Source organism: Neodiprion fabricii, chromosome 3 (genome assembly GCF_021155785.1).
Source record: "Neodiprion fabricii isolate iyNeoFabr1 chromosome 3, iyNeoFabr1.1, whole genome shotgun sequence".
Lineage (NCBI taxonomy): Eukaryota > Metazoa > Arthropoda > Insecta > Hymenoptera > Diprionidae > Neodiprion > Neodiprion fabricii.
In genome coordinates, this window is record NC_060241.1 from 10,194,594 (window position 1) to 10,266,682 (window position 72,089).

At 43.9% G+C, this 72,089-nt stretch overlaps 3 protein-coding genes and 1 long non-coding RNA gene across 4 annotated transcripts; 2 read left to right on the top strand and 2 right to left on the bottom strand.

The window, feature by feature from the left end:
- Positions 1–585: 585 nt before the first annotated feature.
- Positions 586–4,735, bottom strand: LOC124178629. The gene is made up of 3 exons (XR_006869861.1): positions 4,606–4,735; positions 4,533–4,534; positions 586–599 (listed from the first exon to the last, which is right to left on the bottom strand). It is a non-coding gene; the product is annotated as an uncharacterized LOC124178629 (long non-coding RNA).
- Positions 4,736–11,559: 6,824 nt separating this feature from the next.
- LOC124178233 lies at positions 11,560–16,053 on the bottom strand. Its single transcript, XM_046561470.1, has 7 exons — positions 15,766–16,053; positions 15,136–15,672; positions 14,392–15,073; positions 13,886–14,301; positions 13,271–13,822; positions 12,180–13,220; positions 11,560–12,036 (listed from the first exon to the last, which is right to left on the bottom strand). The coding sequence occupies exons 1-7, from the start codon at positions 16,051–16,053 to the stop codon at positions 11,560–11,562; spliced, it is 3,993 nt and encodes a 1,330-aa protein (XP_046417426.1).
- Positions 16,054–37,175: 21,122 nt separating this feature from the next.
- On the top strand, positions 37,176–39,768 carry LOC124178234. Its single transcript, XM_046561471.1, has 3 exons — positions 37,176–37,457; positions 37,618–38,057; positions 38,124–39,768. Exons 1-3 carry the CDS (start codon positions 37,176–37,178, stop codon positions 39,766–39,768), a joined length of 2,367 nt encoding a protein of 788 aa, XP_046417427.1.
- A 1,278-nt stretch (positions 39,769–41,046) lies between these two features.
- Positions 41,047–41,787, top strand: LOC124178236. Its single transcript, XM_046561472.1, has one exon. The coding sequence runs from the start codon at positions 41,047–41,049 to the stop codon at positions 41,785–41,787; it is 741 nt and encodes a 246-aa protein (XP_046417428.1).
- Positions 41,788–72,089: the final 30,302 nt, after the last annotated feature.

The following is a 72,089-nucleotide window of genomic DNA, read 5'->3' on the forward strand; positions in this document are numbered from 1 at the left end:
TTAGGACATTTTTTTGCAAAGACGAGTACGTGTACAGTAAAAATACAGATCAACTATACATGAGGGTGCATGTAAGGGAGATATAATACCACCAGTTAGCTACAATTGTACACAGGTACTTGCTTTGTTAATGAACTTTTCCCCTGTAATCACCGCCATATAAAATTTTGCAGTATGCCTAATATAATACTTTACGTATCAATTCACACCACAGGAACCTTTAGTGCTATTTGGCGACTCTGGATTCTCACTATGTGATGATATAATAAAGATAGACTACACGTAATGAACTTAAAACATCTACTTTTTACATCAGCAATGTCAGTCTTGAATATCGTAGTTGTACAATATTACGACACATTAGTTAATGAGATATTCAAGTTAACAAACGTAACAGATACAATTACTGACGTCAAATCGTTAGTTACAACCAATCAAATTTTATATGATATTATACCTGATTATATTTTAAACTTTGACAATGAAAAATATTGATTCATTCATGGCTGCGTGTGAAATCATAATATCAAAAATGGGTGGAAAAATATAAATATTATACATACATAGTTACATGTTTTGCACAAGAATATGTACAATATCTCCATATTTTTTTCGCTTATAATTCCTAAAAGTTGTCATGATGTTTTGTATAATTTTTGATGTCACTTAATTTTCATTTTATCCTTGTATCATATCACTCGTATACTGTATTTTTCAATAAATTTTGATGTAATTGAGAATACGTAACTGTTGAGGAAATTCTTTCCAAACATGAAACCTTTGGTTAAAAAATATCGTAAGTACTACAGATTTTTATTCCCACATGATTTTATTTCTGTCTTGTAATTATTGTACTTGGCAATAAACATAATCGTAGTATTTATTTAACTTTTGCATATTCAGCATCAGCTGAGTTTTCGTGATACATTTAATTCCATTATCTTTGCTTGCGTTGTACAGTTTTCGTTGTTAGTATCGTGAATACATTAATATGTTTATGGTCCTTATTGACTTCAGACTATCCTTTCGTCTGCTAGTGTCCACTAGTTTTTTTTACGTATGGCACAATCTGCATAGCTTTTCTTTTTTCTTCCCCCAATATAGTACGGGAGCTGGTGAACTTTTTTTCGAATTTATTTTTTACGCCCATGTTAATTGCAGTTTTAGGTCAATTGATGTTTTTCAACAAATCGACAGTCTGGTTTTTGATTTCCGATGGAATTTATGAATGAAAATTGCAAACTCATCCTACTTATTTTTGCAATGATGAAATTTGTTGTACTAATTACTAATACCCTGAAGCTTCATTAAAAACGCAGTCTGGCTGATTTCCGTAGTTGGAAAGTTAGTCTGGCAGGTTCTGTTTTATTTACAAAAGTCGGGCTTTCTTCTCGATTCCTAGTACTTATTTTGGCATAGACGAAACTCGAACTAGTTAGCATCATAATGAAAATTATTAAAAAATCAGTCTGGGGGTTTTTGGAGTTGGGAAATGAGTCTGGCATGAACTTATTTTCGTATTTTCGAAAATTTGTCAGATGGCTTAATGCGTTGTACAATTATCAAAAAGTGCAGTCTGGCTATCATTTGAAGTCACTCAAGCCGCGCCAGATTGACCGAAAGATGCGTAACCTGGTAATTGAAACGACCAACTGTTAGTTGCACTCAACCTTTATTTTGATGCATCATTCTTCAAATCTGATAGTAAAAGTCATAAGTTACAAACTCAGATCTTTGGTTTACTGATAGGTTTACCGCTTTCACCGATATTAGCAGATCTTATTACAGACGACTTGGAATCTCATTGCATCAACGAACTTCCATTTGATTTGTCTTTTCACTTTCGATACGTTGATGACATTTTAACGACAATTCCTCGGTCACACATTGATGTGTTAATTAATTGCTTTAACGAATACCACCAGCGATTACAATTCACGTATGAGATTGAAAACTCAGGTCGTATTAGTTTTCTAGATGTATGGATTATTAACTGTGATTCGACTATTTTGATGGATTGGTACCAAAAGCCGACACGGTTTAAACGCTATTTAAATTTTGACTCACATCACTACATAAACAATTTAGTGGGTAGAGGAATTAAACTGGCAAATCAATGCTTCCGGGAAAAAAATCTATCTACAATTAAAGAGGCGTTGTTAAACAATGGTTGCCCTTTAGTAGTCTTAAACCAAACCATTAATGTGCGTTTGGATACTTTGTCTACGCATGATAACAACAACACAGGGTCCTTGCTACCAATCGAAAAAGGGAAAACATTTGTGGCCATCACATATGTCGCAGGTCCTTTAGAATCTCTAAATCGATCTTTCAATAACTATGATATTCAATTCGTGGGTAAAAATATGAATGACTTACATTCTGTGTTTGATTCCGGATAGACTACCGAAAGAGAAAAAGTCGAATTTGGTACACAAAATTGACTGAATAAATGATAAAAAACCTTATTTAGGACAAACCAGTAGATATCTTTCAGTTAAAACTAATGAACATAAAAATAATATTAAGGATAACGAAGATCATTATACAGCTTTAACCAAACACATCACAAGTTTCACTACGAAAATGTGAGTGTTTTACACCAAGAATCAAACTACTTTAAACGTATTTGATTGGAGATGTGTGACATTCTAAAACACCAGGATTCTGTAAATCTTAGACAGGATGTGCAAAAGCTTAGTGATATCTATATTCATTTGATTACCGAACGGATCTAGGGATAAGTTATCGATCGCGTCATCAGACCAATAGCATAGCCCATCTATCTTCAATTTACATAATTAGGGTTCATTTTGGGTCTCTTTCTGCCTATACTGGTTGAAAAGCACGCACGTGTTCTTTGTTCTTCTGTTCAATTTAGTAGTTTGAAATTCAATTTGGACGTATGGAGGCATGGAAATGATGGAAAAAGAGGAAAGTTATTTAGTGACCTTGTCTCCATGGCTTGATACTGGTTTCTCTCTTCATGTAATTTAAAGATTTGTTTTAAGGTTAGTCGTTACTCTATCTCATACCTAATTTTTTTCGAATCAAATTCAGCGGTTTCTTTCACGATTGAGTCTTGTCGTTTTTCTACAGTCATCTACAAAAAAGATTGACCGCTTGAAAGTATGCGGTTACAGTTACGGAGTACGAATAAAATCTTTGTTTTTTTCATTTTATGGTCGTTTTTTTGTTTTTTGTTTTACTACTTTAGATAGTTGGTCGCAAAGTAAGAACATTTGTTCAAACAGATATCATGGGTAATGGTCTATGTTTAAACTAATTGTTATGGACATAAAGGACCTCAATCTTTTTTACCATGTATTATAACCAAATTAAAACTGTCTGAAGACGAACTCCACAGCGATGCGTAATACAAGTCTGCGCCTAACTCTTAATGGTAAGTATATAACAAGGTTGTTCTTTCATCTTTAATCACTGTGCGATTGTACAATACAATTTTTTGATTTTTTATGACTGAATAGAATAAAATTGTTTCCCTGAGGAGGGCTCACAGAACGAGCCGAAACGTTGGAAAAAATTGGAGTCTGTATTTCGACATTTCCTAACCTACATTTCCAAGAAATTCTCCACCCAACTATATTATTGAGGTCAAGATTTTTCTTAATATTTTTTAAACAATGTTTTGTTCAAACAGTTTATTGATAAATCTTGGACCTTACTATCATTTAAATTAAATTTTCTTATTGTCTTTATCGGGGTTGATTTCTTTCGATTTATTTCTCAGCATAAAGTATTCAATATTGTCGACGAAACTTTTAAAAGAATTTTTTGATCATAGAGCCCGTTTAACTTCCATTTTCGAATTTTCACTGTTTCTTTCGAATTGAAGTGGGAACACGATGATATATTTTCAAAATTCTAAGTCGATGAGTTGATGAAAAATGCTAATGAAATTTATAAACAAATTAGTAATGATTTATTAATGTCAAACGCAAGTTTGAAATATACCAGTACACAAAATGTGGCAAGATCTTGAAAATGGACCTCATGCATATTTTTATACGACTAATGAGTTCAACAATAGTAGTCTGAATATTCGTATGCGCGACGTTTTTGTGATTTCTTGCAACTTTCAACCGTCCATATCTTCTTACAAAAACTCACAAATTTCTTTCGAGAAAGACGTGTATCATTATTTCATATATAGAACACGTCTGTAAAATTCAAGTAAAGTCGGAATTATTGATTATAAATTTTAACGAAAAACATTTGGTTTGGCGTGGAATGAGCAATATGGGATATTCACTGAAACAAATACAAAAACCGTCTCGATGGTTACGTTCGACGTATCGCCACTCGTATATTTCTCTTGCTCACTAACTCTCCCACGTTTCTTTTATTAATATCACAGTCTCTGTCCTGTCTTCTTACCTCTATCTAGCTTCACGCTACTCACTATCGCCCTTAGCTAATTCCGTTCCCTTCCGTCTATATTCTCATATCTTTCTTGCACACATACGCTTTGTTTCTAGGGACACTCCTATTCTAACTCTCAAGAATGTCACATCTAGACTTCTTATATACCTTTCGCACTGCACACTTCGTTCTTACAGTTGTCTCAACTTCTTCACAATAAACATGTAAGCCAATAATTATATTGTTAGGTAGGAATGAAGATTAGGGTGATAATCCACACATGTAAGATGCAGTTAACAACTGTAATATTAAAAATATGTACAAGTTAGTGAAATACAGAGATATTACCATTTACTAATAATCTTATAGCTAACCTGAATCTATACAATTGCCGATAGCAAACCCTTGTATACATCAATATAATGACATTGATGCTAACAGCTCGGAGTCTTGTTACATACTGACTCTCACACGCGTGTCAATAAGCGACGCAGCCAAGCTTGATTACGCACAAGCTTACAAACATATAATTGATATTTCAAACAAACACAAGGTTATTCCACTTAAATCCTAACTTCCGGTTGTCCTAGTACGTAAAAGCGAAGCCAAACCAGTCAATTCCTACCACTCGAGAGTAATCCCCCTTCACGGACGTAACATTGGTGGCTAGCGGTGGTCTTCGCATTTCGGAAATTCAACGCTACAATTCTTCACGTGTATGCTACGTATGAAGTGTTTTCCAACAGACTGATTCCAAATAGTACAAGCTCAATCATGTTAATACAAAAGTGACACTATTGTGTCATAGTGTTGAGGACACACCGAAGAAAATTATATTCTATGTCTAACGCAATAATCAAAGATCTCTGATTCATACAAACGCCAAAAATAAATCTGCATCTCCGAATGTATATTTCTGCCAAACTATTTTTTGCTGCTACTACGAGGAAATCTTCATTCTTCACGACGTCTAGGACAACATAACGCACGTCGACGTCATGATTACCTACAGATATGACATCGCTATACCAACATCTTTATGGAAGAATGTAGCATCTACTTGCATTCCTTCTCTTCATCTCCACTTTGTAAGTCCACAACTCCCAAGTTACAACTTATAATATGGATACTGAAACCACTTTTTTGCACCTGCCTTTTAAAGATGCATTTGCTCTGATTCCCACGTTTAATGGAACTAATATGCCCGTATCCGAATTTATAACTAAAGTAGAATGCACAAAGCCGGCTGTCTTAGCCAGAGATCTGAATTTATTTTCCACGCTCATTCGCACGGAAATCGAAGGCAACGCGAGTAAGTATGTCGAGTCAGATAACCCAGATTCTCTTCGAGATTTGCTAGACTGCCTAAGACAGGCCTACTCATCTAAACAACACCTCCCAGATATCTAGTTAGACCTCGCATAATCGGCACAGAAATGAGACGAAAGTGTTTTAAATTATGGTGTTAGAATAAAACACCTGTTAGGACAATCGTGCGAATCAATAGAAGGCCTAGAGTCTATCAGTGATGCTCAGATGCTAAAGAAAAATATCAAAGAAACCGCAGAACTAGATTTAAAAAGATGTATGAAAGGTTTACTAGACGAATCAGAAATAAGAGTGGCTCACGAGGATCCACAAACTCTACAAGTGGCTATAGATACGGTCACTAAGCAGAAAAACTATTATCAGATATACTTAAAATACTTAAACTTCTGAACAACGCAACGCAATAATACACCTTGCACGCTTTGTGGTCGCAGAGGGTACTCAGGCGATAAGTGCCGTTCAAATCGTTCCCAATATCTCCAGAATCCAAATGTCCACCAAGCGTCAAGTTTTCCAAAACAACACTAATCGTCAAAAACAGGACAATACAAACACTCAATATCGCGCAGGAGACCCAGCAAACCAGCCTTAGACCAGACGCGAAATAACAGCCAACGCCCACAACTGTATAATATACCAAATCCTTCGCAATCCAATTTTAGGGTTAATTGTGTTGGAGGTCTTCTGGTTATCGAGATTAAAACATGAAATATTTAAGATTGATACGATTCAGAATGCTCTTTTATGTAGCATAACTTTTGCAGGGTGTAGATATCACTGACAAGGAAACTGCCTGAGGTGTCCTTGCCCGATATCGTCCACTTAAGGATATGATATTCTTTATCAAAATCTAAGCGACACGTATTTTTTTTTATCGAGGGATAAACGGCTTAAACGGGTGAAATTACCCCCCAAAGTTGTGCATCCCCAGTGGTAGTTTCATAGTTTCGCATACTTCCAATTGAGATATTTGAATAAAACTAATTGGAGAATAATTCTTATGGCGAATAATGAAAAATGCATTCTGACCGGCTACGACGGGGTTGAATAGTCGAAAATTATAGGGGTTGAAAGTTTAAAAAAATTTGTAACTAAAAAACCGTTGTTCGGATTTCAATGAAATTAATTGAATTTAAAACAGCAGAAAAAAGTAGGGGATACGTGTTTATGCGTTTTTCAAAATAACGTCAGTTAAGAGGGGAACTACCCTTATACACTGCAGCCGAATTCCCAATAAAATGGCACTGTTTGGTGACTGAAGGTCGTTGGATATCGCGCCATCATAGTTTCTCGAGATCGCCGCGCTCTATCTATCAAAACTAGTTCAGTGTCTATTTGCTGCGTGCTTTTTTTTTTTATTCTGGTCTTAGTACATATTTATTCCAGTTATACAGGGTGGTCCATTTAAGTTGACACAGCAGAATATCTCGAGAACCAGCCATTTTAGAGAAAGATGTTTGAAATAAAAGTTTGATGGTTCAAAGGGGGAAAAACGCTGTGTCATCGTACATTTGATTTGGTGGAGGTTTACAAGGTCATTTGGAGGTCAACATTGTTTTTTTAAATACGAAGATGTAGTTTTTTCATACATTTGCATTTTACACATAAAAATAAAGAACTTTCATGAAAAATTTTTTATACGACATCAAAGAAAAAGTCTACATCACTGTTTTGGTGTGGTTAAGAAATTGAAACACTTGCTGTACTAATTTGCTGTAAATACTTTAATGAAACGAGGACGCGTAATTTCTTGGCGCTCGCTCGTCGCCATGTTTTTGTTACTTCTAAACTTTGGTTGAGGTGGCGCCTCGATCTCTTTATTTCCACGGTTGCCAGGTCTTACAATGAAAATACCCTATCACATGAACAAGCACCATACCAACCACTCCAGAAAATATTAAGGAACGAATTGGAAATGCTTGCAAGGGCATCGATAGAGGAACTTTATTACGCTGTCTCGCATCTTTTATAAAACGTATTGAGAAATGTATTGAAGTTGACAGGCATAATTTTGAGCATAGATCGAAATGTCTATTTTTTTTTTATGTTGTAATTTACTGTTTATTTGCACAATATCAAATACCTTGAAAAATTGATGTCGCACGAAAAAAAGTTTGGGTTAAAAGTTTTTCATTTTTATATGTAAGATGCAAATGTGTGGAAAAAAATCCATGTTTCTATTTAAAAAAATAATGTTGACCTCCAAATGACCTTGTAAACCTCCACCAAATCGAAAGTATGATCGCACAGTGTTTTCCCTCTTTGAACCATCAAACTTTTGTTTCAAACATCTTTCTCTAAAATGGCTGGTTCTTGAGATATTCTGTTGTGTCAACTTAAATGAACCACTCTGTATATTCGCCATGTGTAATTTATCTGATATTTCTTTAGTTTCAATTTCCTGTATGGCCTCGATTGGTTTTGTTTTTGTTTGAGATGTTCTAAGAGAAATACTGGTGATGAGGTAGGTAGGTTAGGATTCATTGCTAGAAATATTTACACTATTTACAAACAAACTCATTGAGACGACGGAATGTTGCTAATTACGACAAAACTTAATGAAGTAATTGAGAACGTGGCTTGCACGTGTTCGTTAACACGTTGAACTGAGTTGAGACGAAGACGAGAGGTTCTAGCAAACTGTTAAACAAAATAATTGTTGCAGAAAACTCAGAATAATGTTGAGCTTCAATATTTGAGTGAAAACTATGAGATTTGCTTGAGATGGTACTACAAAATTGAGATTACTATTTGGGAATACACGTAGTAATTTGATAACAAGAGAATGGCGTCCGCACTGTTAGGTAGCTTCTTCCGGAAGAATTGAGAACACGTTGTGTTGTCCGTTGGAGACGACTAGATTGCGCATGACTGGAATTTTCCACCATTTAGAAAATTCCGCGATGAGATGACGAGAAATTTCACCAAAAGAAAAATTACACGAGTTGTGGCGTGATATTTAACCAATGAGAAAATTCGAGAGGTGCACGTGGTTTTGATAAGTTAATTGCGCAGGCGCAAGTATTTGAATTGGTAATTTTCCCATTGGTCAACTTTTCGCGGGCAATCTGAAATTGAGACGTCGGATGGTGCGTCAGTTGCCTCTCTCGAGAGGTGCTGCCGCCATACGGACATAGCGCGGTTTTCGAACAGTTTTTATATTCACAATTTTAAACATTCGATGTTTGTTAGCGATTAGAGCTTAGGTTAGATAGTTGGCATTCTCTTATTTATTTCTCTTTTTCTTTCTTGCAAACCAACGTCATACGTGCACAGCTCATGTAAAGAGCAGAGTCCTTTTTTCAGACAATAAATAAAGTATCACGCTTGTCACAAAATATTCTTTAAAATAAAAATAAAATTCGTTATACCCTCAAATTGCGGAACGGTTTCTGGCAGTTTCTTTTCCGATCGTGACATCTTCCGGAGCCCGATATTTTAGTAGTTTGTGAGTTTATAATTTTGGAATCAACATGGCTAATGCTGTCAATATTTAGAATTTTGGTTATTCGTTTTTCCATAAAATTGAAAGAAATCAGAAAGTTAACATGGAACGGCTTGTACACCATCGAAGAAATAAAGGTTATCTTGTGACGCAGAAGCACCAAAACAATTACATTTTATTTCGGCGAAGTTCTAATTTTATCTGCCTGTTCTGACGTATCATGCGAAATATACGATAAAAATAAATTAGTTTCTCTGGTCAAATGGAACGTAAAAAACTTGGAGCTCAAAAAATTGAAATAGCTTGTCCCCTCCTTTTTCACGGCTGTTTGAATTCTCACTGCAAGTTCGGGCGGCCAGTTCAATAACTGCAGTCATTGTGTGCTGCCAGCTTTTAGTCCATATTCTTAAGTCGGCAGTCGTGTATTTGCGTGAGTTGTTTGTGGCATATATGTAATTAAGGATTTCAAAGTGGGGTACCTGAATAATTGTGCAGAACCAACAAATAAAGAACAGTTGCAAATATTTTTAGATGCATGTCATTTTTACCACCAATTCAGTACTGAACACGCGTATTACTTCGAAGCCTTACGAATGTTATTAAAAAATAACATACCTTATAAATGGACAAAAGAATTAGCCAAAGCATATCAAGATTTAAAGGAGAATTTCGTAAAAAATGTACACGGTTAGAAAAAAAATGTCAAATTCAAAATGTTTTAATAATGATTAGCATGTCCTAGAAGGTCCACTACGAAATTCATGTTAATTCAACATACATCGTTAATGTCGAGTGTTGACTATTTTTCGCTATTTGTTGTTAGCTATTCGATCGAGCCGCGTTAAAGGAGTAGATCGCTGTAATTTCAAAGATAAGTTATTTGATTTATTGTTGTATATACACCTTATTTATTTACAGTCTTTAATATATATATACAAGGCAGTTAATTCATTTGTTGACACGCGAGGGAAGGAGTAGTCCTAGTCCTGTTGCACCGCGGTGGAGGCTGCAGCGATGAAGTGCAGCGATGAATTGGTGCGGTCCTTGGTGGCGGCGTATATCGGCTCTCCGGAGAGCTAGGCGGTGTTGGAGGGCGGCGATTCTCCGGCTTGGTCGCTTGTTGTGGAGACTCCCACTCGTTGTCAGACGGTGTCGTCTGAGTGGCCGTTGGCACGTAGGTGGGTTGAGACTGCAAACGGAGAGACCGCTGCCGGGATGCTGAGGTAGTAACTTGGAGACGTTACTCTCGCTCTTCTGACGTCCCACAGTGAAAGCAGGATCGCTGGTGGCCTAGTCAGAGGCCTTAATGGGAGGTCCACACGGTGAAGCACCCACGGAGCTGGTGGGTTGTAAGAACTTGTCCTTTTGGTTGGGCTGGCTGTTGCCAGTTGAACAGAGTCCGTCATGCAGTTGTCAAAAGTCTGCGTGCTGGTCTGTGATCGTAGCGTAGCGTGGCGTTGCGTGACGTAGCGTGGTGTAGCGTAGCGTAGCAGTGCAGTTCGTTCGTCTTGGTCAGTTCCGGCGAGACCGAAGTGTCCTGCCGATCGGTGAGATCGGTGGTCTCTTATCGCAGCCTCGGTTGATCTTCAGCAGCGGGATACCACGTTGGCTGATTGCGCGACGCGCTCGGCTGCGTGGGTGGTGTGAGCGGCGCGTGTGAAGCAATACTTTCTTCTGTGTCGCGCGACTAGAAAGCCTGAAACGCTTGTTGCGGTTCGTGAGTTGTAAGGCGCGCGACCGACTAGTTGACTTCACAAGGTTGTTGTGAACATTCCGCCCGCCTTACCATGTGAGCATAGTGATGTTGTTGATAGTCATTCTTCTGCAGCAATTGGGAGGACAACGATCTTGGTGATTGGTCTGGTCAGCGTGGTTGCGGCGGTTTTTATGACGGCAACTCTGATCAGACCATCGTTTCCTGGTAGCGTTTCGATGATTCGTCCCAGCGGCCATTTTGATGGAGGAGTGTTTTCGTTGCGGAGGAGGCAGAGACGACCCCTTTTAATGTTGTCTGTTGCTTGGAGCCATTTGTTTCTTGGGATGAGGCTTTGGATGTGTTCGCGGGACCATCTTGTCCAAAAGTGATCTCGCATCTGGGTGAGTTGTTGCCAGCGAGACAATCGTGATGTTGGTGTGTCCTCAAGCGTTGGTTCAGGAACTGCGTTGAGGGGTGCACCGATGAGAAAATGACCAGGGGTTAAGGCTATTACGTCGTCAGGATCATCAGTCAGTGCGCTGAGAGGTCGAGAGTTCAAGCACGCTTCGATTTGTGAGAGGACGGTGCTCATTTCTTCGTATGTAAGCGAAGCTTCTCTGATGACTCGGCGAAGATGAAACTTCGTAGATTTCACGGCAGCTTCCCAGAGCCTGCCAAAGTGTGGAGCTGCTGGTGGGTTGAACCGCTAAGTGATGCCCAGTTGAGCGACCCCCTTTGTGAAGGAGTTGTGTTCGCTTGTTGCAGCTTTGATCAGCTTTTGCAGCTCGGTGTTTGCGCCTACAAAGTTTGTACCCCGATCGCTGTAGAGCTTGGTGCAGAGTCCTCTTCTTGATATGAATCGCTTCAAGGCTGCTATGAAGGCTTGCGTGGAGTAGTCGGAAGCGATGTCTAAGTGCGCTGCTTTGGTCACTATGCACACGAAGATGACGAAGAAGGCCTTGGTGGTCTTGTGTCCTCGTCCTGGTGAAGTTTTTAAGGCGATCCTGCGTAGTCTACTCCAGTGAATTGGAACGGTCTTGCTGGAGTTACTCGTGACCGCGGTAAATTTCCCATGAGTTGTTGCGGTGGTTTCGCCCGCCATCGCGTACATGTGACTCATTGGCGTATGCGTGATTTGATGAGGTTTCGTCCTCGGGGGATCCAATACCGCTGGCGTGATGTTCTTAGGACAAGTTGAACCCCGCCATGTAGTGTCTTCGTGTGCAGGTGATCTATCAACAAGGATGAGAATTTTGAATCGTGTGGCAAGATTATTGGGTGTTTCTCGTCGAGGGAGAGTGATGAATGTTTAAGTCTTCCTCCGACTCGTAAAATGCCCTTGTCATCTAGGTAGGGAGTTAGGGATATTATTGAACTTCCCTTTTTGATGCCGCCGGGTGCAAGGTGTCTGAGCTCTTCCTTCCAATGGTGTTGTTGCACGAGTTTTAACCACGTGATCTCGGCTTGGATGATCTCGGCTGGGGACACGAGATTTCCGTGATTGTTTTGGTTAGATAGGTTTTGGAGAAGCCAACGTCTACACCAAGCAGTGATCCTGAGCAGCTTGCTGTAGCTGGAAAACAGACTGAGCATCTCGGGTTCAGTTGGTGGTTCTCTGGCTGTTGCTGCATGGGCTGTTGACCTCCCTTCTGGAAGGTTGTCAAGATCTGTCTGGAGATTACTACACGGAGGTTTCTCGTCATTGGAGAGAAACTCTGGTCCCTTCCACCAAAGTTGGTGTGTGAGCAGGTCCCGTGGTGAGAGCCCTCGTGAGGCGCAATCCGTGGGGTTGTGCTGACCTGGGATGTGGTTCCATTGGGCTTCTGGCAGCAGCGTTTGGATCTCAGCGACTCTGTTTGCGACGTATGTCGTCCATCTCCGTGGAGGCGCCTGGATCCAGCCCAGCGTGACAGTGGAGTCTATCCACAAGTATGTTGTGATATTATTGCAGTTGGTCAGCTTGAGGGTGTGGTGAGCCAACTTAGTGAGTAGATGTGCCGTACAAAGTTTCACTCGAGGGAGTGACACCTGTTTTAGTGGTGCGACTTTACTCTTTGCGGCTATTAATGATGTTTCGCTACGGCCGTTTTCCTGGAGAGCTCTTAAGTAAAGTACGTCTGCGTAGGCTTGTTCGGAGGCGTCTGAGAACCCACGGAGTTCGATTCTGTTGGTCCTAATTAGCCAGCGGGGGATGCGAATGTTGGCGAATGTTGTCCCTTGAGTGTGAAACTCCCTCCAGTCTTGCGAGATGTGTTGAGGAAGAGGATCGTCCCACTTGGCGTTGATTAACCATGTTGACTGGATGGTGATTTTTGCTTGAGTTGTTACGGGTGTGAGCCATCCTAACGGATCGAAGAGTTGAGCAGCCTGCGATAAAATGATCTCTTTGTAGTAGCTTTGGTGGTGGTTGGTCGAACGGTGACTGGGAAGGTGTCCGATTGCTGGCTCCATTGAAGCCCTAGAGTGGAGTCAGTTTCCTCTGTTGGAGCCCAAGACATGTTGCCCTTCACCAAACGATCTGACTCTGGAATGTGTGTGAGCAGAGTGGAGTTGTTTGACATCCATTTCTTGAGTGGGAATCCGCCCGCCATGCATATCTCCCAAAGTTCCTTTAGAAGACTGAGGAGTTGCGTTTGATTATCTGCCCCAGTGAGGATGTCATCAACGTAGATGTCTCGTTGAAGAGTAGATGCTCCAAGTGGGAAATTTGCCTGCTCATCATGAGCCAGTTGTTGGATGGTTCTGATGGCTAGAAAGGGAGCAGAAGCGAGACAGTACGTCACGGTGTTGAATCGGTATTCGCGTGGGTCTTGATCTTGCTCGGTTTTCCACAGTATTCTTTGGAGGTCTCTGTCGTCTGGATGTACGAGAATCTGCCTGTACATCTTCTCGATGTCAGCAGCGATGACGAAGCGATGGGTTCTCCATCTGAGCAAGAGGTCAGATAGAGCTGGCAGCAAATTCTCCTCCTTTAGCAGGAAATGGTTGAGAGAGATTCCTTAGTGAGTTAGGCAGGATCCGTTGAACACTACCCGAAGTGGTGTAGTGGTGCTGGACTCTCGCCATAGTCCGTGATGAGGAAGGTAGCAGACGTTGCTAGTTGGCTTGGGTCGTCCGACCACTTCCATGTGTTTCATGGCTTCGTAGGTAGACATGAACTCCTGATACTGTTGTTCAAGCCCCTTGTTGTGTCTAAAGCGCTTGAAGGTGTAATTGAAACTTCTTACGGCGGCTCTCCGGGTGTCCGACAAGTCCATTGTTCTTGATGACGTTGATAGTCGCACGATGTAGCGACCTTCGGGTGTTCGTGAGTGTCTGGTGGCGTATGTATCCTCACAAATTCGCTCGTTGGATGTCAAGGAAGAAGGAGCGTTGGGTAGTTCCTCCTGTTCCCAGAACTGTCGAACTATGGATGATAGTGAGTCCCTCGTTGAACAGTGGTGGCTCACTGTGGTATTGGTGGATGCGTTTGACGCATTGGTGGTGCCTGATAGAATCTATCCGAAGATTGTTTTCTAGGCGATGGGTTGATTTTTGCCTCCCTTCCGGGGACTGGTGTCCATGATTTGAGCGTAGATGTCGGCCCTGAGGAGGACGTCGATGGGATCGGAGGCTTCGAAGTCTGGATCTGCTAGATCGAGCCCTTTGATGTGACTCCACTCCCGCCTAGATTCTTCTACGTTGTTGCCGTAGAGTGTCAGTTTGGGGAGGATCAGTGCTGTCGTTCCGATGGTGGTGTCCTTGTGACGAGCAGTAACCTTCAGCTCGACTTTCCCCTTTGCTGTTGCGGTTTGGACTCCACCTACTCCGAAAATGGCGATTGATGTTTTTGCTCGAGTGATGTGGAGGCGTTGTGCTAGCCTCTCGGTGATCATATTTGTGTCGGAACCTTGATCGATGAGCGCTCGTGTGTGGTGTAGGTTGCCGAAGCGATCTGCTACCCGGATACGGGCTGTGGCTAGCAGAACGGATACTGTTGTCGCTGGGCGCTGCTTGGCAATGAGGCAATTGGCTGAGGTTGCTGGCTTCGGAGCGGCCAAGGCATCGTGCAGCGTGGTGTGATGTCCCTCCGAGTAAGTTCGGCACGTCTTCTTGGATGGACATTCGTGATGATTGTGCTTGCCCAGGCAGTTGGTGCAGCGGTTGTGTTGCAAAATTGTGTCCAACCGTTCCCTGGCTGGTTTGCCCTTGTAGGTTGGGCAGAACATGATGTAGTGTGCCTGGTTACAGATGATGCAGCTTTTCGTGGGTGCACTGCGCCTCTGCTCTTGGTCGGACTCGCTTGCTTTCTTCTTCCCGTGTTGTTCTTGGCGTGATGTGCATTTTTCCATTGTGGTGATGGCTTGGGAGGTTTCTGTTCTCCCTTTGGTTGCTGGATTGCCTCAAGCGTCTGGATTCGGCGTTCGAAGAAGTTCCTGAGGTGTTTGTAGGTAGGAGGCTCCGTTGTCTCGGCGATAGAGCTCTCCCAATCTCGACGTGTTTTGTTGTCGAATAGTTCGACCACCAGGAAGACATACAAGTCCTCGTGCTGCCCGATGGGTCTTTCAATGGCGTCAAGTGAGCTGCTGGTTGAGATCATGCCATGGAAGATCCTTTGTATTTCGCTTGCTGATTCCGCCTTTGCCTTTGGGATGGATGTGAATTTGGTGAGGCATGATCTGATCAATGCCCTTTTGTTTTCGTACAGGCCGCTCAACGTGTTCCAGGCTTGTTTGTAGTTTTCTGCAGTGATGCTGAGAGTTTTTACCAATAAGTTGGCCTCCCCCTTCAGGCTCGCCTTGAGGTAGTGGAGTTTCTCGACTTCGCTGATCGATGTATCCTGGTCGATTCAAGATTTGAACAGGTCTCTGAAGGATGGCCAGTCTTCGTCATTGCTCGAGAACATTGGCAGCTGGATGCGAGGCAGTGAAACTCGGCTGTTGCTCTGCTGTGGTTGGGTGTTTGCAGAAGAATTCCTTGGTTCTCCTGTTAGCCTTGTAGCAAAGTCGATGAGCGTGCCGCGTTGAGACTTGTACTCTTCTTCCACCATGGATGAGAACGTTGTATAATCGTGCTTCTTTAACTCATCATTGAATTTGTTGAGAAGAACTTCGTGTTGACTCTCGAATTTCTCCCAGTATTTGTCGAGATTGAAGATGCGTGCTTGGACGGCTCCGGCGCTGATGTTTGCTTGGCCGGTCTTCCTGAGGTTCTCGACCATCCTTGCGATCCTTCCATGTAGCTCCGTCTGGCTCCGGATCAGCTCTTCGAATGAACGATCCATGACTGCGTTGGGTGGTTATATACGAAGACGAAGGTGCTGCGGTGCTCTCTGGTTGTTGAAGCGTTGACCTTGTCCTCTGTATCCGGCTCGAAGGAATACACCAATTCATCGCTGCACTTCACCGCTGCAGCCTCCACCGCGATGCAACAGGACTAGGACTACTCCTTCCCTCGCGTGGCAACCAATGAATTAACTGCCTTGTATACATGTATTAAAGACTGTAAATAAATAAGGTGTATATACAACAATAAATCAAATAACTCATGTTTGAAACTACAGCGATCTACTCCTTTCACGCCGCTCGGTCGAATAGCTAACAACAAATAGCGAACATTTATTCGTAAAACGCTTATTGCGGTGCGTGAGTTGTAAGCGCGCGACCGACTAGTTGACTTCACAAGGTTGTTGTGAACAACTATGGTAGTATGTTAAAAAAATGAACATTAAAACAACATTTGGTTTCCGTAATATAAACACATGATATGATTATTTCAGCATCAGAATGACGTTCTAAAAAACGAACGCATACGTTAACAGGAATGCAATCTAATGTCGATGCAACAAATTGATACCGTTGAAGCTTGTTACCCGCAACCCTCAGCCCGACGCTCACGTGCCATAGCCGGCCCGAAAAGCGCGAACGGACCCGGCGCGGGCAAATTTGCACATATTCTTATGGAAAACACGCACAGCCGTATACACGGCGCAAATGCCCCCGCAGCCGCTCCGCGCAGTCATTCAGCTGGCCAGCCTCTCTCCATGGTCCGCGCCGGTCTATAAGCCTAAGGCTACCGGCCGGGAGAGAACACAACTCTCTGGCACGCCCCGGCAACCACACCACTGCATCCCGCTTTCAGCTCCAGCCAAGAATAAAAGAAGCAATATAACGAACCAGCAGTCCTTCTAAGGATTCTTTTTTTTCCTCTCACATCTTCCTCTCCCTATCCACCTTCCTCTCTTCCTGGCTCGCCGCCCCTCTCCAACCCAGCTCTCTCTACCCCCTCCCCCCCCTCCGCCTCTGTTCATTTTTTTTCTTTTCTTCCCTTTCCTTTTTTTTCTTCACCGCCACCTCCCCCCCTTCTCGTCACATTAAGCATATAGCAAGCTACAGATTCGTAATCTCAAGATTTACATAAATAAGGTGCATTATTTACTCCAAACTTAATGTTCTCGAGAGTGGTACCAACATTATAATAATGTATTCGGAAATACAAGTTCTATAGTTATTCTGACATCGTGGGACAGTACTGAAGAATACACGCAACCGTTTAAAGAAATGTCATTGTATGTAGATTAAAACGTCGATCCTGTCAATCCTACAGATTGGTTATGTCATATTTTACATACATAAATAAGATGCAATATCAACTCAAAATGTAATATAGTCGAGGATTGTACCAACAGTGAAATTATGGAATAAAGAATAAACGTAGGAATTACAAAAAATTAAATTAAATGTCAATTAAACGACCAATACTGTTGAATCTATAAACTCGTACTGTCAAGTTTCACTCACATAAAATGTAATGTTGACGAGAAATTTCATATAACAGTATTAAGCAACATCTAGTTAAAGTTGATGTGACATTGTGAACATTTTCGAGTTTACTGACACCATCAGTTGTTCTAACATAACTTGAAATGTCGAACTGACTTTCATCCGTCGGTTGATCATATCCGGATTTAAAGGCAAGTAAAGTAATGAAAATATCGAATTTTTTCAAAAAATTATTTTATTATTAAATTTCATAACTTAAAACATACGTAAATTATATTCATAGAAACATTTTATAGTGATTCCAGTCTTCTCGTAATACATTTTGTTATATAAAATGCTTATAGAGAATTATATTCATACACCTTTTATTATAAACTTCTCAAATATCGTACCGCATATGGTTTAGACTTTTTTATAAGTACTTTTCAACCTATTTTGAATCTTTTCATCACACTTTATATTATTTTGACAGAATTATGTTTTGTAACGTGGCAGTTCGGTTAGGCCTGCCCGTTACAAGAGACTCCCTGAACCCTGGGCGAGATCTCGGAATCAGGGTCTAGAAACTCGAGTCGCGGAATAATTTCAGAGAGCGCCAGAACTGGAGTCACGCACCCGAGCTTCGACAGGGACGAAATAGAGCATTGCGAACAAGATATTTCAGGTTTTTGTTTTTTTTTATTTTTTTTTTGAGTGCACCGGCTACCCTCCAGTGACCAACTCCGACACCGAACATCTTCCGAGGCAAGGCGAAATCACGACGATCTCGCGGGAAGGATACCGAGGCTGCAGAGGGGGAGGCAACGCAGATCCCTGCAGCGCGGGAATCCAAGGCGGACGCGATTCCCGCTGGCGGCCGGCGCGCCGCAGCCTCCCCGCTCACCCCGCTTACGCCCAACCAAGGCAACCGCGAGGCACCAGCGAGCGACGAGGGAGCACCACCCCGCCCAACCCCAAGACTACGTAGAGCTGCGCGGGAGACGACATCGCGATCTAGCCTTAAGTTCTGCGCCGCGTAGAGACGACAGGTGCGCGGCAAGTTGCGCAATCCCCAAAAATCGATGACCGATCGATTGTTGCGCGATCTTAGGGTGATGACGTCACGAAAAATTAGCGCGACGAGATCGGCGTTGCGACCATCCGAGCTCACTCGAGTTCTGGCGGTTCACGAGAGCGAGTGAACGGAGCGATTGTGCGTTTTTTTTTGTTATTTTGAGTTTTGAGTGATTGCGAGGAAAATGAGCCGACACGAGGGAGTTGGTCCCTTTGTCACTTAGATGTGGAGCGGTAAGCGTTGCTAACATTCTCGCGATCGAATTTCGAGGGTAATTGAGTACAGGCTGATCAGATAAAGGATCGCCGTTTGGTAGTTTGCGTGTCGAAAAGTACTCGAAATTCGTTTGCCGATTCTTTTGCTTGGTGACCGTAGCCTGAGTTGCGCGTAAGAGAGTAACGTTAACTTCGGGGAATCCAGAAAATCGAGTCGAGCCACGGGTTGAGCCGAGACGTTATTGTCTCGAGCTTGAGTGTGACCGAAGTCCGTTACACGGGGTCAATTCACGTCATCCGGCACATCTTCGATTATCGTACAGGTCGCGAGCAATCACGGGGAGCATTCGAATTCGCGACTGCGGCCCGCCGTCGCCGAGGAAGTGAAGCTCGGGTGCGTGCTGATAAGCGTATGCGTTTTTAGAGGAGGATCGCGGGTGTCGCGACGAGCCTCGCATCACTTTAGTTATTCAATATTCTTTTTAGTTATTTAATATTCTTTTTTTTTCTTTCTTCTTTTCTTTTTGTTTGCAGTATCAGTTAGTATTAAGTTGGCGATCAACGCCATTGTGTAGAGGACGTTCGCGGGCAGCGCATCGAGTCCGATTTTGTTTTTGGTTTTTAGGAAGTAGGATATGGTTAAGACGGCGACTAGCGCACGTAGGCCGTAGAGGTCTCCTAAATTTATTCACCTTTTTTTTTGTTGTTATTAATTTTTTATTTTTATTTTATTTGGAGTACTTCTACCTTTCTTATTTAGTTAAAAAAAAGTAACATTGTATCTGGAATCGCGAAAGACGACTTGCGTGGTCGTATTATCATTCTTTTTATTTTTTTTTATTTCATTTTATTTTTATTTCTTTTGTTTTTGTATTATCGTTGATGAGAAATATACCATTGGGATTTTATAGTAATTTAGCCACATCACGTGTTGGCGTACCTGTGTTGCAATTCTCTCGACCCAAACTTTACCCCTCCCCTCTCCGCGGTACTGAGCTACCGAGCATATAGTCGCGGTGTGTCGTATTAACGATTTCGAGGCGTGTTGATCACGCCAGGCGCCCAACAAACTTCGCGACATTGTTTCAGATCGAGGATACCTCGCCGGACGCCAAATTATTGTGCACGCGGTAAGTTCCCGGTTATTTGCTCCGAGTAACCGAGGTGCCGAAAAATCCACGTCACAAATTGGCGCCCAACGTGGGGCCTTCGCGAAATTTCCGCTGTAAATTGCCGAGAAAGAAAGTAGCGTTGCGCGCTTTGGAAATTTCGAATTAGTAACGGGTTGCGCTCGCGTAACCAAAACAACAGCGGTCGGAGAAAAGGGGAGAGAGAGGTTGCGCGACACTTCGGATAAGCGTGTTGACTTTTGCAGTACAGCGAGACAATTTTGAATACAGAGGACGAGAATAAAATTGTATACAAAGGGTGGCAAATAACACCGAAACTGGCGATTTACGACTCAGGCTACGACTTGAAGAATATATCGGGTGGCGAAAAAGTACCCCGTATATATTCACACCGTATATTTCTAATACTGGGGATAAGATCGCCTGCTTTTACCGCCAATCTCTTGCTTGTGTCATTTTATTTTCTTTTGTTATCGCTTTTGGATTTCTGCTTCCCTTTTGGTTTTCTTTTGTTTTCTTTTGTTTGCTGCAATTTCGAAATATTTTTTTTTGTTCTTGTTTTTTTTTGTGTGTTTCGAAGACGGAGTTCAGCATCGCGGTCGAAGATTTTTTTTTTGTGGTTTTGTTGCTGGTGCGACAATATATTTTTTTTTTTTTCAGCCCGTCTTTTGTTTTTTTTTGTTCTGTTTTATTTTGTTTACGGTATTTCTTTTGTTGGCGCTTTTATTCGCAATTTTGATATCGTTAAGGTAATAGAGGTGATTACACCAATACGAGGAAACATCTCTCTCACGTTCTGTTGGTGCTGGTGGAAAATAGCGAACTAATTCAACAAGTTCCGCGGAAGTATCCATACTGGGTATCATTGCTTGCGCTCAGACTCTACCTACGGCTTTTGTCTTTCGGTGCGAATAGTGGTTGTGCGTGCTTTCACTTTCATCACTTCTCTTTTTTTTTGTGCGTGCTTTTACCTTCATTTCTGCTCTTCATTTTCGCGGGTAAAGTCAATATGGCGGAAGTACCCATTGGCGCGTGGTTGTATGACATGACGAGCGATGAGCTCAAGTTGGCGTTAGTGACCGCGAGGGTAAATTCCACCGGTAGCCTACTGGTGCGTCGTGACCGGTACGTACGACACCTCTTGCGTGAGCGCGGGGATTTGACGGTCACCTGGGAACCAGAGGACGAGGATGTCTTCGCGGGGTTGGCCGAATTAGCGACCGTTACGGAACCGGTGCGGGAACAGCCCCGAAGGGCTAGCGATTCGCGGCTGTTAGAACCCGTGAATATTACCATCGCGACTCGACTAACCACGGTAGCAACGACGAGTACGGTGGTGAGCGTAGCCGTCGCCTCGGCGGCTATCACCACCTCGGCGGTATATGGTAGCACCTCGCGACCGACCGCGTACCAGGTTCCGACGCGAATACCCTTCCACTCGATTCCGTTTTCGATGGCTAGCGGAGCCCAGGGCCACTGGGGAGAGGCCTCCCCGATCCAGGGGCACCGACACGGGCTCGAAGAACCGATCGTGGACTCTACCCGGCTAGTCGCGGGGCCACCAGCTTCGCGGGTCGAATTCCGGTCGTTACCGGTCGATCCCGCAATAATTCCTCGCGGTATGGCGACCGCTGCCCGGCCGACCTGTACCCGGGATTCAAATATCGAATCGCGTACCCGGGAAACAATACGTGACATCCCGAGGGCCCTGCGAGGGTGGAACCTCAAGTTCTCTGGGATTGGCGAGCCGAGCGTCGAGGATTTCTTGACGCGATTGGAAGAGTGGCGTAGTTTGTCGGAATTGAGCGAGAACGAAGTGTTGAGTTCGCTCACGATGATCTTCTCGGGCGTAGCCTTGGAATGGTTGCGTTGCGAACGGGACAGCTGGGTCACGTGCGATGAGTTTCGCGCGGCATTACGTTTGTGGTTCGGGGACGGGACAGTCGGAAGTCGCGTGGAGGACCAGGCTAGGTCACGAACTCAGGGACCAGTAGAGTCAGTTACAGAATATCTTTCCTGTGTTCGAGGGTTGTTGAGACGGATGCCGCGTCCGTACACTATGGAACAGCAACTAGACCTGGCTTTTAAATACATGCGTCCCGAAATTCGCAAAGTCCTTCGTCGAAGGGAAATTCGTACGTGGAGCGAATTGATCTATCTCGCCACGGAGCGGGAAAGAAACCTCGCGTTATCTCGCGAATACCGCCCCCCGCCCACGCCGAAGGAGTCCTTCATTAGTGAATTGGCGTGCCGGACCAAAACCGCGGCGACTCGAGGCGAACATGGATTAGCCGCAATTACAGAAGTAGGGATTGAGCCCACCGTAGCGCAGACGATCGAGAAGCTGCTCGCGGCCCAGGTGAAAGGGCTCGAGGAGAAATTATTGAAGGCAATGGCGGTGGCGACCCAGAGGGGTAAAGCGAGCGGCGCACCGCCAAGTCGCGGAAGCCCGACTCCAACGAGGCGGACCTCACCAACGCAACCCGCGCGAGGGCCCAGGAGGGGAGCGACCCCCTCGGTTAACCAGCCGGCCCCTGGCGTGTCCCGGGCCGAACAATTTCGTGGCGACAAGGTTTGGGACGAAAAGTTATGCATGAATTGTCATCGTCCCGGTCACCGATTTAGCCGTTGCCCAGACCCCTTGCGAACCTTTTGCTACCATTGCGGGTACGACGGCGTCTATTCGACGAATTGTCCGCGGTGTTCGGGAAACCAGGGAGGGCAGCCTCGCTAAGTGTCGGCGCGGCGCCCCGAGTGGAAGACACCACGGCATTGCGTGGCGTCGAGGGGGAAATCGCGACGTGTTTTCCGATGCAGACCATGGAGTTCGGTCAACGCTGGTTTTTGCGGGTGTGCATCGGGGGCACATGGGTTAGTGCGTTGTTAGACACCGGCTCATCGCGAACATTTCTCGGTACGATCGGACACCAAATTGCGTTAGAGTACGGTCAACCGGTAAAATCACCCAGCTGTTCGAGTGTCGTATTGGCGAATGGATCGGTAGAATCAATAACCGGAGAAGTAGAGCTGCCGATAACGTTGCTGGGTATCGCGCATAAGTTTTCGTTGCGGATTATCCCCACTTTAGTTGGAGATTGCGTTCTGGGCATGGATTTCGTGCGAATATTTGGCTTTTCGATTGACGGCGCGCGCGAATCATGGAGAATCGCGAATATTCCGGAATACGAGGGACAATTTGAGGAGGGTCGCCCGATCCCCGTTACCGAGGTGTCAAGTTGTAGCGGTATCGTAGAGCTAGGGGATACCGAGAATCGCGAATTACAGGAATTGTTAGCGCGGGAATTACCGAAAGTCTCGGGAGACTTGGGTCTCACTCATCTCGCGGAGCACAAAATAGACGTGCAGGGAAGCGCCCCGATCAAGCAGCGGTACTATCTTGTATCCCCGAAAGTGCAGGAAGCTATTAACGAGGAGGTAGACCGTATGCTCGCGGATGGAGTGATCGAACCCTCCCAAAGTTCGTGGTCGACGCCAATCGTGATGGTCAAGAAGCCAAACGGGAAATATCGGTTCTGTTCGGATTTTCGAAAAGTAAATAGCGTTTCGAAAAAGGATGCGTACCCGATCCCGTTTATGAACGGGATATTGGATAAATTGCGGTCGGCCAAGTACATCTCGACTATAGACTTGAGTCAAGCTTACCACCAGATCCCCTTGACACGCGAGAGTCGCGAAATAACGGCGTTTACGGTCCCAGGTCGCGGATTATTTCAGTTTGTGCGGATGCCATACGGGCTTACCGGAGCCCCGGCCACCTTTCAGCGGTTAATAGACAAATTAATTACTCCCGAGATGGAGCCGCATGCCTTCGCGTATCTCGACGACATTATTGTAGTGACCACCGATTTTCGTTCGCACTTAAAATGGCTATCCCGCGTTATCGAACGGATAGTGTTGGCCGGGCTTACCATCAACCCGGAAAAGTGTGAGTTTTGTCGTAGCGAAGTTCGGTATCTAGGGTTCAAGGTGAACCAGGACGGCCTACAGGTCGATGCCGACAAGGTGGAGCCGATTCTCGAATATCCCGCGCCGAAAAACCTGCGGCAATTGAGGCGATTTTTGGGTATGGCGTCGTGGTATCGAAAATTCATCCCCGAGTTCGCGAGCGTGGCGGAACCCCTTACCCGGCTATTGCGTAAGGATAAGAGATGGGACTGGGGTAGCGAACAGGAAGCGGCGTTCAAACGCATAAAAGCCGCGTTAACGTCGGCTCCGGTTTTAACGTGTCCCGATTTTGAGCACGAGTTCGTAGTACAGACCGATGCGAGTAGCTTTGGCATTGGCGCAGTCTTGACACAGACTATTGGCGGTATTGAGCGTGTGATCGCGTACGCGAGCCGGACAATGTCGGATGCGGAACGGAAGTATTCCACAACCGAACAGGAGTGTCTCGCGGTGATTTGGGCCGTTAAAAAGTTTCGAGCATACCTAGAAGGATACCACTTCACGGTGATAACCGACCACGCGAGTTTAAAGTGGTTGCGGGAATTGCGGAATCCGACGGGTCGGTTAGCTAGGTGGGCGCTCGACTTACTCGAGTATGATTGCGAAATTAGACACCGAAAAGGGGCGATGCACCATGTGCCCGATGCCCTATCGCGGATGTACGAGGGCGAAAACGAGGGGTCGGAGCAGCTAGCCGCCCTCGACGTGGCGGGGGACGGCAGACCAGGGACGGAGCGTAAAGCTGTCTGGGATGTCGTCGTCGACCCCTGGTACCAGCATCGCGTAAAGGACGTCCTGGACTACCCACACAAGTTCCCAACTTGGTCGGTGGTCGAGGGGCGCCTATACCATTTCCGGACGGACCTCTTAGTCGAGCCAATACTAGCGGACTTGGCGCCGTGGAAATTGGTGCTCCCGAGGGAGCAGCGACCGCGGATTTTTGCGGAAGTCCACGAGGACCCCCAGGCAGGGCATCTTGGCGTCGAAAAAACCTACGCGCGAGCGAGGGCCGACTACTACTGGCCCGGAATGTATCGCGATATAGTTTTGATGGTCCGAGCGTGCGAGCGTTGCCAGGAGTGTAAGGTACAGCAGGTGCCACTAGCGGGCCTTATGGGTCGACGGGTCGTCGACACGCCATGGACTGTGGTCGCGGCGGACGTCATGGGTCCATTTCCCCGAAGTCGCGCCGGGTTCGAGTATGTGTTGGTTTTCGAAGATCTGTTTACCCGGTGGGTGGAGGTAGCGCCGTTGCGGAAATCAAACGCGAAAAACATTCTTGCCGCGCTGGAAGATCTCGTGCTGTCCCGATGGGGTACCCCAGAGGTGCTCCTGACGGATAACGGCACGGAATTTGCGAATAAGGCCGTCGACGAACTGTGCGCTGCGTACCATATTACCCACGCGAAAGTACCGCCGTACCACGCGCAAGCTAACCCCGTGGAAAGGGTGAATCGCGTGTTAAAAACCATGATCGTGGCCTACATCGAGGCAGATCACCGGGACTGGGATGTGCACCTTCACGAATTTCGATTTGCGTATAATACCGCTGTGCATAGCTCACTGAGAGTCAGTCCCGCGTTTTTAAACTTGGGTCGCGATCCCAAACCACGGATGCAGTTGCGACGACTCGCGGAAGGTCCCGCGGAAATCCCCGTTCCCCGTCCCGAAGTATGGGGGGACCGAATGGCGAAATTGGGTGAGCTGCGTGACTTAGTAACTAAACATCTCGAGGAGGCCCACGAGCGACAGGCACGCTATTATAACCAAGGACACCGGGATATCCGTTTCGAAGTAGGGGAATGGGTATGGAAGCGAAACCGAGTTCTGTCCTCGGCCACCCAACAGGTCGCTGCGAAGCTAGCCCCCAAGTTTGCCGGTCCATTTCGCGTTGCGCAGGTAATCTCGCCCGTCGTCTACGAATTAGAGGATAGCGACGGAGGGGGTCGCGGTAGACACCACATAAAGGATTTGAAGCGGTACGTGGAGTCTGAGGCAAGTGCGCATAGAAACGGGGAGGAACCGTGAGGGGGAAATAGGCTTCTCAGGGTAACAGACGATAACTACGATCCTAACTAACTCTTCCCCTTAGTTGGCGGAGCGGTAGCGAGGCAAGAGGACGAGGTGAGGGCCATCCGAGATCTGTTGGCGTGGGAACGGATCCCGCGACCACCCGCCTCCATCGGAAGTCACCCAGAGCGGCCGGCACCGGAGACCTGGCGGCAGTGGCTGCCAAAAGGGGGGTGCTGGAACTGCTGGTGGCAGTTCCACAACTACCGGGACTGCGCCAAGGATTTGGGGGTCTTCTGCCGCAGGTGTGGGTGGCCGGGGTATATTAAGACCACCTGCCCCGACTGTCACGACCAGCCCAGCAGGTCCGGTAGGGGACCCCCTTGCTGGCCACCGACGGAAGTTCCAGCGACCCCCGTAGCGAGGGAGATGGCCGCGATCCCCTCCTTGCTCGCGAGGTGGGTGCCACCACCCCCCGGATTTGCGTGGGGAGCCACCCCGCCGTCCCCCCCTGTCGCGAGGGACGTCACCCCATCGAACCCCTCTGTCGCGAGGGAAGCCCCAGCACTCCCCCCCCCGATTGCGATTGCGAGTAGCGAAATCGAAGCCCTCCGTCAGCGGATCCTCGCGTCCGCAACCGGCCGGGGCCGCGATCGAGGCCGGCCGGGGCGGCGCGGCTAAGCCAACAACCGCCAAGATTTTTTTTTCTTCTCTTTCTCTTTCTTTTCTCGTGTAATCTTTCTTTCTTCTTTTTTTCTTATTATAATAAATTCTTAGCCCCGAACATGAATGGCGTCCGCTTCTTTCATAGATCCCAGGTGGCGGGTTTTGGGAAAAATTTCAGATCCAGTGGCGAAGTAGAAAGCTCCCCGAGACAACAATGGCGTGAGGAAGGGGATCAGTTGAGCTCGCGAAGGATCCCAGAGGACACGGGAGAAAATCTTTTTTTTTGTTTTTTTTTGTTGTTTTATCGTCCTCTTGGGAGGGGATTCTCGGTGAGTACCGCGCAGTAGCGTGTGAGTACTTCGAGCTTGCGGTCACCTCGCGAAGTTCGGCTCGCGGGATGCAGCGCTGGCGCTCTGGCACCCCACGATCCGTCTAGGGGGGGGGGGGGGGGGAGTTGTAACGTGGCAGTTCGGTTAGGCCTGCCCGTTACAAGAGACTCCCTGAACCCTGGGCGAGATCCAGGAATAAGGGTCTAGAAAATCGAGTCGCGAAATAATCTCAGAGAGCGCCAGAACTGGAGTCACGCACCCGAGCTTCGACAGGGACGAAATAGAGCATTGCGACCCAGATATTTCAGGCTTTTGTTTTTAATTTTTTTTTTCGAGTGCACCGGCTACCCCCCAGTGACCAACTCCAACACCGAACATCTTTCGAGGCAAGGCGAAACCACGACGATCTCGCGGGAAGGACACCGAGGCTGCGGAGGGGGAGGCAACGCAGATCCCTGCAGCGAGGGAATCCAAGGCGGACGCGATTCCCGCTGGCGGCCGGCGCGCCGCAGCCTCCCCGCTCACCCCGCTTACGCCCAACCAAGGCAACCGCGAGGTACCAGCTAGCGACGAGGGAGCACCACCCCGCCCAACCCCAGGACTACGTAGCGCTGCGCGGGAGACGACATCGCGATCTAGCCTTAAGTTCTGCGCCGCGTAGAGACGACAGGTGCGCGGCAAGTTGCGCAATCCCCAAAAATCGATGACCGATCGATTGTTGCGCATTCTTAGGGTGATGACGTCACGAAAAATTAGCGCGACGAGATCGGCGTTGCGACCATCCGAGCTCACTCGAGTTCTGGCGGTTCACGAGAGCGAGTGAACGGAGCGATTGTGCGTTTTTTTCTGTTATTTTGAGTTTTGAGTGATTGCGAGGAAAATGAGCCGACACGAGGGAGTTGGTCCCTTTGTCACTTGGATGTGGAGCGGTAAGCGTTGCTAACATTCTCGCGATCGAATTTCGAGGGTAATTGAGTACAGGCTGATCAGATAAAGGATCGCCGTTTGGTAGTTTGCGTGTCGAAAAGTACTCGAAATTCGTTTGCCGATTCTTTTGCTTGGTGACCGTAGCCTGAGTTGCGCGTAAGAGAGTAACGTTAACTTCGGGGAATCCAGAAAATCGAGTCGAGCCACGGGTTGAGCCGAGACGTTATTGTCTCGAGCTTGAGTGTGACCGAAGTCCGTTACACGGGGTCAATTCACGTCATCCGGCACATCTTCGATTATCGTACAGGTCGCGAGCAATCACGGGGAGCATTCGAATTCGCGACTGCGGCCCGCCGTCGCCGAGGAAGTAAAGCTCGGGTGCGGGCTGATAAGCGTATGCGTTTTTAAAGGAGGATCGCGGGTGTCGCGACGAGCCTCGCATCACTTTAGTTATTTAATATTCTTTTTAGTTATTTAATATTCTTTTTTTTTCTTTCTTCTTTTCTTTTTGTTTGCAGTATCAGTTAGTATTAAGTTGGCGATCAACGCCATTGTGTAGAGGACGTTCGCGGGCAGCGCATCGAGTCCGATTTTGTTTTTGGTTTTTAGGAAGTAGGATATGGTTAAGACGGCGACTAGCGCACGTAGGCCGTAGAGGTCTCCTAAATTTATTCACCTTTTTTTTTGTTGTTATTAATTTTTTATTTTTATTTTATTTGGAGTACTTCTACCTTTCTTATTTAGTTAAAAAAAAGTAACATTGTATCTGGAATCGCGAAAGACGACTTGCGTGGTCGTATTATCATTCTTTTTATTTTTTTTTATTTCATTTTATTTTTATTTCTTTTGTTTTTGTATTATCGTTGATGAGAAATATACCATTGGGATTTTATAGTAATTTAGCCACATCACGTGTTGGCGTACCTGTGTTGCAATTCTCTCGACCCAAACTTTACCCCTCCCCTCTCCGCGGTACTGAGCTACCGAGCATATAGTCGCGGTGTGTCGTATTAACGATTTCGAGGCGTGTTGATCACGCCAGGCGCCCAACAAACTTCGCGACATTGTTTCAGATCGAGGATACCTCGCCGGACGCCAAATTATTGTGCACGCGGTAAGTTCCCGGTTATTTGCTCCGAGTAACCGAGGTGCCGAAAAATCCACGTCACAGTTTATACATATGTTAAGAGCAAGTTACATTTTGTTTAAAGGTTAAAGTCAGGAGAATGGCAGGAACTACGAGTAGAAGTTCTATAACTCGAAAACTGGTAATTAATAACATATTTTACCGCAGAGTTATTCGGCGTACTTGCCGTCTCAAGACAATTAGATTTAACAAGAACACATAACATTACAAAGCATGCGCTCAATAGCAACTTTAACATAGAGCCAGCTGAAAAAATACCAAATTATAAGAATTCGGAGCAAGGGTTTTGAGTACGTGAACATGCGCAGACCCGTATGTCTGACGATCCTGAACATACTGATACTTTTCTTATTCTCTAATTATAGGCACTCTTAATCCTATCACTCATACGTACGTACGTACCTACATGCGTATACGTAATAGTTCGTTCTCAGTCATATCGCATTCGCTTTCATACTCGCGCTCATAATAAGTACATAGTAAAGCTCGCCGTTAACACTGTGACGTGGTATTTCGAAGCTCGTCACATAGTTTAATTATCGCACTTCCCGACGTACGAATATCGCTAAAAATAACGAAAGCACGTCTGAGGCCAATACTCCAAAACGAACGACTAGTTATCTTTAAGTGAAATTCTCTTTATTAAGCTAATTCTATTCTATTTTCTAATTTTGTAACGCTCTACCAGAACCATCTACGAGACTTCCGCTTCAAGATACCAGGACACTGCCTGACAGGGGTCACGTACCAGCTCAACACCGACCGCCACCGACTACAGACGAACGAATACCGCTGAAACCACTCCCGATGGATACTTATCTAAGTTGTGAACAGGGTCGTACGTGATGCACAAACAGCACCGCCAACTATTTGAGACTTATCGGCCAGGAGCCGAATCACGAATCAATGCTTCTACCGCTCGGATGCATCAGCAGACGGCGTACAGGGCTATGCGTCAAAAACACAACAAAGCCTCCCGTCGACGATACTTATCAGCCTGGAGTTGAACCGACCACGACATCTACTAAGTCGTTGTCTATCACATAGAGGACGGTTTTCACTTAATGAACCGTCCTATCGAAGGGCTGTGGCGTGGAATAGGCTAGACTATGCTGACTACGTGGATCTGGTGGATATAGTGTGGGGATCCGGGTCGAGGGCCATCACCACCAGATCGTTCCGGCATGAGGGGTCCGATGAGCGAGGGCCGGGATGCAGCGCCAACGAAATAGCTACAACGGGGAGTATCAGTAGAGCAAGAAGTGAAGTACAATCGGTCGCAAGTCCAAGAGATCGGTGACGCAATATTATCGCACACCTCAATATCGCAACACATGAGCGGTACGACCTCCCCTCTCATCAACGATACAGCACAGCTGAGGGTAAACATCTCCGACCACCTTCCGACGCCCCGATACCTCAATACCTGCCAGCGAGAAAGAAGAAAAACAAGCGGCGAGGGATTATCGCCGCCTACCTGTAGACCAGACCTACGCGACCTGCTGGCCCAATTAGAATAACGCAAATTTGAGGAAGAATCTCTCTCTCTCTCTCTCTCTCTCTCTCCCTCCCTCTCTACTGTGAGTTCCATTTATGCGGTGTGTTAGTATCTACACGACCTTTTACCGTGTCTCTGTGACATTTCTCTCAGCTGGTATTATTGTTGCTTCTCATTACACCAAATCGGTTGCATGTCTGACACTTGCTTCAAGTGCGAACGGCTTGTAGCCGGTGAAAAACTCAGGTGTGTAGACTGCTCAAAAAGTTTTCATCCATGGTCTTACAGATACTATATGAGTAGTAGAAACTCTAGTCCCTGTTGTTATAAAAATCTTGGTAACACGCCATCGAGTAGTACTCAAAATATTAGGGAGCAGTTGAATTGTATTGTTGATACACCAGTCATGTCTCAATCGGGCAAAACTCTCGACTCGATAGCAGCCCTTCTAAACAAAAATGTAGATACACTTGATGCTTTTATCAACTGTCAAAATACATTTAATTCTAATATGGCATCTAAGCTTAATGCCATCGAAAATATTGTTAAAACAGTGAGTGATCAAGGTGGCAGAATAGCACAATTAGAGGCCAGCAACGTGTTACTTACTAGGGAAATTGATTCTTTACGAGATTCATTAACTAATACACGTGTCAACTCCTCTGCCCAGATCACCATTGCTGGTATACCATTTACAGTTACCGATAATCCGTTAGAAGTCGTTACTAAAGTTCTGACTGTGCTTGGTCTCCCTGAACTTGCTTCTGACATACTCGACATTCGTTTAATCACCCGCAGAGCTCCGTCGAGCCAAAATCCTGAGCGGAATAACACTAGAGAAGCATCAAAATCATTTATTGTCTTCTTTAAATCCTCACAGATCAGTAGCCATATTATTAAGAAAAAGCGTTCGCACGGAGTATTAGCGGTTAGTGATGTTTTTGCATGTGATAAACGTGGCAATATTTTTCTCAACGAGTTTCTTCACCCAAACACTTATAATTTGTTGCGCAAAACTAAAAAGATCGCGTCTAACAGAAATTGGAAATATGTATAGTCTAGGGAAGGTCAGATCTACGCACGTAAGCAAGATGGATCTCAGCCTATTCGCATTACCTCTGAGGCTGATCTCGACAAATTAGGTTGACTAAATCGGGTACGGAACTCTCTAAAAGCAGTGAGATTGCATGATAGTTCTACGTCCTTGAAAATCTGTCAATTTAATGCAAACTCGTTATTGGGCCACATTGACTACATCAAATCATATCTTAGCGAACATTTTTATCACGTTATTTCTATATCTGAAACATGGCTCAAGCCTGCAATTTCTAACGATCTTGTTAAGATTCCAAACTATTTTATTATTCGTCATGATAGAATAGGAAAGGGATGTGGAGGTGTTGCGTGTTATATTCACGAGTCATTGAAAGCCAATCTATTAGCAGCCTTACCCTGTTTGTATTCTAATTAACCAGAGTTTCTCCTGCTTGACATACACTATCCTAACCAGGACTCTATATTATTCATGTCCATGTACAGGCCATCCAAAAGTAAACTATTCACTGACTATGTAAACACTTTCTGCGAGTTTAGTCATTCCTTCAAAAATATCATAATTGCTGGTGATCTGAATTGTGATCTTTTGTCTAACTCTGTTGAATCTAGATATCTTAGTGAGATGGTTTCTTCTCTGTCATTATACTTGGTTGGATCCCAAGCAATGCATCATACATCCACGTCCGATACGCTTATTATGTCATAAATATCGATAGTAGTGACAAAAACATAGCCTTCACAAAGTCTGAAACACCATTTATCGCAGGGCATGACCTTCTTGAACTCTCGTATGCCTTTATTACACCGCAGAATCCTGACCAAATGATAGTTCGCCGCAACTTCAAGAATTTTTACGTTAGTGCATTCAATACAACTGTGGAATTATCTCTTGTTAAGATAGTCGAGCTTGTGCCCACTAATTCCTCAATGTCTGATGATATTAACGTGTTTCTTGAGGCCTTAGAAGGTATCTTACTTTTAGCTCTTGACATTCATGCTCCTTTCAAGAATTTTATTGTACGCAAGCCTATTGCACCATGGCTCACACCAGAATTAAAATTGCGTATTAGAAAACGCAACGTCCTTTATAAACAAGCTAAAAGGGCTAATAGCCCATTAGGGTATGCAATTTATCGGAAACTCCGAGACGAGTTGACGTCTGAGTTGAAACGTGTGAAAAGTGAGTACAACTTTACCAGACTAGCCAATGTTAACGATGTTAACAAACTGTGGAAGGAGCTTGCGACCCTTGGGCTAGTTAAAACATCGTCAACTTTCCCTCTTAATTTTTTCACGCCTGATCAATTGAACTCTTATTATTCCTCAATCTCTAGTTCCTTACCAGCTTGTTCAAATGGTAAATTGCAGTCAATGAAAAGCCATGTTGATACCTCGAATCATCTGTTTCAGTTCGAGCATGTTACGGAGGATGATGTACTCCGGTTAATTATGTCCTATATCTCTAATTCTCATTCGACTGGACCTGACGGTATTTCGTCTTTCATTATTAAAAAAGCAGCTCCATTGCTGGTTCCTTTCTTACAGAAATTGTTCAATTCCTGCTTTGACAACTCGTTCTTTCCGGCGAGTTGGAAACGATCATTTATTAGACCTTTGTCAAAACAAAATACACCTTTGTCTCCTTCGGATACTCGACCAATTGCGAACTTGTGCGAACTCTCCAAAATCTATGAAAAGATTGCTCATAACCAGATCATTAAATATCTTACTGACTATAATATTTTGGATTCTCGCCAATCAGGGTATCGCACAGCTCACAGTACACAGACAGCCTTGCTTCGCCTTTGCCATGACATTAGAAGGTCTGCTGATGATGGACGTGTCACTATTTTAGTTCTCTTTGACTTCAGCAAAGCCTTTGACACGGTCTCTCATTCCATCCTGCTGAAAAAGCTCCGTGACATTGGTTTTTCTGAATCGTCTCTGAGCTGGGTTTACTCCTATCTCAGTGGTAGAACTCAGACTGTCATAGATAAGACAAATATTTCGGACTGGCTTCCTATCACATCCGGTGTTCCACAAGGCTCTGTATTAGGACCCTTATTGTTTTCTATCTTCATCAACGACATAGGAGCTTCTCTCAAGTATTCCGACCACATAGTGTTTGCTAATGATACTCAAATCTACTTGAGCTGTCACCGGTCAGAGCTCAATGTAGGGTTAGCCAAGATACTATATGATATCAACCAGATATCTGAGTATTCGAATGAAAATAGCCTTAAATTAAATTTAGCGTAGTCTTCTGTAATGATTTGTGGTAGTGGAGCAAACGTTCAGTCCATCGACTTTAAACTATTGCCGGTCATGGCAGTTAATCAGACCTCTATACCTTATGTACTAGAGGCTCGTAATCTGGGAGTTATATTGCAAGCAAATCTTTCTTGGGCTAGTCATGTAACAACAGTATCTCGCAAAGTGAATTTCACACTTCACAGATTAAAATATCACAAGAACTCGCTGTCAACTGAACTTCGCATAAAATTAGTCTCTACTCTAATTTTTCCTTTACTCGACTATTGTTGTGTTGTTTATAATGATTTGTCAAACGAGCTTGACTTGAAACTTCAGCGATTAGTAAACAGTGCGATACGATTCCTTTTTGATGTACGTGGTGATGTACATATCACCCCGTATCGATTACGGTTGAAGTGGTTGTCAGTCTCAAACAGGAGGAAGTACTTTGTAGCTATAGTTACTTATAATATTCTGCATAACCATGCCCCGTCGTACTTACGTGAACTATTTCCCTTACATCATGATTATACTCGTCATTCGTCACGTCTGAGCATGGCTAATACTTTTAATATTCCGCTACATAGAACTTGCATTTACCGCAACTCCTTCCATCTCACTGCTGTTTACCTATGGCATTCTCTTCCTCCTGACATTACTTCCTCGTCCTCATGTGCTGTTTTCAAGGCTAAGGTGTATGAGTACTTCTTATCTAATGAGGTTTCTGCCCTAGCCAGCCCGATTAATTAACCTATCTTTATACTACCTAAGTTATAGTATTGCGTAGTGCTATTTTTTTTTGTTTAATTTTATTTCGCTTATTTGATTGTGTTTTTCATTTAATGTACTCACTTTACTTTATTGTAACTAAAATTTATTATTTTATATTGTATATCATATTTTATTTTATTTTATTTTAATCTATTTTATTGTATATTATATTATATTTTATTTTATGTTATTTAATTTTATTTTACTTTTATACTTGTGTATATTATTAATATTTTATACGTAGTTTTTCTCTTGCCCCAAAGTATTCTAGGGCACAATAAAATATCTATCTCTCTCTGTCTCTCTCCCTCTCTCCCTCTCTCCCTCTCTCCCTCTCTCCCTCTCTCCCTCCTCCCTCTCTCCCTCTCTCCCTCTCTCCCTCTCTCCCTCTCTCCCTCTCTCCCTCTCTCCCTCTCTCCCTCTCTCCCTCTCTCCCTCTCTCCCTCTCTCCCTCTCTCCCTCTCTCCCTCTCTCCCTCTCTCCCTCTCTCCCTCTCTCCCTCTCTCCCTCTCTCCCTCTCTCCCTCTCTCCCTCTCTCTCTCTCTCTCTCTCTCTCTCTCTCTCTCTCTCTCTCTCTCTCTCTCTCTCTCTCTCTCTCTCTCTCTCTCTCTCTCTCTCTCTCCCCAAAGTATTCTAGGGCATAATAAAAAAGCTCTTCTCTTGCCCCAAAGTATTCTAGGGCATAATAAAATATCTATCTATCTATCTCTCTCTCTTTCTCTCTCTCTCTCTCTCTCCACGCTTTCATTTCGCACCTCCTTTATCGAGCTTTTTCTGCCTCTTTCTGCCTTCGGGCCCTTTCATTTGCAGACCCCTTGCACGCGCTTTTTTTGCAAGCCACCTCTGGCTTGCTTATCTCCACATCCAGCTGCTACGCCCTTGCTGCACTTTTCTAGTTCGGATTTTTGGGCTACCTGGGCCTACCTAACCTGCACCTGTCACCGGCTTCCTTTCTGCGCATGCCTGGGTCTGTTTACTTCTCCATCTCCGTCTGGCTGGGTCTCTCTCGATGGCGTGACTGTGGCAGTTGTGGCTCCATCCGCCGGTTCTATCGGCACCGTCGCTTTCTCTTGCCTCGCCGCCGCTTGCTCGTCCATCCGATAAGGTAGGGAACTTCCACTCCTCGGCAGCCGGCCCAGTTGTCATGTGTCCTGCCAGACTCTGCGCTGGCTGTAACAAGCCGGTCCTTGACGCCGTCCACTGCGCCCAATGCAACTTATACCACCATCGAAGTTGTCTAAAGATTAAGGCAACCCGCACTGGCACCCTTCGTTGCTGCCGTGATACTCACTTGCAGCAGGTGCGAAATATCGAGATCTCTCAACTACCACCGTCCTCGCCTTCCGCTTCCGTGCTCGGCTCTAGCTCTGTCTTAGGCTCGCAGCCTCCGCTTTCGGCTGCTCCTACTGCCTCCGGATCTCTCCTTACCCCGGCCGTTACGTCTCACACTACGCTTCTCGAAGAAATGATGCGCCGGATTGACAGCACATTCGACGACATTGGAGGTCGCATCGATGGCATTGATGATCGTCTTGGCCCATTGACTGTTATGCAAGAGCAAATTGACAGAAATGCAGCCCGCATACAAGATCTCGAGTACCAAAACCGTACCCTCGCTGAGAGACTCGGTGAGTTGCGGACAGCCTTCGCTGACCTTCATCGTCACCAGGCTGCTGGTCAACAGGAACTGCGGAGCGCCTCTGCCCGGCTCTGTGAGGCGGAGCTCATTATTTCAGGGGTTCCTTGCGCATCCCCTGACGGCACTCGCGCAGTCATTCTGCAGGTTGCAGCCTCCCTTGGCGTTACTCTGGGAGACGAGGACGTCCTATCCTCGCGCTTCCTAGTCCCACGATCCCGTGCCAGTCGGGATACCTCCCGGGGTGATGCTCCGCTACCAGTTATCGCCAGGCTCCGCTCTCGGGACTTGTGTCTCCGGCTCATTGCTGCCAAGAAGGCACGCGGGATTCTCCGCACCTCCGACCTTCTCCCCCGGCGCACCACTCCTCCGCTTGTCATAAATGTGAACGAGGCTCTCCCAGTGGATGTCTACGAAGTTCTTGTCGCAACCCGTACTGTGGCCAAGGCTAGAGGATTTAAATATGTCTGGCATGGCGATGGCGTTGTTTTGCTGAAGTCCAGGGACGGCGAGCGTACTCGACGTATACGCACAGTTCAGGATCTCGAGGCACTTGAGGTCGAGTCTCCCTCCGCCTCTCCTGGCGGTGGCTCTGATGCCTCTCCGTCCCGCCCGGGTCCCTCTGGCCGTCAACCTAGGCCCGGTTCCGCGCGTGGCCGTACTTTGCAACCACCGTTCTATCGTGGCTCGCGTGGTTCCACCGGCGATACACCAAGGGGTGCCGTCGTCTCGCGTCCGCCTCCTTTAGCTGAATGTGAGGTGACACTGGAGGCGCGCACCAGCCCCTCCTCTGCCCACTCATCGGCTCTGTGACTTGGAACCTCGAGCTTGCCGCCTGCGCCTGGACGTTCACGCTCCTCGCTCCAGGTCTGCCATATTAACGCCAACTCCATCCGTGGCCACATGGACTATCTCCGCTACCATTTCGCCGGCTCCCCATACCACGTCGTCGCCGTTAGCGAGTCCTGGCTTCACACTGAAGTCTCTGACTCTTCAGTTGCTTTACCCGGTGTCTCCATCCTTCGAAATGATCGCGCTGGTAGAGTGGGCGGTGGGGTTGCTCTGTACCTCCGTGACCCACTGCGTGGACGTATCCTCGCGGCATCTCCGCCTCCTTACTCTGCTCTCCCTGAGTACCTCGTGGCCAAAGTCAAGGCTCCTGGCCTGTCCCCACTTCTGGTCTCGGTAGTTTACCGCCCGCCGAAGACGGCCAACCTGGCCCTATTCGAGTCGGATTTTGACCTCTACTCACCCGGTTACGCTCACTCTATTGTCCTGGGCGATTTTAACGCGAATCAGCTCGTTGACTCACTACGAGGCCGATATCATTCGTTCATTTTGCCAGTCACACGCGCTTCACCTGGTGCCCTTCATGGCCACTCATCACACATCCACCGCTGACTCTCTTCTGGATCTCTGTCTCGTTAGTGACCCTGACGCTGTCGCTGACTTTGGACAATCGGAGACCCCCTTCATTGCTGGGCACGACCTAATTTACGTGACCCTTGCAATGCCCGCTCCCTCGAACCAGCGGCTTATCACCTCGCGCTCCTATCGTAACTTCTCAACTGAGGAGTTCGCCCGCTCCCTTGACTCTATGAATTGGGACTGCTTCTTTCCACCTGCCTCCGCTGATGAGCTGCTACAGCGTCTCCAGGGCAATCTCACCACCGCCTTGGACCTACTGGCACCCACCCGCACATTTCTCTCCAAGCGTCGCGCCCCGCCCTGGATCACTCCTGACCTGCGGGCCCTTGAGCGAGAGATGGATGCTCTCTACCGACGGTAGAAGCGCACTCGCGACGGGACCGATCTTCTCTCCTACCGCGGCTCCCACGATGCCCTCCACAGGCGCATCTCTGCGGCCCGCACCGCTTTCTATGCCGACCGGTTGTCTAATGCCTCCGGCTCCCGGGCCCTCTGGAATGAGCTTCGATCCCTCGGGCTGGCCTCCTCCCAGATTAGTGACTGTGCCGGGTTCTCTCTAGAAGAACTAAATATCCATTTCGCGGCGGTCTCCTGCCGTCCTGGAGCATCTCGGGAGGTCGAGGAGTTCTTTCACGGCCTACCCCCGCCTAGTTATGATGACACTTTATTCTACTTTGCCGACGTGTCTCCGGCTGCCCTTCACAGTGCGATCTTTCACTTCTCGTCTCAATCCCGGGGGGTTGATGACCTCTCACTCCGCAACATTAAGGACGCCCTTCCGGCCATTTTTCCATTCCTGCTGCTTCTCGTCAACCAGTCGCTCAACTCCGGTGTTTTCCCGGCGTCTTGGAAGAAGGCCCGTATCATCCCGTTGGCTAAGGTCAAGTCTCCCACCTCTCTCCAGCAGATGCGTCCCATCGCGAATTTATGCCTCTTGTCTAAGGTGCTTGAGCGCGTCGTGCTCCTTCAGATGCTGACTTATCTGGAGAGCCGCTCTCTGCTCGTCTTTCGACAGTGCGACTTCCGCCCGGGCCTTAGCACGCAAACTGTCCTTCTCAAGCTTGCGGACGATGTGCGTCGCGGCGTCAACGACCGCCTGGTCACAATCGTCGTATTGTTCGATTTCAGCAAGACGTTCGACTCCATCCCTCACGCCTTGCTTCTCGCCAAGCTCCGGGCGCTCGGCTTGTCACAGCACGCCTTGACCTGGACATTCAGTTACCTCCGAGGCCACTCGCAGGCAGTGGTTGGCCCCTCTGGGGAACTTTCCTCCTGGGCATCACTTGATCAAGGAGTCCCCCAGGGCTCCGTTCTGGGTCCCCTGCACTTCGTTGCTTTCATCAACGACATCGCACGCGCTCTTCGTCACACCGAACACCTGTTATATGCCGACGACCTACAAGTTTACCTGCAGTGCCCTGCAGCTGAGGTTCCGGAGGCCATAGCACGCTTAAATCTCGACGTTGCAGCGGTCCAGGAGTGGTCTCGTGCTAACTCCCTCTTTCTCAACGCCTCCAAGACCCAGGCCATCATTCTCGGTAGCTCCTCGTTTGTCACTAGACTGAACGCTACGCCTCTTCCGCCGGTGGTAGTTAATGGAGTTCCTGTCCCCTTTTCCCGCACTGTGCGGAACTTGGGGTTCATTTTCGACGGCTCGCTCTCCTGGACTCCCCACGTAGATGCTGTGTCTGGGCGAGTGCACTTCGCTCTCCGCCAGCCTTCTGCCTCCCGTAAACTGTTCACTTTCTCCTTGCGCAACTACCTCGTAACGGCCCTGGTCTTCCCGCTCCTGGATTACTGCTCAGTAGTCTTTAATGATATTTCTGGCGTACTCAACACCCGCCTGCAACGTCTACTCAACAGTTGTATCCGCTTTGTTTGCGGGGCTGCTAGAGATGAGCACATCACTCCTCACCGTCGCGCTCTGGGTTGGCTCTCTGTGCGTGATCGGAGACTATACTTTGTGGTAGCCTGCTCTTCGGCGTCCTACACACCGACGCGCCAGACTATTTGCATGTCCTCTTTGTCGTTTACCCTGCCAGCGCACCTGAATCCAGCAGGCTCGTGAGGGGTAGCCACATTGTCCCTCGCTTCGTCACCGAGACCTACCGCAGGTCCATCGCGGTTTCCGGTATCCTCTTCTGGGAGTTTCTCCCTCAGGAACTGCGTGAGTCTTCCTCAGTCGCCGTTTTCCGCTCCCGCCTTCGACAGTTTCTGTTCGACACGGAATTTGACAGGACGTAGCCCCGCCCCAACCTTCTCTCGCCTGACATCTTCTCCGTCCCTGGTATAGCTGGTTCTGGTTTCCTCGTCTCATCCTCCTGTAGCTTAAGTTAGGTTAGGTTTCCTAGATTTAAGCACTCTGTATCTTTTTCTTTCCACATCTGATTCTGTAACTATCTCTGTATCTTTTCTGTTCACACTCTGTCTTTGTCTAGTCTACCTGCATGTTTTCACTGTAAATGCAGGTAGTCTTGTTCTTGTCCAACATTGTCATGGACAAATAAACAAATCTCTCTCTCTCTCTCTCTCTCTCTCTCTCTCTCTCTCTCTCTCTCTCTCTCTCTCTCTCTCTCTCTCTCTCCCTCTCCCTCTCCCTCTCCCTCTCCCTCTCCTCTCTTGGATTGGTGAGTACCTGTCTAGTCCACTTTCTGTTACCCTCTTGTTCTGGCCATTTTCTGCTGTTTCCTGCCCGTTTTCGGGCTCTGCTTCCAGGTTTTTTTCCTCCCCCGTTGCTCTCGCAAAAATTTGAGCTATAAATCGTCGTTGCTCTCTCTTTTGAGCTATGGGACGAGGCAATAAACTGAAGACTGGTATTCCATAACCTATAATTCTTGACTGGAACGACTTGGCAGTTGACGGACGATTTTGCTGTTTACAACTCCTACGCTACCTTTCCTCTTCCCATTGGACGACCGCTAGGGAATTTCTCTGAAATATTACACCGAAGCTGGAATTAATCTTTAAGTACTTGTTTACGTGAACGCTTGGTTCCTGTGTGCTTCAGCGTGTGCGTGTCTATTGTGATTGCGATTTATGCGGTGTATTAGTATCTACACGACCTTCTACCACGTCTCTGTGACATTTCTCTCAGCTTGTATTTTTGTTACTCTCATTACACCAAATCGGTTGCATGTCTGATACTTGCTTTAAGACCAAACGGCTTGTAGCCGGTGAAAAACTCAAGTGTGTAGACTGCTCAAAAAGTTTTCATCCAGGGTGTTACAGATACTATACGAGTAGTAGAAACTCTAGTCTTTGTTGCTATAAAAATCTTGGTAACACGCCATCGAGTAGTTCTCAAAATATCAGAGAGCAGTTGACTTGTATTGTTGATACACCTGTCATGTCTCAATCGGGCAAAACTCTAGACTCGATAGCAGCTCTTCTAAATAAAAATGTTGAAACACTTAATGCTTTCATTAACTGTCAAAATACATTTAATTCTAATGTGGCATCTAAACTTAATACCATGGAAAATATTGTCAAAACAGTGAGTAATCAAGGTGATAGAATAGCACAATTAGAGGCCAGCAACGTGTTAGTAACTAGGGAAATTGATTCTTTACGAGATTCACTAGCCAATACACCTGTCGACTCCTCTGCCCAGATCACCATTGCTGGTATACCATTTACAGTTACTGATAATCCGTTAGAAGTTGTTACTAAGGTTCTGACTGTACTCGGTGTCCCTGAACTTGCTTCTGACATACTTGACATTCGCTTAATCACCCGCAGATCTCCGTCGAGCCAAAATCCTGAGCAGGATAACACTAGAGAGGCATCAAAATCATTTATCGTTTTCTTTAAATCCTCTCAGATTAGCAGCCATATTATAAGGAAAAAGCGTCCGTATGGCACATTAGCGGTTAGAGATGTTTTTGCGTGTGATAAACTCGGTAATATTTTTGTCAACGAGTTTCTTCACCCTAACACGTATAATTTGTTGCGCAAAACTAAGAAGATCGCGTCTGACAAAAATTGCAAATATGTATGGTCTAGGGAGGGTCAGATCTACGCACGTAAGCAAGATGGATCTCAGCTTATTCGTATCACCTCGGAGGCTGATCTTGACAAGTTAGGTTGATTAACTCATGTACAGAACTCTCGAAAAGCAGTGACATTGCACGATAGTTCTATGTACTTGAAAATCTGTCAATTTAATGCAAACTTGTTATTGGTCCATATAGATTACATCAAATCATATCTTAGCGAATATTTTTATTATTTTATTTCCATATCTGAAGCATGGCTCAAGCCTGTAATTTCTAATGATCTTGTCAAGATTCCGAACTATTTTATTATTCGTCATGATAGAATAGGAAAGGGATGTGGAGGTGTTGCGTGTTATATTCATGAGTTACTGAAAGCCAATCTATCATTAAATTACCTGAAGTAATAGTATTGCGTAGTGCGAGTTCATTTTTGTTTTATTTCATCTTGCTTATTTGATTGTGTTTTTCATTTAATCTACTCACTTTACTTTAATCTATCTAAATTTTATCATTTTATATTTTTATATTACATTTTATTTTATTTTATTTTATCTTATTTTATTTTATTTTATTGTATATTATATTATGTTTTATTTTTTTTTTTATTTTGCTTTTATACTTATATACTTTTATAATACACTTTTCGCAAAAATTAAGGGAACAACAAAATTTTCGCAAATTTTTGGTGATTTTCAACAGGCTGTATGTTCGCTCTTTGGGAGCTTGTAGTTCGACCGAGCCGCTTGGAAGGTGTGAGTCGCTTGAAATCAAAGATGAGTTGTGGTGTTGAGTTTATTTTATACTTATTATTTATTCTATTTACATATATACAGTTATTTGCATGGTTGCCAAGTGACACATGGGGTAGACTTAGTGTAAAAACAATGTGGTGGAGGCTTCAGTGTAGATGTTGGTCGTCTAAGGGGTTCGGTTACAGTCCTGGGTGGCGGAGTGTATCTGCTTTCTGGTGAACTGGGAGGCGTTGGGGGACGGCGGTTCTCAGTTGGTTTTACCGGAGACTCCCACTCGCTGTCTGTCGTCTGGGTGGCAATTGTCGCAAAAGAACGCTGCGGCTCAGGAAACGGTGATACGGGAGGTGGGATGCGCCGGTAATAGCTCGGAGAGGTTAAGCGTGCTCGGCGTACATCCCACAAGGAAAGAAGTACGGCTGGTGGTCTGGTCAGTGGTCGTGCGGGAACGTCGATTGGATGTAGAGTCCAAGGGACTGGCGGGTTGGATGCAGTTGATCTTGTTTGTTCGCTGGCCGAAGCCAGATAAAAAGAGTCCGTCATACAACGTCGTGTAGTCAGGTCTGTCGTGAAGTCAGTCAGCTGTCGCAGAGTCAGTCAGTCGTTGTAGCGTCGATGGGCTGGAGCGGTGTCGTTGAAGCGTCAGAGTCAGTTGGGTGCGTCAGAAGCGTTGAACCCGAAGTGTCCTGCCGATTGATCTGATCGGTCGTCTCTTACTCCAGCCTCGGTGGATCTTTGATAGCGGGAGACCACGTTCGGTGATTACGCAACGCGCTCGGCTGCGTGGGTGGCGTGAGCGGCGTGCGTGACGTCACACTTTCTTCTGGGTCGCGTGATTGGAAAGCACGCGAGGCTGGTTGCCTCGCGTAAGTTGGAAGGCGCGCGACCAACGAGTTGTGTTCACAACGTTGTTGTGAACACTGTATTTCAGTGAAAAATGGTCGTACAAGAAATAAAAAAACAAAGCTTTTGAAGCTTGAAGATTCTAGTTTTTGAATTTTTTGGTTAAAAATTTTTCGAAGCACTATCAGCCATACAATCCTTGGATAAAGCACGAAGAAAAAATTTTCAAAATTTTTTGCATTTTTTTTTCGCTCTACGGGCATGGAAAAATTTTTCCAAGCTAATCAATGCATATGTCGCATAGCCTGTTTATTCAGCTTCAATATGCTTTTTTTCAAACCGCGATACGACCATTTTTCTTCGAGATATCGAATTTTGAATGCCAAAGGATCCTTTTTCACTCAACTGCCGATATCTCTGGAATGACTGATCGCACAGCGAGCCGAAGGGCAGTTCCTTTTTCTGCAAAAAATTTCCTACAAAAATCTGTCAAGGTTGATGTCAAAAAAAATTTTTTTCCACCTGTAGCGTTAACGTGAAAAAAGAGCAAAAAAATGCCATTTTGCCTTTTTTTTGGATAATCGACTGTATCTTCGTCAATATTGGGGGAAAAGCTTAGGTTAGAAGAAAATTTTACAGCCTAATGTACCCCAAAGGTCCCTCTAAATCGGTAGATCGATCGGTTTAGCGGTTTTCCTGGACCGATTGATTGAAATTTTGACAAAATTAAGGGAACAAGGTTTTTGTTTCTTGAGGAATTTTTTGGATAATCGACTGTATCTTCGTCAATATTGGGGGGAAAGCTTAGGTTAGAAGAAAATTTTACAGCCTAATGTACCCCAAAGGTCCCTCTAAATCGGTAGATCGATCGGTTTAGCGGTTTTCCTGGACCGATTGATTGAAATTTTGACAAAATTAAGAGAACAAGGTTCCTTAAGAAACAAAATCCTTGTTCCCTTGATTTTTTCAAAATTTCAATAAATCGGTCCAGGAAAACCGCTGAACCGATCGATCTACCGATTAAGGGGGACCTTTGGGGTACATTAGGCTGCAAAAATTTTCTTCTAACCTAAGCTTTCCCCCCAATATTGACGAAGATACAGTCGATTATCCAAAAAATTCCTCAAGAAACAAAAACCTTGTTCCCTTAATTTTTTCAAAATTTCAATCAATTGGTCCAGGAAAACCGCTGAACCGATCGATCTATCGATTAAGGGGGACCTTTGGGGTACATTAGGCTGTAAAATTTTCTTCTAACCTAAGCTTTCCCCCCAATATTGACGAAGATACAGTCGATTATCCAAAAAAAGGCACAATGGCATTTTTTTGCTCTTTTTTCACGTTAATGCTACAGGTGGAAAAAAATTTTTTTTGACATCAACCTTGACAGATTTCTGTAGGAAATTTTCTGCAGAAAAAGAAACTGCCCTTCGGCTTGCTGTGCGACCAGTAATTCCAGAGATATCGGCAGTTGAGTGAAAAAGGATCCTTTGGCATTCAAAATTCGATATCTCGAAGACAAATGGTCGTATCGAGGTTTAAAAAAAAGCATCTTGAAGCTAAATAAACAGGCTATGCGACGTATGCATTGGTTTAGCTTGGAAAAATTTTTTCATGCCCGTAGAGCGAAAAAAAAATGCAAAAAATTTTGAAAATTTTTTCTTCGTGCTTTATCCAAGGATTGCATGGCTAATAGTGCTTCGAAGAATTTTTAACTAAAAAATTCAAAAACTAGAGTCTTAAAGCTTCAAAAGCTTGGTTTTTTTATTTCTTGTACGACCATTTTTCACTGAAATACAGCCTGTTGAAAATCATTAAAAAATTGCGAAAATTTTGTCGTTCCCTTAATTTTTGCGAAAAGTGTACTTTTCCTACACTGTAGTTTTTCTCTTGCCCCAAATTTTCTAGGGCATAATAAAACATCTATCTATCTATCTCCATCTCCCTCTCCCTCTCCCTCCCTCCCTCCCTCCCTCCCTCCCTCCCTCCCTCCCTCCCTCCCTCCCTCCCTCCCTCCCTCCCTCCCGCCCTCTCTCCCTCTGTCTCTCTCTCTCGCTCTCTCTCTCTTGCAGTTGGTCTGCGTGAGCCACCTGGGCTCGTACCTTATTCTCTACTATTTCTTATCTTATCACTTTCTATTTCTTATTGCAAGTAACTTCGCGGCTGGTTGACTCTTACTTACGCATTGTTAGTGACTATTGCGTTATTTTACTATCTCTTTCTTCTAGAATACCTAAATATCTAATATCGCTGTATAGCAGCGTGTTCTGTTAAATTGTCAATTCTTATCTTGGCTATTGAGCGTTACTATTTCATTATACTTCTTCTGATTAATTCATAACTGTTTCTTTACTTATTATCTTTGATTAATTTATCTTAGTGAGTGTACCGAGTGAGCGATCTTACATCGCCGCGCGGTCCCGCTCGCCGTTCTTTTGACTTTGGAGTATTGCGCCGTATCGAATAACATCTTTTTCATTATTTTCTTCGCTAATACCGCTGATCGTAGTTGTCCGTAGTCTCTTTGGTTTGTTGTATGTCGCATATTAATTCTCTTGAGTATTATTTGTCTTAATCCCGAAATTATCTTTTACCGTACCGAAGATTATCTCTCTTTCTTCTCGCACTTACCAAAAACTAGAGACTACGTATTATCTGTTAGTTTCTATATTTTATAATAATTCTCTACTTGATCTGTTTCCTCGAATTTACCTCGTAATTAATAATTCCCTGCCTCTGTTATATCTCTGATAATTCTGGTAATGTGATAATTATTACAATTTTTGTGTTTCGCATGTTTCTTATAATCGCTTCTCGTATTTTATGGTTTTCTTGATCAATGCTTAATTTAAGTACCGTATATCTTTTCCTGTTCTGCCTATTCATTATAAAACCGTGTTAATTATTACCTCGAATCATAGTATCGCGAGACTACGCATATCTCTTGTTTATTCTGAAAACGTTCTGTTATTTGTTAAATCTCTCGCCTAACTTTGCTCTGGCTGTAAATTAATTATCTCACCTATCTCATTTGTATCTCAATCTCTTTAGTTGTTTGCTTGTTATTAGGATTCATCGCTTCTTAGCCAATATGTTCGATACTATTTCTGCTTCACTAGTTTCTTATTTTATCTATTGGATTCAACCCCTCCCCTTTACCATTATCTTGTCTATACTGAGCAAGCTGTGCAAAACCGTCGTAGAACCTGATCTTGTCTTTATCTATATCTTTTTCTCTAATTATCTATTTTCTGACGCATGTGCGTTTGGCGCCCAACAATCATATCTTTCTCTTTTATTATCTCTCAATATCTAATTATTCAAGTTAGTAACTGCACCGTAGGGTAACCAATCTCATCTCACTTATTCTTTAACCTTCACACACAAAAATAATATTGTTTACAACACATATGTATATCAAACAATACAGTGTTCAATATTTTTTCATCCTGACCTTATTACACGTGAGTTATTCTGCAGTACGTGTAGTTGACTTTCTTCTATAACTAAGTTTTTCAATATTTTTTATTTTTTTCCTATTCATACGTTATATCATGTGTATTGATAGAAAATTATATGTATGTATACATTGTGACGTGGTATTTCGTACCCCGTCCCTTTGTTTAATTATCGCATTCCCCTAAGTGCAGATATCGCTAAAAATAACGAAAGCACGTCTGAGGCCAATACTCCAGAAATGAACGACTAATTATCTTTAAGTTGAATTCTCTTTACTAAGCTAATTGTATGCTATTTTCTAATTCTGTAATGCTCTACGAGAACCATCCGCGAGACCTTCGCGTCAAGATACAAGGACACTGCCTGACAGGGGTCACGTACCAGCTCAACATCGACCACCACCGACTACAGACGAACGAATACCGCTGAAACCACTCCCGATGGATGCCTATCTAGTTGTCGAACAGGGTCGTGCGTGATGCACAAACAGCACCTCCAACTATTTGAGACTTATCGGCCAGGAGCCGAACCACGAATGAACGCTTCTACCGCTCGGATGCATCGTTAGGCGGCGTACAGGGCTGTGCGTCAAAAACACAACAAAGCCTCCCGTCGACGATACTTTTCAGCCTGGAGCTGAACCGACCCTAACATCTACTAAGTCGTTGACTATCCAATAGAGGACGGTTTTCTCCTCACGAACCGTCCTATCAAAGGACTGCGGCGTGGAATTGGCTAATGATATGCTGACCACGTGGATCTGGTGGATCTAGTGTGGGGATCCGGGCTGAGGGCCATCACCACCAGATCGTTCCGGCATGAGAGCTTCAATGAGCGAGGGCCGGGATGCAGCGCCGACGAAATAGCTACAACAGGGAGTACCAGTAAAGCAAAGAGTGAGTTACAGTCGGTCGCAAGTCCGAAGGACCGGTGACGTACTATTGCCGCACACCTCAATATCGCAACACATGAGCAGTACGACCCCCCCCCCCCCCCCCCCTCTCAGCAACGATACCGAATAGCTGAAGGAAAACATCTCTAACCACCTTCCGACGTCCCGATACCTCGATACCTGTCGTCGAGGGAAAAGAAAAACAAGCGGCGAGGGATTATCGCCGCCTACCCGTGGACCAGGCCTACGCGACCCGCTGGTCCAATTAAAATACCGCAAATTTGAGGAAGAATCACGTGACAGCAGCTCGACGAAAATCAGGATCATCGCTCATCTCGTCACTCTACGTTCAGTTACTGATAACAGCAGACGTGCTTTTAGTAACCGCTCTTTTAGTAACTCTACTGCCAGTTTTGCATTTGATTAATCCTACCTTCAGCTTCCGTGAATCGTACTAGTGTTCCTGTCATCGCTAATTACCGCTACCTTATCGCATTCTCTCGCAACTGTTATATCTTCCTTTACGTAAGTGAGGTTCCTTTTCTATTTTGTGAAGCCACGAGATTACTTGCAATATATCGTACCTTTACCTTTATCTCTTTCTCTCTTTACCTTGCAGTTGGTCTGCTTGAGCCAATTGGGCTCGTATCTTTTCTCTTTATCTTGCAGTTGGTCTGCTTGAGCCACCTGGGCTCGTACCTTATTCTCTCTTATCTCTTATCTTGTCCGTTTCTCTGTCTTATTGCAAGTAACTTCGCGACTGGTTGACTATTACTTACGCATTGTAGTGACTATTGCTTTATTTTATTATCTTTCTCTTCTGGAATATTTGACTGTCTAATATCGCTGTCTAGCAGCGCGTTCCGTTGAAGGATCAATTTTTATCTTAGCTATTGAGCATTGCTATTTTGTTATATTTTCTCTGATTAGTTATATCTGTTTCTTTACCTATTACCGTTGATTATCGTATCTTAGTGAGTGTACCGCAGAAGCGATCTTACATCGCTGCGCGGTCCCGCTCGTCGTTCATTTGACATTGGAGTATTGTGCCGTATCGCATAACATCTTTTTCATTATTTTCTTCGCTAAGATCGCTTATCGTAGCTGTCCGCAGTCTCTTTGGTTTGCCGTACGTTGCATATTAATTATCTTGAATATTGTTTGTCTTATCTTGAATCTCTCTTTTTCTCGCACTTACCGCAAACTAGAGGCTACGTATTATCTGTTATTCTCTATATCTTATGATAATTTTCTACTTGACCTGCCGCTTGAATTCACTTTGTAATTCATAATTCCCTGTCTGCCTATTTCTGATCATTCTGGTAATGTGATAACTATTACAATTGTTGTATTTCGCATGTGTTTATAATCGCTTCTCATATTTTATGATTTATTTGCTTACCGCTTAATTTAAGTACATTGTATCTTTTCTGTTCTGCCTATCTATCTTAAAACCGTGTTAATCATTACCGTTAGTATCGCGAGCTTGCGCATATTTCCCGCTTATTCGGAAAACGTTCCGTTATTTGTTAACTCTCTCGCTTAACCTTTCTCTGGCTGTAAATATTGTTAATTATCGCATTTATCGTAATTGTATCTTAACCTCTTCAGCTACTTGCTTGTCATTAAACCTATCGCTTCTTACTTAATATATTTGATATTATTCCTGCTTCACCTGTTTCTTATTTTATCTATTGGATTCGACTCCGCCCCTCTACCATTACCTTGTCTATCTGAGCAAACTGTGCAAAACCGCCGTAGAACCTGACCTTATCTTTATCTATTACCTTTACCTTTACCTTTGTCTTTTTCTCTAATTATCTATTTTTGACGCATGTGCGTCTGGCGCCCAACGATCGTATCTTTCTCTCTTATTACCTCTTTCTCTATCTAAGTCTTCAGGTTAGTGACTGTGCCGTAGGGTAACCAATTATCGTTATATCGTTTTACCTTCAAACTTATAAAAATATTGGTTACAACATATATGGTGGCGCGAATCCAGACTTCTGATTTGGGGGGGGGGGGGGGGGGGGGCACGGAGTACAGGTGAACCGAATTAGTCCAACGTTTTCAAGAACTCAGATATAGTTTAATATCAAACATATAATGGTATAATGGGCATTTTTAGTGAGCTTGGGTACATACAATAACCAAAACTCATAGCTCACATATTTCATCGCTATTCTTCCAATCCATGGGTATACTTAGATTCGCCAAAGAATGCCTACAGTTACAGAACGAATTCAAGACATCTTTTGGTGCACTTAGCAAATTTTGTAATGACAGCGTCGATATCGAGGTCAATGTCTCGATGGATGTACGGTAAAGCGAGCCCAGTGAGCCGCTGCTCTTCCATAGTTGCCTGAGCCAAGTCTTGACACGGCGGAGAGTTGAAAACGTACGCTTCGTAGTCGATACACTAACTGACAATGTAGCTAGAATTCTGAGAAATGTGTTGATAGAAGGGTATAGATCTGTGTCTTACGATTCTACAATCTGTATCAAATTATTGTGAATCGCAACACTGCTCCCGACTTCGCGTTTCCATTTGGCAATCCACAGTTGAAACTCCGTCAAGACAGAGGAGACAGGAGCATCTAGGAGTGGTTTGTATTGTAGCGTGGCATTTCGGTTAGGCCTGCCCGTTACAAGAGACTCCCTGAACCCTGGGCGGGATCCAGGAATCAGGGTTTCGAAAATCGAGTCGCGAAATAATCCTAGAGAGCGCCAGAACTGGAGTCACGCACCCGGGCTTCGACAGGGACGAAATAGCGCATTACGAACAAGATATTACAGGCTTTTGTTTTTTTTTATTTTTTTTTTCGAGTACACCGGCTACCAGCCCGCGACCAACTCCGACGCCGAGGATATTTCGAGGCAAGGCGAAACCGCGGAGATCTCGCGGGAAGGATACCAAGGCTGCGGAGGGGGAGACAACGCAGATCCTTGCAACGCGGGAATCCAAGGCGAACGCGATTCCCGCTGGCGGCTGGCGCGCCGCAGCCTCCCCGCTCACCCCGCCTACAACCGACCGAGGCAACCGCGAGGGACTAGCTAGCGACGAGGGAGCACCACCCCGCCCAACCCCAGGACCCCGTAGAGCTGCGCGGGAGACGACATCGCGATCTAGCCTTAAGTTCTGCGCCGCGTAGCGATGACAGGTGCGCGGCAAGTTGCGCAATTCCCAAAATCGATGACAGATCGATCGTTGCGCATTCTTAGGGGGATGACGTCACGGAAGATTAGCGTGACGAGATCGGCGTTGCGGCCGATCGGCCATCGGAGATCACTCTAGTTCTGGCGGTTAACTGCAACGGTTATCCCGTTGACTTGGTGCTTGAGTTCCGTTTCTTCTTTTGAGTAGAAGGGTGAAGTGTTGTTGCGAGGCCCGATGGACGGACACGGTCACGAGGGAGTTGGAGAATTTGTGGCGTGGATGTGGATCGGTAAGCGCCGCCAATATTCTTGCGAGAGAATTTCGAGGAATAATAAATGAAGGCTAGCCGAGGAACGGATAGCCATTGAGGATTTGCATTCACGAAATCACTCGAAATTTTTTAGCCGATAAATCTGCTTGGTGACCGTAGCCTGAGTTGCGCGTACTAACGTAGAGCCACAGTTGAGCGACCGAGAAGGTCAAATAGAGTCCCGGGTTTGAGTCGCGGCAAGACTACTGTAATTTGAGTGCAACCAAATTCCGTTGCACGGGGTCACGTCAAATCAGTACGATACATTCTCATCTCTCGTGTAGGTCGCGAGCTGTCGAAAGGGGAGCGTTCGAACTCGCGAACCGCATCCCGACGTCGCGGAGAAAGTTGAGCTCGGGTGCATGTTAGTAAGAGTATTCTTTTGTAGAGGATAGTCGTGGGGGACGCGACGATCCTCTCTTCCGTTTGGACTTTGGTATTATTAGTTAGTATTAAGGTGGCGATCAGCGCCCGTAGTCATAAGCAATTTTATTTCTTTCGCTTGATTTATTATCGATCGCGGACAGCGTCGACTGAGGGGTCGGTTCCGTTTCCGTCGAGGAGTTCATTATTAAGTTGGCGATTAGCGCCATTCTGTAGAGGACGATCACGGGCAGCGCGTCGGGTCCTATTTTGTTTTTGGATTTTTTTTTTTGTAAATTAGCGGTTATGGTTAGGACAGCGACTAGCGCACGTAGGCTGTAGAGGTCTTCTAGATCTATTCATTTTTTTTATTATTATTTTTTTTGCTCTTCCTTTTTTTTTTGGTTAAAGCTTAGCGTTTGTGTTTGGAATCGCGAGGAAGAACTTTCGCAGTATTGTTATTATTTTTAATTTTTTTTGTATTATCGCTATCTGGAAATGTATTGTCTAATTTCATTACTGCTTTGTGAAATAACTTGTTGGCGTACGTGTGACGTATCTCTCTCTACCCTAAAATTACCCCTCTCCTCTCCGCGGTAGTGAGCTACCGAGTATATGGTCGCGGTATATCGTATTACCGATTTCGAGGCGTGTTGATCACGCCAGGCTCCCAACGAATTTCGCGGTATTGTTTCAGGTTCAGGGTACATCGTGGACGCCGATTTATTGTGCACGCGGTAAGTTCTCGGTCATTTTCTCCGAGTGACCGAGGAGCGGGAAAAATCCACGTCACAGTATATATTCGCGGCTTTGCGCACAGCTATGAGATCTTCTTCTGCATACGTTGTACGAGGCAAGAAAACTCTCAGATTGAAAAGATTCATTACATCAGGGCTGTCAAGGATGGCATTTGAAATTAATGGTTTGAGTCCACTCTTGGTTTATTTTCTCATTTTAATATATTTTATTTCAATACTTATCTGGTTAACAAAAGAGGAATAGAAATAAGGCGTGTGTTTCGTCGCTTTCGTGCTTCGCAACTGCTCGCTCTTGCCCCAGTTTACCTCCCCCCACCTTTGTCCTTGTTTTCGTCCGCGAGAGCGCTCTCTCGACAATACGGCTAGTCGATAAATTACGATTTGCGCGCCACACTTGAAATATACGAAATAATATAAACTGCGCGCAAACAAGGGGAGAGCCTTTCTCTTAGATCGGAGATGATATTGTCTGGGAGAGGGACGTATGTTGCTCTCTGGAAATACTCTTTAGTGGACTGACCTGGCTGATGATTCTCTCGATGTATCTGCCGTGAAACAGTACGCGGTGCCTTCAGCTCTATATCCAATTGTGCAGCAAGCTCTTGCGCTTCGGAAAACAGTTGCCTGAAAACAGATTCAGCTTCCTGTCTCTTCTGCTCTAAGACGCTCATGGTATCTTTCATGGCATCTGTTGCTCTTTTCAAGTCTATAGACGATGTTTGAACAAAGCGGCTGAATGACACAGTTGTCCCTGAAACGTGATGGATAAAAGTAAGTGAAAATAAAGCTCTGAATAGTGCTGAGCGCTGTTACTGCGGAAGGAACTAAAAAATAACTCTCACCCAATACGTGACTCAGGCAAATAGAAGAGATAATGAACTCCGGACTGCGCAAAGCTTGTTGATGGCATTGAGCATCAGATGCAGTTTTACTATCTTTCCACAATGAAATTTGGTCGACAGCATCACATATTTTCACCAATGTGTCACTCCGAAACTGTAGGTACCCGTCGTGCCTTTCAACCCAACGCGTCTCGCAGATCCCCTAAAGTGCAGTTCCGCCAAGTGCTTCTTGAAAGACTTTATGTCTCCTTGCCATGAACATACTGGAATGGTACAACGCACCATCATCCCTGTGACTACGCAAAGGAATATTTTGACAACCACAGAATATCATGCTGTTCATAATTGGTCACAAACGCTTTCGATTTTCCTTAACCCTTAGCGGCACACATTTTTCCTCACTTACTATCGACTTGAAATTTTGTACTCGAGGGCTTTTGGAGTCGCTGATTATGAACCTGCACTCAAAATTTAAAAATTCAAGATGGTGGCTTTAATATGGAGGACCAAACGTGCAAAAACTCGTTTGACGAGAGCCAAAGTTGGTACTCGGGGGTTTTCAGGGTCGCTGATTACGAACCCACGCTCAAAAGTTATAAATTTAAGATGGCAGATCCAATATGGCGGACCAAAACGCAAAAAGTCGTTTGACAAGAGCGAAAGTTCGTACTCAGGGGTTTTCGAGGTCGCTGATTATGAATCCACACTCAAAAGTTGAAAATTAAAGATGGCGGATCCAATATGGCGGACCAGAACGCAGAACAGGGTTTGTACGCTTTTTGGAATCTGAAATTCCCTGACTTTTCCAGGTATTCCAGCCTGAAAATACAATTTTTCCAGTAACCTTTCACGAAATATGCCGCTGATTAATGACAATTTTTTTACACAATAATACTCAATATCACCTAGTAAATATCTTTCTGTCTGACTATCTATTTACAAGCGACAAACTGCAATTTTCTGTAAGCGAAAAGATGAAAGAAGGTTGAATTAATAAATTTGTTCAAAATAATATTACAACTTTACAGCTCTATTTGTTTCGCAAGAAATAATAAAAAAAACTAAAATAGGTAACGACCTTACATTCAAATGTTCGACTAGTAACTGCAGGTACTTCATGAATTAAAAGACTAGCATAAAATATTTCGATATCACAGAATTAAAGGAATACAACTAACGAGAAATTAAAATAGACGCAACAAAATAAATTAAATTTTAAAAATGGCTCGGATTTGGTCATCCAATATCTCGGCTTCTTTATGAGTTGTAACGTGGCAGTTCGGTTAGGCCTGCCCGTTACAAGAGACTCCCTGAACCCTGGGCGAGATCCCGGAATCAGGGTTTAGAAAATCGAGTCGCGAAATAATCCTAGAGAGCGCCAGAACTGGAGTCACGCACCCGAGCTTCGACAGGGACGAAATAGCGCATTGCAACCAAGATATTTCAGGCTTTTGTTTTTCTTATTTTTTTTGAGTGCGACGGCTACCCTCCAGCGACCAACTCCGACGCCAAACATCTTTCGAGGCAAGGCGAAACCACGACGATCTCGCGGGAAGGACACTGAGGCTGCGGAGGGGGTGGCAACGCAGATCCCTGCAGCGAGGGAATCCAAGGCGGACGCGATTCCCGCTGGCGGCCGGCGCGCCGCAGCCTCCCCGCTCACCCCGCTTACGCCCAACCAAGGCAACCGCGAGGCACCAGCTAGCGACGAGGGAGCACCACCCCGCCCAACCCCAGGACTACGTAGAGCTGCGCGGGAGACGACATCGCGATCTAGCCTTAAGTTCTGCGCCGCGTAGAGACGACAGGTGCGCGGCAAGTTGCGCAATCCCCAAAATCGATGACCGATCGATTGTTGCGCATTCTTAGGGTGATGACGTCACAAAAAATTAGCGTGACGAGATCGGCGTTGCGACCATCCGAGATCACTCTAGTTCTGGCGATTGAGTAAGGTAGTTGAGTAGTTTCGAGGTCGAGTTGGAGTTCATTTTGCGCCGGTGAAGGAAACTGTTTCGTTGCGAGGACGATGGCTGGGAACCGTCACGAGGGTGTTGGTGAATTTTTTCACTGGATGTGGAGCGGTAAGCGCTGTTAACCTTCTTGCGAGAGAATCTCGAGAGATCATTAGTAAAGGCTTGCCGAGGACGGATAGCCAGTGAGGATTGGCGTTAACAACTGTACTCGAGATTCTTTAGCCGATACATTTGCTTGGTGACCGTAGCCTAAGTTGCGCGTAAGGAAGTAGCGTTAATTTCGGGGAATCCAGGAAATCAAGTCGAGTCACGGGTTGAGCCGAGACATTATTGCCTCGAGTTTGAGTGTAACCGAAGTCCGTTACACGGGATCACTTTACTTCGTCCGGTACACCCTCCATTCTCGTGTAGGTCGCGAGCAGTCTCACGGGGAGCATTCGAATTCGCGACTGCGTCCCGCCGTCGCAGAGAAAGTGAAGCTCGGGTGCGCGCTGATAAGAATGTGCGTTCTTAGAGGAGGGTCGTGGGTGTCGCAACGAGCCTCGCCTCAGTTTAGTTTTTTTTTTTTGGCATAATCAGTTAGTATTAAGTTGGCGATCAGCGCCATTTTGTAAAGGACGTTCGCGAGCAGCGCATCGAGTCCGATTTTGTTTTTGGTTTTTGCGAGTTAGGGTATTATTAAGACGGCGACTAGCGCACGTAGGCCGTAGAGGTCTCCTAGATTTATTCACCTTTTTTTTAATTTGGTTTGTTTCTTCCTTTCATATTTCGTTTGGATTAAATTTAAAATTGTATTTGGAATCGCGAAGGACGACTTGCGCAGTCGTATTATTATTATTTTTATTTTATTTTTATTTTTTTTGTAATATCGCTGACGAGAAATATATCATTGGAATTTTATAGTGATTTGGCCACCTCACGTGTTGGCTTACTTGTGTTGCAATTCTCTCTACCCAAAAATTACCCCTCCCCTCTCCGCGGTACTGAGCTACCGAGCATATGGTCGCGGTATATCGTATTACCGATTTCGAGGCGTGTTGACCACGCCAGGCGCCCAACAGATTTCGCGATATTGTTTCAGGTCCAGGATACCTCGCGGACGCCGATTTATTGTGCACGCGGTAAGTTCTCGGTTATTTGCTTCGAGTAACCGAAGAGCGGGAAAAATCCACGTCACAGTGCTTCTGCCATTACTTTTCGTTTCTTTGATTGTAATTCTTTTACTATCTGGTTGATCTCTTTCTCTCGTTCTCTTGATGTTTTTTTTCTGTTGCCTTTTTTTTTTAATTCTCAAGAACTTCATGATATCTAGCACGAGAATTTCTCGCATAGTGGTTTATGTGCTTAGTGATAGATACTTTGTCAACTCCTCCTGCACTTCGAATAGCTTCCCATATAAGTCTCTGGGCAACTAACGATTTTTTCGATTGATTCTCAACCAGACACTCAAGTTCACTGAAAATCCTCTTTCGATAGACGCGTTTTCGTGTGACATGACAAAGAGCTTTTTGACGAATGACATAAACTCTGAGGAAAGATTGTTGCTTACAGCCATGTTTTTCCAAAAATGTTCCAAACGCTCGTCTCTAATGAACTCCTTTAGCTGTTCGATTACCGCTGGCTTTGCGCTTAACGCTTTAAATTCTCGTTCGATTCTATCTGCTGAGATGCCACTGATCCACTTGTGAGAAACGAACTCAGTCAAGGCGGCCGAAAGTCGTTTTGAGGCGATGTTTCGAGATTCTAGGATAATTCTAGGATCACAGAAAGAAAGAGCTTTTGTCAGACGATATGTGATAGGGGATCTGTCTTGCAGTTTTCGGCAAAAGATTTGTAGAGACCGTAGGCAATCTTGCCTCAAAAGAAGTACCTCTTTTGTATTCAAACCGTCCATTGCCCGAAACGCTGAACGAGTGTCATGTCCGATGTTGATATTTTTTGCTTCTTTTAGATTTTCCGCTTTTGAAACTTCCACGTCACACACTGACGTAGACTGTTTCAATGCTTATTCTTTAACAAATCGGCCCATGATTGAAATAATTATTCCATTCAGATCAGTGTAAAGATATGGCACCATCGGTTGTTCAGTTTGATAGGCAGTCAAAAATGGCTCCACTTCAGCAGCAATAGTCTGGAAAAATGCGAGCTTAGCCCTCATAAGCTTGCCCTTCATGGCCTTTTTCATCAACTCGTAACAATCGGATTTTGGTTCTTTCTTCTCGTTTTGAACTCCAAAAATGTATTTCTCTAAGTTCTGCAATATCAAGCCGGCTCGTTTAGCAACAGCACCATTTCGCAGCCACCTTACTGCGCAAAATTTCATAGGAAATTGCCAGGACCCGGAGAATCGAATGTAATCCGCTCTGAGAGCGGGTACATGTGCAAAAAAATTGTAAATAGCGCGTAGTAATTGTACGATGTTCCAACCCGTTGCTTTCACGGCAGCTTTAAACGCATTATGTAGATTATGAAGCCCACAGCTTCCAATATCTAAAAGAACTGAAGTATCAGGACCAGCATTTAGTTCGCTCTTTAGATCACGTAGAAACTTGAGGTTTACGTTAGGCCCATCCATAGATACCTGAAGGAGATTCTTCATATTCAGTGAGGACAATTCCTTTTTAAAAGCAGTCAAGCGATCGGCCGACGTAGTATGACCTAGGAAAGCAGATTCAAAATATCTACTAACGGTCTCGTCTTTGTTTTTGCTCCAGTACCGTAAAACAAAATCCATCTGTTCTAATTGGCATACTTTGTTTAAGCTTTCGTCAAACAATACGACAAAGCACTCGTTTTGCGGTATATCATTTAGTAACTCATTTTTAAAGAACGGGGCAAGGCCTTGCAAAATTGAATAACCCATTTTGTTGGGGCCCAGTGTCATTGCTTTAGCTGTCCCATTTTCATCAAACATTGGTTCGAAAATTTCTGTGCATTTCCCTGCAGCAGCAAGGGATAGGTGGCAGAATACAGTCTGAAGACACCAGATTATCTCTGCTCGCGTAACTTTCTTCTTTTCAATGAAACAATCCATTCCCCGCTGCTTTGGTAGTATGTGCGAGAGGGACGTTGATTCTAGTTGTATTGACGTGCTTGGTTGCGAAATCGTTCCTGTCTTCTCAGTTTCTTGTACTTCGGCTATTTTTTCAACATTTGCAATCAAACTTCCATCTGAAATGAAACACCATTCATGAGATGCAACGTTTGGGTTCCACAATCAAGCACGCCGATCATAACAGGGCGTCTCGCGCAAAATTCGATAAAACTATTGTCCACAGGCAAAAAGCGGGATGAAAAAAAAGGTGTCAAATAAAAAAATACCATCAACTAAACCGGGCAAACGGCGACATGTTTTGCCGATATCATTTATAAATTTTCACCGCTCCCAAATTCGACGTTTTCAAAACTCAACTCGCTGATTCTAGCTCAATAACTGGTGAGTTGATTTGAAATTTTTACAGTATGTTCAGAATACATACATTACACCTCCAACGTCGATGAAACACATAAAAATTGCTTTCAGACAGGTGAGAAAATTAATATTTAATGTAAATAAAATCAAAAAACTAATGATGAGAAAAATGGTGCGTGAGTACGATTAACGATATAAATATTCTAAATAATGAAATAGCAATAAATCTTGCAATGTACCATTGCAGTGTTAAAAAAATCTGCGAAAAACGCATAATGTTCCGTTACCGCACGTAGCGCCCAAACGCTGAACGAGCTGCTCGCGCCGAGCGTTGTTTAGAAAATCATCCATAGTTACAATATTTATGACCCGATTACATTGAAATTTTTGGAAAGTTTTTTTTTTTTAAAATGGGAAATGTCATGGGAAAACGGCTCGCTGGAAGTTTTCTCAAAGGTGAAGTTCTTCGCATACTGATTTCCGCCAATAAGTGTCCGAAATCCGTTTACCGATACCCCGCCACTTGTTATCAAATATAAGTAAACGAATGAAATTTTTATGTGTTTTATCGACTTTGGAGGTGTAACGTATGTATTCTGAACATGCAGTAAAAATTTCAAATCATTTCATTAGTCATTGAGCTAGAATCGGCGAGCTGAGTTTTGATAACATCGAATTTGGTCGCGGTGAAAAATGCAATTTTTATTAATTATTACTTCAACTAATAATCGGATTTATAAATGATATCAGCAATAAATGTTGACTTTCGGCAGGTTTAGTTATTGGTATCTTTTATTTTCTTTTATTTGACACCTATTTTTTCATTCCGCTTCCTGCCTGTGCACAATACTTTTGCCGAATTTCGCGCGGAGACGCCCTTTTGTGATCGGCGTGCTCAATTTTTAACCGTGGCTGGAGACGCTGAGCAATTTGGATTTCGCTGAAGGCTGAAAGAATCTCAAAGATAGTCGACCGAAAAAAAATTTCGAACGTTCAGCAGCCTACTCACCAAGTCTAAGTGTAGTAGATTTTGGGACGTCTATTGTTTTCGGTGATAGAAATACTCCGATTCCAAAAGTATTATTTTGACTCCTCGCAGCGTGTTCGTGTTTACGTCCTTTCATGTGATTAGTTAAAGCCTGTCGGCCCATGTTGCTCAGCAGCACGGTTTTCTTACACATGATGCAATAAAATGCAAACTTGTCATTTTTGCATTCTTTCAGCCATGGCGAAAACTGATCTTCGTTAAGCCATTGAATATTGAACGTGGATCTCCTTGATTTAGAAAAAGGCATTGATCTGAAAAAAAAAGAATAGCATACGTAAAATTTCATCATTTCGATCAAGACCGCACTGCATTGACCTCCATTGAAATGTTATTTTGGAATACCTATGACATACAAAGTTTATTCCTCATCAGTCATTCCAATGCAGAACTCATACAATGTAATCTCATAACATATTTTACTGCAGTTATTTGGCCATACAATGATCAAAGTGATATGACAATCAATTTCCAAAAATAACATTATATAATCACATCGACTGCATTTCACATGACTTCGTACTTCAAAATTTTAAGCGTAGACTAGGCATTATAAGTTAGCAATTTTTTCAATGCATAGTTATCTTTGAAACTCTTCGACTGACTTTATCGTTTCTATATTAAATGTGTAAGGATTAATCTGCGTGTTATTACGTCAATTATAACTTTTTCACTTCCGAGAGATAAGTCATCGAAAAGCGCGGGTAAACAATGGTGATCATACTTGACATGTTGAACAAAATACATGCACTTTACGTATTGTGACGTGGTATTTCGCACCCCGTCACTTTAATTAATTATCGCATTCCCCTAGGTACAAATATCGCTAAAAATAACGAAAGCACGTCTGAGGCCAATACTCCAAAAGAGAGCGACTAATTATCTTTAAGTTGATTTCTCTTTACTAAGCTAATTGTATGCTATTTTCTAATTCTGTAATGCTCTTCGAGAACCATCCGCGAGACCTTCACGTCAAGATACCAGGACACTTCCTGACAGGGGTCACGTACCAGCTCAACATCAACATCACCGACTACAGACGAACGAATACCGCTGAAACCACTCCCGATGGATGCCTATCTAGTTGTCGAAAAGGGTCGTGCGTGATGCACAACAGCACCTCCAACTATTTGAGACTTATCGGCCAGGAGCCGAACCACGAACGAATGCTTCTACCGCTCGGATGCATCGTCAGGCGGCGTACAGGGCTGTGCGTCAAAAACACAATGAAGCCTCCCGTCGACGATACTTATCAGCCTGGAGCTGAACCGACCCTAACATCTACTAAGTCGTTGACTATCCAATAGAAGACGGTTTTCTCTTAACGAACCGTCTTATCGAAGGACTGCAGCGTGGAATAGGCTAATGATATGCTGACCACGTGGATCTGGTGGATCTAGTGTGGGGATCCGGGTTGAGGGCCATCACCACCAGATCGTTCCGGCATGAGGGCTTCCATGAGCGAGGGCCGGGATGCAGCGCCGACGAAATAGCTACAACGGGGAGTACCAGTAAAGCAAGGAGTGAGTTACAGTCTGTCGCAAGTCCAGGAGACCGGTGACGTAACATTGCCGCACACCTCAATATCGCAATACCTGAGCAGTACGACCCCACCCCCTTCTCACCAACGATACCGCATAGCTGCAGGAAAACATCTCTAACCACCTTCCGACGTCCGGATACCTCGATACCTGTCGTCGAGGGAAAAGAACATCAAGCGGCGAGGGATTATCGCCGCCTATCCGTGGACCAGGCCACGAGACCAGCTGGTCCAATTAAGATACCGCAAATTTTGGGAAGAATCACGTGACACCAGCTCGATGAAAATCAGGATCATCGCTCATCTCATTACTCTACGTTCAGTTACTGACATTAACAGTCGTGCTATCGTAATTTTCTGTGCCTTACCGCTATCAAAGTTCGCTATTGTACCTTATCGCATTCTCTATACCAGTTCTATCTTCTTTCACGTGAGTGAGGTTCCTTTTCTATTTTGTGAAGCCACGAGATTACTTGCAATATATCGTACCTTTACCTTTATCTCTTTCTCTCTTTACCTTGCAGTTGGTCTGCTTGAGCCAATTGGGCTCGTATCTTTTCTCTTTACCTTGCAGTTGGTCTGCTTGAGCCACCTGGGCTCGTACCTTATTATCTCTTATCTTGTCCCTTTCTCTGTCTTATTGCAAGTAACTTCGCGACTGGTTGACTATTACTTACGCATTGTAGTGACTATCGCTTTATCTTATTATCTTTCTCTTTTAGAATATTTGAATGTCTAATATCGCTGTCTAGCAGCGCGTTCCGTTAAAGGATCAATTTTTATCTTAGCTATTGAGCATTGCTATTTTGTTATATTTTCTCTGATTAATTTCTATCTGTCTCTTTACCTATTATCGTTGATTATTGTATCTTAGTGAGAGTACCGCGGGAGCGATCTTATATCGCTGCGCGGTCCCGTTCGTCGTTCATTTGACATTGGAGTATTGTGCCGTATCGCATAACATCGTTTTCACTATTTTCTTCGCTGATATCGCTGATCGTAGTTGTCCGTAGTCTATTTGGTTTGCCGTACGTTGCCTATTAATTATCTTGAATATTGTTTGTCTTATCTTGAATTGCCTTTTATCGTACCGAATATTATCTATCTTTCTCTCGCACTTACCGCAAACTATAGACTACGTATTATCTTTTATTCTCTATATTTTATAACAATTTTCTATTCGACCTATCGCTTGAATTTACCTTGTAGTGAATAATTCCCTGTCTGCCTATTTCTGATCATTCTGGTAATGTGATAACTATTTCAATTGTTGTATTTCGCATGTGTTATAATCGCTTCTCTGATTTTATGATTTATTTGCTTACCGCTTAATTTAAGTACAGTATATCTTTTTCTGTTCTGCCTATCTATCGTAAAACCGTGTTAATCATTACCTTTTAGTATCGCGAGCTTGCTCATATTTCCCGCTTATTCGGAAAACGTTCCGTTAATTGTTAACTCTCTGGCTTAACCTTTCTCTGGCTGTAACTATTGTTAATTATCGCATTTATCGTACTTGTATCGCCAACTCTTCAGCTACTTGCTTGTCAGTAAACTTATCGCTTCTTGTTTAATATATTTGATATTATTCCTGCTTCACCTGTTTCTTATTTTATCTATTGGATTCGACTCCGCCCCTCTACCATTATCTTGTCTCTCTGAGCGAACTGTGCAAAACCGTCGGAGAACCTGACCTTACCTTTATCTATTACCTTTACCTTTACCTTTGTCTTTTTCTCTAATTATCTATTGTTGACGCATGTGCGTCTGGCGCCCAACAATTGTATCTTTCTCCCTTAGTATCTCTCTCTATCTAATTATTTCGGTTAGCGACTGCGCCGTAGGGTAACCAATTATCGTTATATCGTTCTTACCCTCAAATATATAAAAATATTGGTTACAGTATATATATTGTAGTATTGGTGATCGGTCAATTAAGAAAACGTAATTTTAGTTAACGTTTCGACCCGGATATGGGCCCTCCTCAGAACGATTTATTTAAAAACTGTCAAAAAAAACAAACAAAGGGAAAATAGGACTTAATCAAATAAAATTGGTACTAATAGTAATCGGACACAAATATTGCAGATGTAACATTCTCAGAGACAATAAACATTGTTGATAGTAAGACCTTATGAATAATTGTGATAAGGATGTTTTTTGGTGTTATTTACCTTTTAAGTTAAGTAAGTGTAATAAGATGTAGTCGATTTCACCATTACAATTGGCGGAAACAATGTTCTTTTTAGTGACGGTAGACGATGTCAATCTTCCAGTAGTTTTTTTAGTAGGAGTTAAAGGTTGGTAGTCATTTATTTAAAAAAATTAAAGAACTATGTTTTTTCACAGTCAATATGTCATGGTGTTAAAAGGTTATTAAAGAAGGTCAATTAGCCATGAAATTAATTCACAGGTGTCAATTGAGTGGAGGTAGGCTCTTTATAATTAAATTCTACATGTCTAACGAAATATTGTTGGTTGAACCAATTGGGACAACCGGTGAATAACGACTGATGGGGGAAAACACAATAATCCAGAGTGAAGGTGAACATATTATAAACATTATACAGAAAAAACAATAAATATTTGGTACGAAAGGTTGTGTAGAAAGAACTGTAAATGGAGACTAAATAATAATTTTTTTTTAAAAAAATTAAAAAAATTAGTTTAGGTTAAACAATATTTGTTGTGTGGGCAGAGATTAAAGGTTTGTAAATATTGCTTAAATGTTCAACGTCTTGTCTGAGATTTACCGTATTGGTATGACCTACAATGTTGCACATTTCTAAAAGCGATCTTCTGTAATAATTTTGTTCTTCACAAAGGATGTTTGTGTTGTCAAAATTGAAAGTGTGTTGTTTATCAATCCTATGTTTCGTTAGAGCTGTGTGCCGTTCATCTGTCTCATGTATATTACGTTGGTGTTCCCTAATTCTGGTGTTGAGATGTCGACCCGTTTGACCTATGTAGACTTGATTACAGTCCTTACACGGTATTTTATACACTACATTTGAACGTTTGCCTATGGGGATCTTATCCTTACCGGTATCAAAAACAAGTTTTAGGTCTTTTGAATTTTTACCAACAAACTTTACATTATATTTATCGAATAAACGATTGAGTGACTCGAATAGGCCGGCTACATATGGAATGGGGATATATGTAGTAGCAGGTCTATTGTTATCTTCGACAGGAGCAGAGTCAATATTATGGTCAAGTATGTTGTTGATGTAGGAGCGTCTCTTATTAATTTGTTTTTGTAATAGTCCATGAGGGTAATCATTAGATCTTAGTACATTGTATATGAGCGCCAAGTTTTTTTCCTGGAACTCTGTACTAGCAAGTTTTATAGCTCTATCAACAAGGCTGATGATGGTGCCTATTTTGTAGGACAAAGGATGGTGAGAGTTGAAATTCAAGTATCTTTTTGACCATGTTTTTTTGTGAAACCAATCTGTCTTTATATTATTATTGCTGTGTATCAACAAAACGTCTAAGAAACTGATGGTATTGTTCTCTTCTGTTTCAATAGTGAATTGTATTCTAGGATGGTACCCGTTAAAAATATTAAGAATGTGATGTATTTTTTCATTTGGAACGGCAGTGAGAATATCATCCACATATCGAAAGTAGAACGGCAAATTAAAACCTAGATCGTTTATGCAAGAGGTTTCAAGGTCTTCCATGACGAGGTCTGACAAGATTGGGGAAAGGGGAGATCCCATAGGTAAACCAAATTGTTGTGCATAGGTCTCGTTATTAAATTTAAAAATTGCGGAGTCAAAACATATTTTTAAGGCTTTTTCTAGTTCAATCCTAGGGATTGGGACTATTACAAGAACAAATTGATAAGAGACGCTCCTACATCAACAACATACTTGACCATAATATTGACTCTGCTCCTGTCGAAGATAACAATAGACCTGCTACTACATATATCCCCATTCCATATGTAGCCGGCCTATTCGAGTCACTCAATCGTTTATTCGATAAATATAATGTAAAGTTTGTTGGTAAAAATTCAAAAGACCTAAAACTTGTTTTTGATACCGGTAAGGATAAGATCCCCATAGGCAAACGTTCAAATGTAGTGTATAAAATACCGTGTAAGGACTGTAATCAAGTCTACATAGGTCAAACGGGTCGACATCTCAACACCAGAATTAGGGAACACCAACGTAATATACATGAGACAGATGAACGGCACACAGCTCTAACGAAACATAGGATTGATAAACAACACACTTTCAATTTTGACAACACAAACATCCTTTGTGAAGAACAAAATTATTACAGAAGATCGCTTTTAGAAATGTGCAACATTGTAGGTCATACCAATACGGTAAATCTCAGACAAGACGTTGAACATTTAAGCAATATTTACAAACCTTTAATCTCTGCCCACACAACAAATATTGTTTAACCTAAACTAATTTTTTTAATTTTTTTAAAAAAAAATTATTATTTAGTCTCCATTTACAGTTCTTTCTACACAACCTTTCGTACCAAATATTTATTGTTTTTTCTGTATAATGTTTATAATATGTTCACCTTCACTCTGGATTATTGTGTTTTCCCCCATCAGTCGTTATTCACCGGTTGTCCCAATTGGTTCAACCAACAATATTTCGTTAGACATGTAGAATTTAATTATAAAGAGCCTACCTCCACTCAATTGACACCTGTGAATTAATTTCATGGCTAATTGACCTTCTTTAATAACCTTTTAACACCATGACATATTGACTGTGAAAAAACATAGTTCTTTAATTTTTTTAAATAAATGACTACCAACCTTTAACTCCTACTAAAAAAACTACTGGAAGATTGACATCGTCTACCGTCACTAAAAAGAACATTGTTTCCGCCAATTGTAATGGTGAAATCGACTACATCTTATTACACTTACTTAACTTAAAAGGTAAATAACACCAAAAAACATCCTTATCACAATTATTCATAAGGTCTTACTATCAACAATGTTTATTGTCTCTGAGAATGTTACATCTGCAATATTTGTGTCCGATTACTATTAGTACCAATTTTATTTGATTAAGTCCTATTTTCCCTTTGTTTGTTTTTTTTGACAGTTTTTAAATAAATCGTTCTGAGGAGGGCCCATATCCGGGTCGAAACGTTAACTAAAATTACGTTTTCTTAATTGACCGATCACCAATACTACAATATATTACATACGAGGTCGAGAATTCTTATTCATCACTTTACGTATATTGTATAACCTATCGCGACATAATGATGATCTACTTACCTTATATTAATTTTCGTTTTTCTTTTTGATTCGCCAATCTCCTTATACGTTGACGCGTTGGTGGCAAATACTATTTTCACGATTTACATATGTATGACTTTCACACACGCTACGCACACAGGCAAGCTAGACCGTGACGTATTCCGGTGACGAGTTTCTACTGGCATGAGGCGTTAACGAGTGGTGTTTGATCTGAGCGAGGCCGACGCTGCCCGAAGTTTTCATAGCGTTGCGACTTTAGGCGCCAAACATATAAAATATATGAAGTGGTGCGACGAAACGGAATTTTAAGGGCAATTTTTTCCCCTTAAGATCAATAGTACTTTGTAGAGAAAAAGCGTTTATTTCTTTGACAGACATAAAATTCCACTGTTATCTTCGAAATTCCCTGACTTTTCCCTGACGTCTCCCTACTGTAAGAAATTCCCTCACTTTTCCCGGTTTTCCAGGTTTTCCCGGTGCGTACGAACCCTGCAGAAGTCGTTTGACGAGAGCGACAGTTGGTACTCAGGGGTTGTTGAGGTCGTTGATTATGAATCCGCACTCAAAAGTTAAAAATTCAAGATGGCGGATCCAATATGACGGATCAAAACGCAGAAGTCATTTGACGAGAGCGACAGTTGGTACGCGGGGGTTGTTGAGGTCGCTGATTATGAATCCGCACTCAAAAGTTAAAAATTCAAGATGTCGCATCCAATATGGCGGATCAAAACGCAGAAGTCGTTTGACGAGAGCGAAAATTGGTACTCGGGCGTTGTTGAGATCGTTGATTATGAACCCGCACTCAAAAAGTTGAAAATTCAAGATGGCGGATCCAATATGGCAAATCACATCAGTGACCCTCACTCAGCCCCCTGATACTCACCACTGCTCGTATACTAAAAAATTGTAGGCGTCTTGTGTCCGTTTTTTAGTTCCTCTGCGTGGCGCTAGTAGACTTCTACACGCTCGCTGCCCTCGCTGACCGCGCGCAAGCTCGTCAGGTAACTACTAACGCCACTAGTGGTGAAAATTGGCGGCAGAATCGAGGGACATTTTGCGAACCACTTTTAGCAGCGCGTGTCAGGGGGCTGCTCTCACTTCTCTTGTATCAGAATCACAATGGGGAGGACACCTAAGAGGATTGTCACTGACATCCCTAGTGATTCTGATTCTGTTGATGGGCTAGGTGATTCAGGAACTGAAGATACGGAACCACCATCTCATGTGGTTGGTAGAAGACGTATCGTTGGAAACGTAAGGGATTTGGATAAAAATTTGGCATCAAATCTTATAGAAGATGATGATGATGGAGATGAGGATACAGATAATGAAGAAGAATCAAACAACCTAGCCATTGAAAAATGGAAGAAAGCCGCGAAAACTAAGGATGACCTTCCATTCACGGAGGAGTTCGGGCCGAAACTCCCAGATGATATTAAAACACCACTGCAGATATTTTTATGCTTATTTCCGGATGAGCTTTTAGATATAATAGTAGCTCAGACCAATCTCTATGCAGTACAAAATAAGCGAAAAGCCGACCCGATAACGAAAGATGAATTGCTGATCTTCTTGCGTCTAAATATTCTAATGGGAGTAAAAAAACTACCCTTGTATCGCGATTATTGGTCTTCTAACCCTGAACTACATGATGATTACGTAGCCTCAAAAATGACAATCACTCGATTTGGGTTTTTCCTTGGGAATCTACATATGGCTGACAATAATAAGGAACCAACGAGAACTGATCCCAATTTTGATAGATTATATAAAATAAGGCCCATGTTGAATAAATTGAATGATACTTATAAAATGCATTGGGGGCCAAGTAAGTATCAATCTGTAGATGAATCAATGATGAAATTCAAAGGTCGGAGCAGTCTCAAACAATATATGCCAGCGAAGCCAATATAAAGAGGATATAAATATTGGGTGCGTGCAGATGAATCGGGTTATATTTGCGAATTCGAAATATATATAGGTAAAAAAGAACGTGTTGAAAATCGACTAGGACCAAGAGTTGTAACAGACCTTACCCGTGACTTAGTTGGGAAAAATCACCACGTATATTTTGATAATTATTTCACCAGCGTTGGTCTTATGATCGAACTAAAGAAAGATAATATCTTCGCGTGTGGTACTGTCCGTAAAGATCGCGTGAGACTACCAAAGAGTGAAATACCTGACAAAAATATGGGACATGGGGAATATGAATGGAAGACTTCAAATACAGGAATTCGGTGGGTCAAACGGATGGATAAGAAACCAGTCCAGTTCCTATCAAATTATCATGACCCTTCCGAAACGACAACCGTTAATCGCAGAGAAAAAGATGGCTCATTGAAGGAAGTAAGCTCCCCAGTAATATGTTCCGATTATAACCGTTACATGGGATTCGTTGATAAATCAGACCAATTAATATCAACGTATAAGATAGGTCGTAAGTCCAAGAAGTGGTGACACCGAATATTCTGGCACTTTATAGATGCTACCTTCGTAAATGCTTTTATTATTTACAAGCAAACGGGTCTCAACCGAGACATGAGTTCAAAAACATTTCGTCTGAAGCTAGTAGAAGAAATAGTTGGACATAAAGTACTGACAACAAAAGGCAGGGAACGTTCTGTAACAGAGACGAATTTTTCCAAACCTCAGGTATCGAGCGAGAAAAGGCGGAGTCAATCGGCTCACTCACCTATCTATATGTATAGACCATCAAAGCCGTTGTACTCATTGCAGTACAAAAGCCCATACGAATCGGACTATTTGGAAATGCAGCACTTGTGATGTACCATTATGTGTCAAACCGGACAGTAACTGTTTCTTATCTTTCCATACTTGAATGGAATCTTATCATGAATTACAAATGAAGAGAGAAAAATAGTTCCGAAATACAAGAACAACATAAAAATCCAAAATTATAAAAATTATACAAAAAAATACAAAAAAAACTAAAAAAATATTATAAAACACAAGAAAAACTAAAAAATATTAAAAAATACAAAAAAAAAACTAAAAAATGTAGAAAAAAAACAAAAAAAGAAGATGGAGACAATCATTACCACGTCCCCGTTCGTGTCTCTGGGTCCGGCTGAGTGTGGTAATAATCTGAGAGGGACATTTTCTGATTGCAGAGTCGTTATCAATGACCACAGGAACCTTCGAGTAACGAGATTTGGACAGAATTTTATAGCGGAACGCTACTGCTCAGCCTACACACGTACACACACATACGTACTATACCTACTCTTACCTATGGACATAAACAGAATATATATACAACTAATATCGACGTTCAATTTATATTTCAACACTTGCCCCTAAATTGAACTCTACTTACAAGAACAAATATATATTGTAACGTGGCAGTTCGGTTAGGCCTGCCCGTTACAAAAGACTCCCTGAACCCTGGGCGAGATCCCGGAATCAGGGTTTAGAAAGTCGAGTCGCGAAATAACCCTAGAGAGCACCAGAACTGGAGTCACGCACCCGAGCTTCGACAGGGACGAAATAGCGTATTGCGACCAAGATATTTCAGGCTTTTGTTTTTTTTTTTATTTTTTTTTGAGTGTACCGGCTACCCTCCAACGACCAACTCCGACGCCAAACATCTTTTGAGGCGAGGCGAAACCACGGAGATCTCGCGGGAAGGACACCGAGGCTGCGGAGGGGGAGGCAACGCAGATCCCTGCAGCGCGGGAATCCAAGGCGGACGCGATTCCCGCTGGCGGCCGGCGCGCCGCAGCCTCCCCGCTCACCCCGCCTACGCCCAACCAAGGCAACCGCGAGATACCAGCTAGCGACGAGGGAGCACCACCCCGCCCAACCCCAGGACTACGTCGAGCTGCGCGGGAGACGTCATCGCGATCTAGCCTTAAGGGAGCTTTCCAGTGCGACAGCCCAAAAAATCGCTGTTTTTCGCGATTTTTTTTTTTAAAGAAAAAATAATCTAATCGGTCTGGTTTTTTTTTTGTATATTAATTGGGTATTGAAGAATACTAAACAAGTTTTTAAGGATCGATTTATTCATTAATTAATATCTATAAAAATGATGAAACAATTGTTGCAGAAAATGCACTTGGATGTGGTGTCCACGTTGGGGGTCACAATTTTGATCTGAAACAAAAAACACAAAAAGATTATTGATCGGTATATAATTGGCTTTCGTGCTATGGAGGCTTTTTTCTTTTTTTTTTTTTTTGCAAAAATGGCGCCGGTTTGAACAAAAAGTATCGATTTTAGCATTTTTTTTGGCAGTTTTTTTTACAAAAAAATAGGAAGATGTCAAAAAAAAAAAAAAAGCTTCCATAGCACGATAAACAATGACGTTAAGAATATTGTGTAAAAAATTCAACTCGATAGCTTTAAAACTCTGCCCTCCAAGTTGGACACCGTTTTGAAAAATGCTGTTTCGAGAAAAACGCGTTCAAAGTTTCAAGCGAGGAAATTTTAGGTAAATCGTTTACTTATGGTCAATCAGCGATGCCAGGTCCGTACAATATCCCTTCTGCTTCTTCGAAAAGATCGTGCTCAATGGATTGTTCAGTCCGACGAGCTGTCCTCGCCTCTTTGCTATCCAGGGACGCCTGGCGGTTTGCTTGGATGATGCGCGCATTCTTGTACTTAGCGGCGAAATCTGCGGCGCTCGGCCCTATCGTGCATCCCATCGTCTTCAAAATTTTTAAAATTGGGTCGTAACCTTCATTGAAGGTGCACACAGCACACTGCGTAGCGATTTCTACTATCTGCTTGCCGCAGAATACGTGCTTTGGGGCTAGTTGCCACACACAGTGATTGATTGATTTTCCAGAATTTAGCACGCCATCCGCTTTTTTTTTGAAAATTGAGTGCGACAAAAAAATAAGTCGCGCGACTAATTTACGGCTAATTAACGGCAAATTATGCAATAGTCCGAATTCACATTTTCGACAATTGGCGAGCCAAGTTCATGTACGTGCAGGTAGGAACGAGACAATAGAAATAACAGTCGCACGGGCAGACGGCCGACGCGGCAGCTGTAGCGCTCCGTTGCCTTCTTCCAAAAAATGCTGTACAGTAACCGAAATAATCTGAATTTCGGCATGAAAATTTCAGGGAATATTCGGAAGAGTGTATACTATTCGATAAAGCAAAAAAAAAAAAAATCGATATTTTGAAAATTTCACACTGGAAAGCTCCCTTAAGTTCTGCGCCGCGTAGAGACGACAGGTGCGCGGCAAGTTGCGCAATCCCCAAAATCGATGACCGATTGATTGTTGCGCATTCTTAGGGTGATGACGTCACGAAAAATTAGCGCGACGAGATCGGCGTTGCGACCATCCGAGATCACTCTAGTTCTGGCGATTGAGTAAGGTAGTTGAGTAGTTTCGAGGTCGAGTTGGAGTTCATTTTGCGCCGGTGAAGGAAACTGTTTCGTTGCGAGGACGATGGCTGGGACCGTCACGAGGGTGTGGGTGCCTTCGTACACTGGATGTGGAGCGGTAAGCGCTGCTGATATTCTCGCGATCGAATTTTGAGAGTAATTGAGTAAAGGCGGATCAGATAAAGGATAGCCGTTTTGGAATTTGCGTGTCGAAAAATACTCGAAATTCATTTGCCGATTCTTTTGCTTGGTGACCGTAGCCTGAGTTGCGCGCGAGGGAGTAGCGTTAATTTCGGGGAATCCAGGAAATCGAGTCGAGCCACGGGTTGAGCCGAGACGTTATTGTCTCGAGTTGGAGTGCAACCGAAGTCCGTTACACGGGGTCATTTTACTTCGTCCGGTACACCCTCCATTCTCGTGTAGGTCGCGAACCGTCTC

Coding starts and splice junctions, on each gene's coding strand:
- LOC124178236 (XM_046561472.1), top strand. CDS start 41,047: ATGTCTCAATCGGGCAAAACTCTAGACTCGATAGCAGCTCTTCTAAAT.
- LOC124178234 (XM_046561471.1), top strand. CDS start 37,176: ATGGACTATCTCCGCTACCATTTCGCCGGCTCCCCATACCACGTCGTC. Junction 37,458..37,617: donor TGTCCCCACTTCTGGTCTCG/GTAGTTTACCGC, acceptor TCATTTTGCCAG/TCACACGCGCTTCACCTGGT. Junction 38,058..38,123: donor ATGGATGCTCTCTACCGACG/GTAGAAGCGCAC, acceptor TGCCCTCCACAG/GCGCATCTCTGCGGCCCGCA.
- LOC124178233 (XM_046561470.1), bottom strand. CDS start 16,053: ATGGTCGAGAACCTCAGGAAGACCGGCCAAGCAAACATCAGCGCCGGA. Junction 15,673..15,765: donor CACAGCAGAGCAACAGCCGA/GTTTCACTGCCT, acceptor TGAATCGACCAG/GATACATCGATCAGCGAAGT. Junction 14,302..14,391: donor CACCAGTCCCCGGAAGGGAG/GCAAAAATCAAC, acceptor CCAATACCACAG/TGAGCCACCACTGTTCAACG.